The 70,684-nt window shown below is 54.5% G+C and overlaps 1 protein-coding gene and 1 pseudogene across 2 annotated transcripts; one reads left to right on the top strand and one right to left on the bottom strand.

Annotated features, from left to right (window-relative positions):
• The first annotated feature begins 10,743 nt into the window (after positions 1–10,743).
• On the top strand, positions 10,744–34,018 carry LOC144675043 (coenzyme Q-binding protein COQ10 homolog A, mitochondrial-like; annotated as a pseudogene).
• A 5,189-nt stretch (positions 34,019–39,207) lies between these two features.
• cs (citrate synthase) lies at positions 39,208–64,865 on the bottom strand. Of its 2 annotated transcripts, none has more exons than XM_078536108.1 (10): positions 64,788–64,865; positions 62,599–62,706; positions 61,104–61,169; positions 54,880–55,011; positions 53,342–53,530; positions 50,777–50,976; positions 49,186–49,315; positions 44,839–44,940; positions 43,049–43,258; positions 39,208–39,980 (listed from the first exon to the last, which is right to left on the bottom strand). In XM_078536108.1, exons 2-10 carry the CDS (start codon positions 62,599–62,601, stop codon positions 39,810–39,812), a joined length of 1,203 nt encoding a protein of 400 aa, XP_078392234.1. In that variant the 5' UTR covers positions 62,602–62,706; positions 64,788–64,865; the 3' UTR covers positions 39,208–39,809. The 2 variants fall into 2 exon arrangements, with proteins under 2 accessions (XP_078392234.1, XP_078392233.1); XM_078536107.1 differs by lacking the exon at positions 39,208–39,980 and adding an exon at positions 42,912–42,953 and having other exon boundaries at positions 43,025–43,258; positions 64,788–64,831.
• Between the last annotated feature and the right edge of the window lie 5,819 nt (positions 64,866–70,684).

Genomic DNA, 70,684 nt, shown 5'->3' with positions numbered 1-70,684 from the left:
GTATCTCTGTATATCAGTGTCTCTCTGAGTGTGTGTCTATATCTCTGTATATATCAGTGTCTCCCTGTGTGTGTGTCTGTATCTCTGTATATCAGTGTCTCCCTGAGTGTGTGTGTCTGTAACTCTGTATATCAGTGTCTCCCTGAGTGTGTGTCTGTATCTCTCTGTAGATCAGTGTCTCCCTGAGTGTGTGTCTGTATCTCTGTATATCAGTGTCTCCCTGAGTGTGTGTATCTGTCTGTATCTCTCTGTATATCAGTGTTTCCCTGAGTGTGTCTGTCTGTATCTCTGTATATCAGTGTCTCCCTGATTGTGTGTCTGTATCTCTCTGTATATCAGTGTCTCCCTGTGTGTGTCTGTATCTCTGTATATATCAGTGTCTCCCTGAGCGAGTGTGTGTCTGTATCTCTGTATATAACAGTGTCTCCCTGAGTGTGCCTGTCTGTATCTCTGTATATCAGTGTCTCCCTGAGTGTGTGTCTGTATCTCTGTATATCAGTGTCTCCCTGAGTGTGTGTATCTGTCTGTATCTCTCTGTATATCAGTGTTTCCCTGAGTGTGTCTGTCTGTATCTCTGTATATCAGTGTCTCCCTGAGTGTGTTTCTGTATCTCTCTGTATATCAGTGTTTCCCTGAGTGTGTCTGTCTGTATCTCTGTAGATCAGTGTCTCCCTGAGTGTGTGTCTGTATCTCTGTATATCAGTGTCTCCCTGAATGAGTGTCTGTATCTCTCTGTATATCAGTGTCTCCCTGTGTGTGTGTCTGTATCTCTGTATATATCAGTGTCTCCCTGTGCGAGTGTGTGTCTGTATCTCTGTATATAACAGTGTCTCCCTGAGTGTGCCTGTCTGTATCTCTGTATATCAGTGTCTCCCTGAGTGTGTCTGTATCTCTGTATATCAGTGTCTCCCTGAGTGTGTGTCTGTATCTCTCTGTATATCAGTGTCTCCCTGAGTGTGTGTGTCTGTATCTCTGTAGATCAGTGTCTCCCGGAGTTTGTGTCTGTATCTCTGTATATCAGTGTCTCCCTGAGTGTGTGTGTCTGTATCTCTGTAGATCAGTGTCTCCCGGAGTTTGTGTCTGTATCTCTGTATATATCAGTGTGTCCCTGAGTGTGTGTCTGTATGTCTGTATATATCAGTGTCTCCCTGAGTGTGTGTCTGTATCTCTGTATATCAGTGTCTCCCTGAGTGTGTGTCTGTATCTCTCTGTATATCAGTGTCTCCCTGAGTGTGTGTGTCTGTATCTCTGTATATCAGTGTCTCCCTGAGTGTGTGTATCTGTCTGTATCTCTCTGTATATCAGTGTCTCCCTAAGTGTGTGTCTGTATCTCTCTGTATATCAGTGTCTCCCTGAGTGTGTGTCTGTATCTCTCTGTATATAACAGTGTGTCCCTAAGTGTGTGTGTGTCTGTATCTCTGTATAGATCAGTGTCCCCCTGAGTGTTTGTGTCTGTATCTCTGTATAGATCAGTGTCTCCCTGAGTGCTGTGTCTGTATCTCTGTATATCAGTGTCTCCCTGAGTGTGTGTGTGTCTGTATCTCTCTGTATATCAGTGTCTCCCTGAGTGTGTGTGTCTGTATCTCTGTATCAGTGTCTCCCTGAGTGTGTGTCTGTATCTCTCTGTATATCAGTGTCTCCCTGAGTGTTTGTCTGTATCTCTGTATATCAGTGTCTCCCTGAGTGTGTGTCTGTATCTCTGTATATATCAGTGTCTCCCTGTGTGTGTGTCTGTATCTCTGTATGTATCAGTGTCTCCCTGAGTGTGTCTGTATCTCTGTATATCAGTGTCTCCCTGAGTGTGTGTCTGTATCTCTGTATATCAGTGTCTCCCTGAGTGTGTGTCTGTATCTCTCTGTATATAACAGTGTCTCCCTGAGTGTGTGTCTGTATCTCTGTATATCAGTGTCTCCCTGTTTGTGTGTCTGTATCTCTGTATATATCAGTGTCTCCCTGAGCGAGTGTGTGTCTGTATCTCTGTATATCAGTGTCTCCCTGAGTGTGTGTCTATATCTCTGTATATATCAGTGTCTCCCTGAGTGTGTGTGTCTGTATCTCTCTGTATATATCAGTGTCTCCCTGAGTGTGTGTTTGTATCTCTGTATATATCAGTGTCTCCCTGTGTCTGTGTCTGTATCTCTGTATATATCAGTGTCTCCCTGAGTGTGTGTCTGTATCTCTGTATATATCAGTGTCTCCCTGTGTCTGTGTCTGTATCTCTGTATATATCAGTGTCTCCCTGAGTGTGTGTCTGTATCTCTCTGTATATAACAGTGTCTCCCTGAGTGTGTGTATCTGTATCTCTGTATATCAGTGTCTCCCTGAGTGTGTCTGTATCTCTGTATATCAGTGTCTCCCTGAGTGTGTGTCTGTATCTCTGTATATCAGTGTCTCCCTGAGTGTGTGTCTGTATCTCTCTGTATATAACAGTGTCTCCCTGAGTGTGTGTCTGTATCTCTGTATATCAGTGTCTCCCTGAGTGTGTGTCTGTATCTCTCTGTATATCAGTGTCTCCCTGAGTGTGTGTCTGTTTCTCTGTATATCAGTGTCTCCCTGTTTGTGTGTCTGTATCTCTGTATATCAGTGTCTCTCTGAGTGTGTGTCTATATCTCTGTATATATGTGTCACCCTGTGTGTGTGTCTGTATCTCTGTATATCAGTGTCTCCCTGAGTGTGTGTGTCTGTAACTCTGTATATCAGTGTCTCCCTGAGTGTGTGTCTGTATCTCTCTGTAGATCAGTGTCTCCCTGAGTGTGTGTCTGTATCTCTGTATATCAGTGTCTCCCTGAGTGTGTGTATCTGTCTGTATCTCTCTGTATATCAGTGTTTCCCTGAGTGTGTCTGTCTGTATCTCTGTATATCAGTGTCTCCCTGATTTTGTGTCTGTATCTCTCTGTATATCAGTGTCTCCCTGTGTGTGTCTGTATCTCTGTATATATCAGTGTCTCCCTGAACGAGTGTGTGTCTGTATCTCTGTATATCAGTGTCTCCCGGAGTTTGTGTCTGTATCTCTGTATATCAGTGTCTCCCTGAGTGTGTGTGTCTGTATCTCTGTAGATCAGTGTCTCCCGGAGTTTGTGTCTGTATCTCTGTATATATCAGTGTCTCCCTGAGTGTGTGTCTGTATCTCTGTATATCAGTGTCTCCCTGAGTGTGTGTATCTGTCTGTATCTCTCTGTATATCAGTGTTTCCCTGAGTGTGTCTGTCTGTATCTCTGTATATCAGTGTCTCCCTGAGTGTGTGTCTGTATCTCTCTGTATATCAGTGTTTCCCTGAGTGTGTCTGTCTGTATCTCTGTAGATCAGTGTCTCCCTGAGTGTGTGTCTGTATCTCTGCATATCAGTGTCTCCCTGAGTGAGTGTCTGTATCTCTCTGTATATCAGTGTCTCCCTGTGTGTGTGTCTGTATCTCTGTATATATCAGTGTCTCCCTGAGCGAGTGTGTGTCTGTATCTCTGTATATCACAGTGTCTCCCTGAGTGTGCCTGTCTGTATCTCTGTATATCAGTGTCTCCCTGAGTGTGTCTGTATCTCTGTATATCAGTGTCTCCCTGAGTGTGTGTCTGTATCTCTCTGTATATCAGTGTCTCCCTGAGTGTGTGTGTCTGTATCTCTGTAGATCAGTGTCTCCCGGAGTTTGTGTCTGTATCTCTGTATATCAGTGTCTCCCTGAGTGTGTGTGTCTGTATCTCTGTAGATCAGTGTCTCCCGGAGTTTGTGTCTGTATCTCTGTATATATCAGTGTCTCCCTGAGTGTGTGTCTGTATCTCTGTATATATCAGTGTCTCCCTGAGTGTGTGTCTGTATCTCTGTATATCAGTGTCTCCCTGAGTGTGTGTCTGTATCTCTCTGTATATCAGTGTCTCCCTGAGTGTGTGTGTCTGTAACTCTGTATATCAGTGTCTCCCTGAGTGTGTGTATCTGTCTGTATCTCTCTGTATATCAGTGTCTCCCTGAGTGTGTGTCTGTATCTCTCTGTATATCAGTGTCTCCCTGAGTGTGTGTCTGTATCTCTCTGTATATAACAGTGTCTCCCTAAGTGTGTGTGTGTCTGTATCTCTGTATAGATCAGTGTCTCCCTGAGTGTTTGTGTCTGTATCTCTGTATAGATCAGTGTCTCCCTGAGTGTTTGTGTCTGTATCTCTGTATATCAGTGTCTCCCTGAGTGTGTGTGTGTCTGTATCTCTCTGTATATCAGTGTCTCCCTGAGTGTGTGTGTCTGTATCTCTGTATCAGTGTCTCCCTGAGTGTGTGTCTGTATCTCTCTGTATATCAGTGTCTCCCTGAGTGTGTGTCTGTATCTCTGTATATCAGTGTCTCCCTGAGTGTGTGTCTGTATCTCTGTATATATCAGTGTCTCCCTGTGTGTGTGTCTGTATCTCTGTATGTATCAGTGTCTCACTGAGTGTGTGTCTGTATCTCTCTGTATATAACAGTGTCTCCCTGAGTGTGTGTATCTGTATCTCTGTATATCAGTGTCTCCCTGAGTGTGTCTGTATCTCTGTATATCAGTGTCTCCCTGAGTGTGTGTCTGTATCTCTGTATATCAGTGTCTCCCTGAGTGTGTGTCTGTATCTCTCTGTATATAACAGTGTCTCCCTGAGTGTGTGTCTGTATCTCTGTATATCAGTGTCTCCCTGTTTGTGTGTCTGTATCTCTGTATATATCAGTGTCTCCCTGAGCGAGTGTGTGTCTGTATCTCTGTATATCAGTGTCTCCCTGAGTGTGTGTCCGTATCTCTGTATATCAGTGTCTCCCTGAGTGTGAGTCTGTATCTCTGTATATATCAGTGTCTCCCTGTGTGTGTGTCTGCATCTCTGTATATATCAGTGTCTCCCTTAGCGTGTGTCTGTATCTCTCTGTATATAACAGTGTCTCCCTGAGTGTGTGTCTGTTTCTCTGTATATATCAGTGTCTCCCTGAGTGTGTCTGTCTGTATCTCTGTATATATCAGTGTCTCCCTGAGTGTGTGTTTGTATCTCTGTATATATCAGTGTCTCCCTGAGTGTGTCTGTCTGTATCTCTGTATATCAGTGTCTCCCTGTGTGTGTGTCTGTATATCTGTATATATCAGTGTCTCCCTGAGTGTGTGTCTATATCTCTGTATATATCAGTGTCTCCCTGAGTGTGTCTGTATCTCTCTGTATATATCAGTGTCTCCCTGAGTGTGTGTCTGTATCTCTGTATATATCAGTGTCTCCCTGAGTGTGTGTGTCTGTATCTCTCTGTATATATCAGTGTCTCCCTGAGTGTGTGTCTGTATCTCTGTATATATCAGTGTCTCCCTGAGTGTGTGTCTGTATCTCTGTATATATCAGTGTCTCCCTGTGTCTGTGACTGTATCTCTGTATATATCAGTGTCTCCCTGAGTGTGTGTCTGTATCTCTCTGTATATAACAGTGTCTCCCTGAGTGTGTGTATCTGTATCTCTGTATATCAGTGTCTCCCTGAGTGTGTCTGTATCTCTGTATATCAGTGTCTCCCTGAGTGTGTGTCTGTATCTCTGTATATCAGTGTCTCCCTGAGTGTGTGTCTGTATCTCTCTGTATATAACAGTGTCTCCCTGAGTGTGTGTCTGTATCTCTGTATATCAGTGTCTCCCTGAGTGTGTGTCTGTATCTCTCTGTATATCAGTGTCTCCCTGAGCGAGTGTGTGTCTTTATCTCTGTATATCAGTGTCTCCCTGTTTGTGTGTCTGTATCTCTGTATATCAGTGTCTCCCTGAGTGTGTGTCTGTCTGTATCTCTGTATATCAGTGTCTCCCTGAGTGTGTGTGTCTGTAACTCTGTATATCAGTGTCTCCCTGCGTGTGTGTGTGTCTGTATCTCTGTATATCAGTGTCTCCCTGAGTGTGTGTCTGTATCTCTGTATATCAGTGTCTCCCTGAATGTGTGTATCTGTCTGTATCTCTGTACAACAGTGTCTCCCTGAGTGTGCCTGTCTGTATCTCTGTATATCAGTGTCTCCCTGAGTGTGTGTATCTGTCTGTATCTCTCTGTATATCAGTGTTACCCTGAGTGTGTCTGTCTGTATCTCTGTATATCAGTGTCTCCCTGAGTGTGTGTCTGTATCTCTCTGTATATCAGTGTCTCCCTGAGTGTGTGTCTGTATCTCTGTATATCAGTGTCTCCCTGTGTGTGTGTCTGTATATCTGTATATATCAGTGTCTCCCTGAGTGTGTGTCTATATCTCTGTATATATCAGTGTCTCCCTGAGTGTGTCTGTATCTCTCTGTATATATCAGTGTCTCCCTGAGTGTCTGTATCTCTGTTTATATCAGTGTCTCCCTGAGTGTGTGTGTCTGTATCTCTCAGTATATCAGAGTCTCCCTGAGTGTGTGTCTGTATCTCTCTGTATTTCAGTGTCTCCCTGAATGTGTCTGTCTGTATCTCTCTGTATATCAGTGTCTCCGCACTGTCAGAGGGTCAGCGCTGAGGGAGCGCCGCACTGTCAGAGGGTCAGTACTGAGGGAGCGCCGCACTGTCGGAGTGTCAGTGCTGAGGGAGCACCGCACTGTCAGAGGGTCAGTGCTGAGGGAGAGCCGCACTGTCGGAGGGTCAGCGCTGAGGGAGCACCGCACTGTCGGAGGGTCAGTGCTGAGGGAGCGCTGCACTGTCGGAGTCTCATTGCTGAGGGAGCGCCGCACTATCGGAGGGTCAATGCTGACGGAGCGTCGGACTGTTGGAGGGTCAGTCCTGAGGGATCGCCGCGCTGTCGGAGTATCAATGCTGAGGGAGTGCCGCACTGTCGGAGGGTCAGTGCTGAGGGAGCACAGCGCTGGCGGAGGGTCAGTGCTGAGGGAGCACCGTGCTGTCGGAGGGTCAGTGCCGAGGGAGAGCCGCGCTGTCGGAGGGTCAGTGCTGAAGGAGCGCCGCACTGTCGGAGGGTCAGTGCTGAGGGAGCACCGCGCTGTCAGAGGCTCAGTGCTGAGGGAGCACCGCACTGTCGGAGAGTCAGTGCTGATGGAGCGCCGCACTGTCAGAGGGTCATTGCTGAGGGAGCGCTGCGCTGTCGGAGTGTCAGTGCTGAGGGAGTGCCGCACTGTCGGAGGGTCAGTGCTGAGGGAGTGCCGCACTGTCAGAGGGTCAGTACTGAGGGAGCGCCGCACTGTCGGAGGGTCAGTACTGAGGGAGCAAATCTTTTTTGATAATTGGTTCATTAACATGGGCACCTTTAACATAGTAAAATCATCCCAAGTGCTACACGGCAGTGATTATCGAACAATATTTGACTCCGAGCGAGCAGCATAAGGAGATATTAGCAACAGGCGACCAGTGTCTTGATCAAAGAACCTTTTTAATGAATGTCTTAAAGAGGGAGAGGTGGAGAGGTTTAAGGAGGGAATTCCAGAGCTCGGGTTTCCCAGGCAGCTGAAGGCACGGCCACTGATAGTGGAGCGATGGGAATCGGGGAGGGATCGCGTGAGAGGCCGGGATTGGAGGAGCTCAGAGATCTCGGAGGGTCATAGGGGCTGGAGGAGGTTACAGAGATAGGGAGGGTTGTAGGGGCTGGAGGAGGTTACAGAGATAGGGAGGGCTGTAGGGGATGGAGGAGGTTACAGAGATAGGGAGGGTCATCAGGGCTGGAGGTTACAGAGATAGGGAGGGTTTTAGGGCTGGAGGAGGTTACAGAGATAGGGAGGGTTGTAGGGGCTGGAGGAGGTTACAGAGATAGGGAGGGTTGTAGGGGCTGGAGGTGGTTACAGAGATAGGGAGGGTTGTAGGGACTGGAGGAGATTACAGAGATAGGGAGGGTTGTAGGGGCTGCAGGTGGTTACAGAGACAGGGAGGGTTGTAGGGGCTGGAGGTGGTTACAGAGATAGGGAGGGTTGTAGGGGCTGGAGGAGGTTACAGAGATTGGGAGGGTTTTAGGGGCTGGAGGAGGTTACAGAGATAGGGAGGGTTATAAGGGCTGGAGGAGGTTACAGAGATAGGGAGGGTTGTAGGGGCTGCAGGTGGTTACAGAGATAGGGAGGGTTGTAGGGGCTGGAGGTGGTTACAGAGATAGGGAGGGTTGTAGGGGCTGGAGGAGGTTACAGAGATAGGGAGGGTTGTAGGGGCTGCAGGAGGTTACAGAGATAGGGAGGGTTGTAGGGGCTGGAGGAGTTTACAGAGATAGGGAGGCTGTAGAGGCTGGAGGAGGTTATAGAGATAGGGAGGGTCATCGGGGCTGGAGGTTACAGAGATAGGGAGGTTTGTAGGGGCTGGAGGAGGTTACAGAGATAGGGAGGGTGGTAGGGGCTGGAGCAGATTACAGAGATAGAGAGGGTTGTAGGGGGGCTGCAGGTGGTTACAGAGATAGTGAGGGTTGTAGGGGCTGGAGGAGGTTACAGAGATAGGGAGGGTCGTAGGGGCTGGAGGAGGTTACAGAGATAGGGAGGGTTGTAGGGGCTGCAGGTGGTTACAGAGATAGGGAGGGTTGTAGGGGCTGGAGGTGGTTACAGAGATAGGGAGGGTTGTAGGGGCTGGAGGTGGTTACAGAGATAGGGAGGGTTGTAGCGACTGGAGGAGGTTACAGAGATAGGGAGGGTTGTAGGGACTGGAGGAGGTTACAGAGATAGGGAGAGGTGTCGGGGCTGGAGGAGGCTACAGAGATAGGGAGGGTTGTAGGGACAGGTGGAGGTTACCGAGATAGGGAGACTTGTAGGGGTTGGAGGAGGTTACAGAGATAGGGAGGGTTGTAGGGGCTGGAGGAGGTTACAGAGATAGGGAGGTTTGTAGGGGACTGGAGGAGGTTACAGAGATAGGGAGGGATGTAGGGGACTGGAGGAGGTTACAGAGATAGGGAGGGTTGTAGGGGCTGGAGGAGGTTACAGAGATACGGAGGGTTGTAGGGGCTGGAGGAGGTTACAGAGATAGGGAGGGCTGTAGGGGCTGGAGGTGGTTACAGAGATAGGGAGGGTTGTAGGGTCTGGAGGAGGTTACAGAGATAGGGAGGGTTGTAGGGTCTGGAGGAGGTTACAGAGATAGGGAGGGTTGTAGGGTTTGGAGGAGGTTACAGAGATAGGGAGGGCTGTAGGGTCTGGAGGAGGTTACAGAGATAGGGAGGGCTGTAGGGTCTGGAGGAGGTTACAGAGATAGGGAGGGCTGTAGGGTCTGGAGGAGGTTACAGAGATAGGGAGGGTTGTAGGGGCTGGAGGAGGTTACAGAGATACGGAGGGTTGTAGGGGCTGGAGGAGGTTACAGAGATAGGGAGGGATGTAGGGGACTGGAGGAGGTTACAGAGATAGGGAGGGATGTAGGGGACTGGAGGAGGTTACAGAGATAGGGAGGGTTGTAGGGGACTGGAGGAGGTTACAGAGATAGGGAGGGTTGTAGGGTCTGGAGGAGGTTACAGAGATAGGGAGGGTTGTAGGGTCTGGAGGAGGTTACAGAGATAGGGAGGGTTGTAGGGTCTGGAGGAGGTTACAGAGATAGGGAGGGTTGTAGGGTCTGGAGGAGGTTACAGAGATAGGGAGGGTTGTAGGGTCTGGAGGAGGTTACAGAGATAGGGAGGGGTGTAGGGTCTGGAGGAGGATACAGAGATAGGGAGGGTTGTAGGGTCTGGAGGAGGTTACAGAGATAGGGAGGGTTGTAGGGTCTGGAGGAGGTTACAGAGATAGGGAGGGTTGTAGGGTCTGGAGGAGGTTACAGAGATAGGGAGGGTTGTAGGGTCTGGAGGAGGTTACAGAGATAGGGAGGGGTGTAGGGTCTGGAGGAGGTTACAGAGATAGGGAGGGTTGTAGGGGCTGGAGGAGGTTACAGAGTTAGGGAGGGGTGAAGGGGGCTGGAGGAGGTTACAGAGATAGGGAGGGTTGTAGGGGCTGGAGGAGGTTACAGAGATAGGGAGGGTTGTAGGGGCTGGAGGAGGTTACAGAGATAGGGAGGGTTGTAGGGTCTGGAGGAGGTTACAGAGATAGGGAGGGGTGTAGGGTCTGGAGGAGGTTACAGAGATAGGGAGGGTTGTAGGGGCTGGAGGAGGTTACAGAGTTAGGGAGGGGTGAAGGGGGCTGGAGGAGGTTACAGAGATAGGGAGGGTTGTAGGGGCTGGAGGAGGTTACAGAGATAGGGAGGGTTGTAGGGGCTGGAGGAGGTTACAGAGTTAGGGAGGGGTGAAGGGGGCTGGAGGAGGTTACAGAGATAGGGAGGGTTGTAGGGGCTGGAGGAGGTTACAGAGATAGGGAGGGGTGTAGGGGGCTGGAGGAGGTTACAGAGATAGGGAGGGTTGTAGGGTCTGGAGGAGGTTACAGAGATAGGGAGGGTTGTAGGGTCTGGAGGAGGTTACAGAGATAGGGAGGGTTGTAGGGGCTGGAGGAGGTTACAGAGATAGGGAGGGTCGTAGGGGCTGGAGGAGGTTACAGAGATAGGGAGGGTTGTAGGGGCTGCAGGTGGTTACAGAGATAGGGAGGAGTGTAGGGTCTGGAGGAGGTTACAGAGATAGGGAGGGTTGTAGGGTCTGGAGGAGGTTACAGAGATAGGGAGGGCTGTAGGGGCTGGAGGAGGTTACAGAGATAGGGAGGGTTGTAGGGTCTGGAGGAGGTTACAGAGATAGGGAGGTGGGTGTCTGGGCCAAGGAGGGATTTGAAGATGAGGAGGAGAATTTTAAACTTGGGTCTTTACTGGACTCGGAGGAAGGTGGAGGTCAGTGAGCCCCTGAAGGCGGGGCTGAGGTGTGGACGGGAATCATTTTGAGTTCAGATCCTCATCCCTGAGCCTACCATGAAAGGCACTATGTAAATGCAGGGTTTTGCGTTAGATTCATGGCATGTTTTACTCACCGTGTACATTCTACCCCAGACAGTTGTCATCTCGTGTCCGTCGACTGAGCAGAGGGCCAAAGGAGCAGGTCTATGGCTCCACGGGACAGGCACAGACTTCCAGAACGTTCTTCAGCATTCCGGGGCCACTGACCAACCGGAGGAAAGAGTTTGCAGAGAGACGGATACTTGGGTGAGCTTTTTATGAGATGATTTTGGAAGTGCTGGCCTCCCATTGCTCCTCTCGCCACGGGTCAGAGGAGCCAAGGCTAAAGGGTCAAGCAGCAAGTGAGTGCCCAGATGTAAAAGGCAAGAGGTTACAGGCCAAAGGTCATGGTGAAGCCAAGGCAGTGTAATTATTATAAAAGGGGGGTAGGAGAGATAAGTTGAGTTCTGGGGAATAGTTGTAAAGCTCGCTGGGTTCAAGCTATTACTTAGAATCTAACAAAGTGACGTTAGGATTCACACCGAGGCTTGTGGAACGAGGTGGGGTCTCGGTGCTGAAGATGAGTTTGTCGGCAGCGCTGAGGGAGCGTCGCAGTGTCGGAGGGTCAGCGCTGAGGGAGTGCCGCACTGTTGGAGGGTCAGCATTGAGGGAGCGCCGCAGTGTCGGAGGGTCAGCGCTGAGGGAGCGCCGCACTGTCGGAGGGTCAGTGCTGAGGGAGCGCCGCACTGTCGGAGGGTCAGCGCTGAGCGAGCGCCACACTGTCGGAGGGTCAGCGCTGAGGGAGCGCCGCACTGTCGGAGGGTCAATGCTGAGGGAGCGCCGCAGTGTCGGAGGGTCAGCGCTGAGGGAGCGCCGCACTGTCGGAGGGTCAATGCTGAGGGAGTGCCGCGATGTCGGAGGGTCAGCGCTGAGGGAGCGCCGCACTGTCGGAGGGTCAGCGTTGAGGGAGCGCTGCGCTGTCGGAGGGTCAGCGCTGAGGGAGCGCCGCACTGTCGGAGGGTCAGCGCTGAGGGAGTGCCGCACTGTCGGAGGGTCAGTGCTGAGGGAGCGCCGCACTGTCGGAGGGTCAGTGCTGAGGGAGAGCCGCACTGTCGGAGGGTCAGTGTTGAGGGAGAGCCGCACTGTCGGAGGGTCAGTGCTGAGGGAGCGCTGCAACACCCAGTATTCTGAATGAGATTCGGGGCCGTTCTCCCGGAAGTCCTGGGACCAGTTTGTATCCCACTCCCGACATCACCTCAGAACAGATTATCCGAGAATGATTCACATTATTGGGTTTGGGACCTGCTGCTGTGTTTCATATATCACAACACTTCCTAAATATTTCATTGGCTGTGCCGCTGTTTGAGGCATGCTGAGGTAGTGGATGTCGCTATATAAATGCAGTTTTCTGCTGTCTAGGTACGCCATGCAGGAGATGTATAATGTCGTAGCCAATGTGGAGGATTACAAACACTTTGTACCCTGGTGTAAACGTTCGACTGTGCTGATGAAACGTACGGGATATGCAAGAGCTCAGCTGGAGATTGGATTCCCTCCCATACTGGAGCAATACACATCGGTCATCACACTGGTCCGGCCTCACCTGGTGAAGGTATGTCCGGCAGCTTCATTACCCACTGCACAGTATCGATCAGGAATCTGTTCTCCCCCATTGTAGGCATTCACAGCTCCTGATTCCTGCTGTTCGTACTGAGAGACTGCTGCTCATCCAATCGCACAGCTCTCCCTCAGCACTGACCCTCCGACAGTGCGGCGCTCCCTCAGCACTGACCCTCCGACAGCGCGGCGCTCCCTCAGCGCTGACCCTCCGACAGTGCGGCGCTCCCTCAGCACTGTCCCTCCGACAGCGCGGCGCTCCCTCAGCACTGACCCTCCGACAGCGCGGCGCTCCCTCAGCACTGACCCTCCGACAGTGCGGCGCTCCCTCAGCACTGTCCCTCCGACAGCGCGGCGCTCCCTCAGCGCTGACCCTCCGACAGCGCGGCGCTCCCTCAGCACTGACCCTCCGACAGTGCGGCGCTCCCTCAGCACTGACCCTCCGACAGCGCGGCGCTCCCTCAGCACTGACCCTCCGACAGCGCGGCGCTCCCTCAGCACTGACCCTCCGACAGCGCGGCGCTCCCTCAGCACTGACCCTCCGACAGCACGGCTCTCCCTCAGCACTGTCCCCCTGACAGCGCAGCGCTCCCTCAGCACTGACCCACCGACAGCGCGGCGCTCCCTCAGCACTGACCCTCCGACAGCGCGGCGCTCCCTCAGCACTGACCCTCCGACAGCGCGGCGCTCCCTCAGCACTGACCCTCCGACAGCGCGGCGCTCCCTCAGCACTGACCCTCCGACAGCGCGGCGCTCCCTCAGCACTGACCCTCCGACAGCGCGGCTCTCCCTCAGCACTGTCCCCCTGACAGCGCAGCTCTCCCTCAGCACTGTCCCCCTGACAGCGCAGCTCTCCCTCAGCACTGTCCCTCTGACAGCGCAGCACTCCCTCAGCACTGACCCTCCGACAGTGCGGGGCTCCCTCAGCACTGACCCTCCGACAGCGCGGCGCTCCCTCAGCACTATCCCTCTGACAGCGCAGCACTCCCTCAGCACTGTCCCTCCGATAGTGCGGCGCTCCCTCAGCACTGACCCTCCGACAGTGCGGCGCTCCCTCAGCGCCGACCCTCTGACAGTGCGGCGCTCCCTCGGCGCTGACCCTCCCACAGTGCGGCGCTCCCTCAGCACCAACCCTCTGACAGTGCGGCGCTCCCTCAGCGCCGACCCTCCGACAGTGCGGCGCTCCTTCAGCGCCGACCCTCCGACAGCGCAGCGCTCCCTCAGCACTGACCCTCCGACAGCGCGGCTCTCCCTCAGCACTGTCCCCCTGACAGCGCAGCTCTCCCTCAGCACTGTCCCCCTGACAGCGCAGCTCTCCCTCAGCACTGTCCCTCTGACAGTGCGGCGCTCCCTCAGCACTGACCCTCCGACAGCGCGGCGCTCCCTCAGCACTGACCCTCCGATAGTGCGGCGCTCCCTCAGCACTGTCCCTCTGACAGCGCAGCACTCCCTCAGCACTGTCCCTCCGATAGTGCGGCGCTCCCTCAGCACTGACCCTCCGACAGTGCGGCGCTCCCTCAGTGCTGACCCTCCGACAGTGCGGCGCTCCCTCAGCGCTGACCCTCCGACAGTGCGGCGCTCCCTCAGCACTGACCCTCCCACAGTGCGGCGCTCCCTCAGCACTGTCCCTCTGACAGCACAGCGCTCCCTCAGCACTGACCCTCCGACAGTGCGGCGCTCCCTCAGCACTGTCCCTCTGACAGCGCAGCGCTCCCTCAGCACTTACCCTCCGACAGTGTGGCGCTCCCTCAGCACTGTCCCTCTGACAGCACAGCGCTCCCTCAGCACTGACCCTCCAACAGTGCTGCGCTCCCTCAGCACTGTCCCTCTGACAGTGCGGCGCTCCCTCAGCGCTGACCCTCCCACAGTGCGGCGCTCCCTCAGCACTGTCCCTCTGACAGCACAGCGCTCCCTCAGCACTGACCCTCCGACAGTGCGGCGCTCCCTCAGCACTGTCCCTCCGACAGCGCAGCGCTCCCTCAGCACTGTCCCTTCGACAGTGTGGCGCTCCCTCAGCACTGACCCTCCGACAGTGCGGCGCACCCTCAGCACTGTCCCTCTGACAGCGCGGCGCTCCCTCAGCACTGTCCCTCCGACAGTGTGGCGCTCCCTCAGCACTGATCCTCCGACAGTGTGGCGCTCCCTCAGCGCTGTCCGTCCGACAGTGTGGCGCTCCCTTAGCACTGACCCTCCCACAGTGCGGCGCTCCCACAGCACTGACCCTCCCACAGTGCAGCGCTCCCTCAGCACTATCCCTCCGACAGTGCGGCGCTCCCTCAGCACTGATCCTCCGCCAGTGTGGCACTCCCTCAGCACTGTCCCTCTGACAGCGCAGCGCTCCCTCAGCACTTACCCTCCGACAGTGTGGCGCTCCCTCAGCACTGTCCCTCTGACAGCACAGCGCTCCCTCAGCACTGACCCTCCAACAGTGCTGCGCTCCCTCAGCACTGTCCCTCTGACAGTGCGGCGCTCCCTCAGCGCTGACCCTCCCACAGTGCGGCGCTCCCTCAGCACTGTCCCTCTGACAGCACAGCGCTCCCTCAGCACTGACCCTCCGACAGTGCGGCGCTCCCTCAGCACTGTCCCTCCGACAGCGCAGCGCTCCCTCAGCACTGTCCCTCCGACAGTGTGGCGCTCCCTCAGCACTGACCCTCCGACAGTGCGGCGCACCCTCAGCACTGACCCTCCCACAGTGCGGCGCTCCCTCAGCACTGTCCCTCTGACAGCACAGCGCTCCCTCAGCACTGTCCCTCCGACAGTGTGGCGCTCCCTCAGCACTGATCCTCCGCCAGTGTGGCACTCCCTCAGCACTGACCCTCCGACAGTGCGGCGCTCCCTCAGCGCTGACCCTCCGACAGTGCCCCTCCGACAGTGCGGCGCTCCCTCAGCACTGACCCTCCCACAGCGCGGCGGTCCCTCAGCACTGACCCTCCGACAGTGCGGCGCTCCCTCAGCACTGACCCTCCGACAGTGCGGCGCTTCCTCAGCACTGACCCTGCGACAGCGTGGTACTCCCTCAGCACTGACACTCCGACAGTGCGGCGCTCCCTCAGCACTGACCCTCCGACAGTGCGGCGCTTCCTCAGCACTGACCCTGCGACAGCGTGGTACTCCCTTGGCACTGCGCTGGAGTGTCAGCCTGGATATTGTGCTCAAGTCCCTGCAGTTGGAGTGTAACCCACAACCTCCTGCCTAGGTGGCTAGAATACCACCCACGGCACTGACGGCTAAACATGGCGGTGCCATAAATGCTGCAACCTTGTGTCAGGTCCTTATGGCTGTCCCGACAACTCTTGGACAGTTCCTGATGTGAATGTTCCTGCGTGTTTACGATTTGGGTTTGACGAGAGGTGAGGCTGCAGCAGCCACAAACACCTCGAATCCCAAGCAGGGAAGATGGACCCTCGTTTTAGGATGCAGGGTGTGACCCCGGGGCACTGAGCTCGGTTCAGGATCGAGTGCTGCACTGACACCATCTCCCTTCCCCCTCCCTGCAGGCGCTGTGCACCGATGGGAAACTCTTCCACCACCTGGAGACCTCCTGGCGATTCAGCCCAGGAATTCCTGGATACCCCGCATGTGTACCGTCGATTTCTCGGTGAGCACCCTCCACATCTTTTACACTCTGCCAATTTACAGCACAGGAGGAGGCCATTCGGCCCATCGTGCCTCTGCTGTTTCTTAAAAAAGATCTATCCAGCTAGTCTCCCCCCGCCCCACACCCATTTCCCTGCAATTTTTCCCCTTCCAGTATTTATCCGATTCCCTCCTCCTATTGAATCTGTTTCCACCGCCCTTTCAGGCAGCGCCTTCCAGATCACAACAACTCGCTGTGTTTATAAAAAATAATTCTCCTCATCTCCCCCTCACCCACCCCCACCCTCTGGTTCTGTTCCCGATTCTCTTCAATCTGTGTCCCCTCTGGTTACCGACCCTCCCGCCCACTGGAAACAGTCTCTCCCTCTCCTACTCTACCCCAAACCCCCCACTTCGTGATTTTGAACCCCTCGATTCAATCTCCCCTCCTCCCCTTAACCTTCTCTGCTCTAAGGAGAGCAATCCCAGCTTCTCCAGTCCCTCCACGTGAACTGAAGTCCCCTCATCCTCCCTCCCCCGCAGGGCTCCCGTTCTGGTAAATCTCCCTCCGCACCCTCTCCGAGACCCTCGACATCCTTCCTGAAGTGTGGGTCCCGTGATTGGGGACAGGTTACTCCAGCTGATGCAGAATTTTATATAATGAATATTTTTGACTGTTCCGACACGATCCTGTGAAGCATCTCAGCTACCAAGCTCCATAAACAACACCTCCCTATCTCTGTAACCTCCTCCAGCCCCCTACACCCCTCCCTATCTCTGTAACCTCCTCCAGCCCCCTACACCCCTCCCTATCTCTGTAACCTCCTCCAGCCCCCTACAACCCTCCCTATCTCTGTAACCTCCTCCAGCCCCTACAACCCTCCCTATCTCTGGAACCTCCTCCAGCCCCTACAACCCTCCCTATCTCTGTAACCTCCTCCAGCCCCTACAACCCTCCCTATTTCTGTAACCTCCTCCAGTCCCTACAACCCTCCCTATCTCTCTAACCTCCTCCAGCCCCTACAACTCTCCCTATCTCTGTAACCTCCTCCAGCCCCTACAACACTCCCTATCTCTGTAACCTCCTCCAGCCCCTACAACTCTCCCTATCTCTGTAACCCCCTCCAGCCCTTACAACCCTCCCTATCTCTGTAACCTCCTCCAGCGCCTACAACCCTCCCTATCTCTCTAACCTCCTCCAGCCCCTACAACTCTCCCTATCTCTGTAACCTCCACCAGCCCCTACAACCCTCCCTATCTCTGCAACCTCCTCCAGCCCCTACAACCCTCCCTATCTCTGTAACCTCCTCCAGTCCCTACAACACTCCCTATCTCTGTAACCTCCTCCAGTCACTACAACCCTCGCTATCCCTGTAACCTCCTCCAGCCCCTACAAACCTCCCTATCTTTGTAACCTCCCCCAGCCCCTACAACCCTCCCTATCTCTGTAACCTCCTCCAGCCCCTACAACCCTCCCTATCTCTGTAACCTCCTCCAGCCCCTACAACCCTCCCTATCTCTGTAACCTCCTCCAGCCCCTACAACCCTCTCGATCTCTGTAACCTCCTCCAGCCCCTACAACCCTCCCTATCTCAGTAACCTCCTCCAGTCACTACAACCCTCCCTATCCCTGTAACCTCCTCCAGCCCCTACAAACCTCCCTATCTTTGTAACCTCCTCCAGCCCTTACAACCCTCCCTATCTCTGTAACCTCCTCCAGCCCCTACAACCCTCCCTATCTCTGTAACCTCCTCCAGCCCCTACAACCCTCCCTATCTCTGTAACCTCCTCCAGCCCCTACAACCCTCCCGATCTCTGTAACCTCCTCCAGCCCCTACACCCCTCCCTATCTCTGTAACCTCCTCCAGCCCCTACAACCCTCCCTATCGCTGTAAGCTGCTCCAGCCCCTACAACTCTCCCTATCCCTGTAACCTCCTCCAACCCCTACAAGCCTTGTTATCTCTGTAACCTCCTCCAGCCCCTACAACCCTCCCTATGTCTGTAACCTCATCCAGTCCCTACAACCCTTCCTATCTCTGTAACCTCCTCCAGCCCTCTCCAGCCCTCCCTATCTCTGTAACCTCCTCCAACCCCAACAAGCCTCCTGCAACCTCCTCCAGCCCCTACAACCCTCCCTATCTTTGTAAGCTCCTCCAGCTCCACAACCCTCCCTATCTCTGTTACCCCCTCCAGCCCTCTACAGACCTTCATGTCTCTGTAACCTCTTCCAGCCCCTACAACCCTCCCTATCTCTGTAACCTCCTCCGGCCCCTACACCCCTCCCTATCTCTGTAACCTCCTCCAGCCCCTACAACCCTCCCTATCGCTGTAAGCTGCTCCAGCCCCTACAACTCTCCCTATCCCTGTAACCTCCTCCAGCCCCTACAAGCCTCGTTATCTCTGTAACCTCCTCCAGCCCCTACAACCCTCCCTATCTCTGTAACCTCATCCAGTCCCTACAACCCTCCCTATCTCTGTAACCTCCTCCAGCCCTCTCCAACCCTCCCTATCTCTGTAGCCTCCTCCAACCCCAACAAGCCTCCTGCAACCTCCTCCAGCCCCTACAACCCTCCCTATCTTTGTAAGCTCCTCCGGCTCCACAACCCTCCCTATCTCTGATACCCCCTCCAGCCCTCTACAGACTTTCATGTCTCTGTAACCTCCTCCAGCCCCTACGACCGTCCCTATCTCTGTTACCTCCTCCAGTGCCCTACAACCCTCCCTATCTCTGTAACCTCCTCCAGCCCCTACAACCCTCCCTATCTCAGTAACCTCCTCCAGCCCCTACGACCCTCCCTATCTCTGTTACCTCCTCCAGTGCCCTACAACTCTCCCTATCTCTGTAACCTCCTCCAGCCCCTACAACCCTCCCTATCTCTGTAACCTCCTCCAGCCCCTACAACCCTCCCTATCTCTGGAACCCCCTCCAGCTCCTGCAACCCTCCCTATGTCAGTAACCTCCTCTAGCCCTCTACAACTTTCCCTATCTCTGTAACCTCCTCCAGCCCTTACAAGCCTCCCTTTCGATATAACATCCTCCAGCTCCACAACCCTCTCTATCTCTGTAAACTCCTCCAGCTCCTACAACCCACCCTATCTCAGTAACCTCCTCCAGCCCTCTGTAATCCTCCATATCACAGTAACCTCCTCCAGCCCTCTACAAGGGTCCCTATCTCTGTAACGTTCTCCAGCCCTCCCTATCTCTGTAACCACCTCCAGCTCCACAACCCTCCTGATCTCTGTAACCTCCCCAGCCCGTACAACCCTCCCTATCTCTGTAACCTCCTCCAGCTCCTACAACCCACCCTATCTCAGTAACCTCCTCCAGCCCTCTGTAATCCTCCATATCACAGTAACCTCCTCCAGCCCTCTACAAGGGTCCCTATCTCTGTAACGTTCTCCAGCCCTCCCTATCTCTGTAACCTCCTCCAGCTCCACAACCCTCCTGATCTCTGTAACCTCCCCAGCCCGTACAACCCTCCCTATCTCTGTAACCTCCTCCAGCACCTACACCCCTCCCTATCTCTGTAACCTCCTCCAGCCCCTACAACCCTCCCTTTCTCTGTAACCTACTCCAGCTCCACAACCCTCCCTATCTCTGTAACCTCCACCAGCCCCTACAACCCTCCCTATCTCTGTAACCTCCTCCAGTCCCTACAACCCTCCCTATCTCTGTAACCTCCTCCAGCCCTCTACAACCTTCCCTATCTCTGTAACCTCCTCCAGCCCCTACAAACCTCCCTTTCTCTGTAATCTCCTCCAGCTCCACAACCCTCCCTATCTGTGCAACCTTCTCGAGCCCCTACGACCCTCCCTATCTCTGTAACCTTCTCCAGCCCCTATGACCTTCTCTATCTCTGTAACCACCTCCAGCCCTCTACAGACCTTCCTGTCTCTGTAACCTCCCCTAGCCCCTAAAACCGTCCCTATCTCTGTAAGCTCCTCCAGCCCTCTACAACCTTCCCTATTTCTGTAACCTCCTCCTGCCCCTTCGGCCCTCCCTATCCCTGTAAACTCCTCCAGCCCCTACAACCCTCCCTATGTCTGTAACCTCCTCCAGCCCCTACGACCCTCTCTATCTCTGTAACCTCCTCAAGCCACTACAAAACTCCCTATCTCTGTAACCTCCTCCAGTGCCCTGCACCCCTCCCTATCTCTGTAACCTCCTCCAGCCCCTACACCCCTCCCTATCTCTGTAACCTCCTCCAGCCCCTACAAACCTCCCTATGTCTATATCCTCATCCAGCCCCTTCAAGCCTCGCTATCTCTGTAACCTTCTCCAACTCCTACAACCCTCCCTATCTCAGTAACCTCCACCAGCCCCTACAACCCTCCCTACCTCTGTAACCTCCTCCTGTCCCCTATATCCCTCCCTATCCCTGTTACCTCCTCCAGCCCCTACGACCCTCCCTATCTCTGTACCCTCCTCCGGCACCCTAGAACCCCCCCCAACGTTTTAACCTCCTCTAGCCCCTACAAACCTCCCTATCTCTGTACCCTCCTCCGGCCCTTACAACCCTCCTTATCTCTGTAACCACCTCCAGCCCCTACAACTCTCCCTATCTCTGTAACCTCCTCCAGGCTCTACAACCTTCCCTATCATTGTAACCTCCACCAGCCCCCTACAACCCTCCCTATCTCTGTAACTTCCTCCAGCCCTTACAACTCTCCCTATCCCTGTTACCTCCTCCAGCCCCTACGACCCTCCCTTTCCCTGTAACCTCCTCCAGCCCCTACGACCCTTCCTTTCTCTGTAACCTCCACCAGCCCCCTACATCCCTCCCTATCCCTGTAACCTCCTCCAGCCCCTACAACCCTCCCTATCTCTGTAACGTCCTCCAGCCCCTACAACCCTCCCTATCTCTGTAACCTCCTCCAGCCCCTACAACCCTCCCTATCTCTGTAACCTCCTCCAGCCCCTACAACCCTCCCTATCTCTGTAACCTCCTCCAGCCCCTACAACCCTCCCTATCTCTGTAACCTCCTCCGGCCCCTACACCCCTCCCTATCTCTGTAACCTCCTCCAGCCCCTACAACCCTCCCTATCGCTGTAAGCTGCTCCAGCCCCTACAACTCTCCCTATCCCTGTAATCTCCTCCAGCCCCTACAAGCCTCGTTATCTCTGTAACCTCCTTCAGCCCCTACAACCCTCCCTATCTCTGTAACCTCATCCAGTCCCTGCAACCCTCCCTATCTCTGTAACCTCCTCCAGCCCTCTCCAACCCGCCCTATCTCTGTAGCCTCCTCCAACCCCAACAAGCCTCCTGCAACCTCCTCCAGCCCCTACAACCCTCCCTATCTTTGTAAGCTCCTCCGGCTCCACAACCCTCCCTATCTCTGTTACCCCCTCCAGCCCTCTACAGACCTTCATGTCTCTGTAACCTCCTCCAGCCCCTACGACCCTCCCTATCTCTGTTACCTCCTCCAGTGCCCTACAACCCTCCCTATCTCTGTAACCTCCTCCAGCCCCTACAACCCTCCCTATCTCAGTAACCTCCTCCAGCCCCTACGACCCTCCCTATCTCTGTTACCTCCTCCAGTGCCCTACAACTCTCCCTATCTCTGTAACCTCCTCCAGCCCCTACAACCCTCCCTATCTCTGTAACCTCCTCCAGCCCCTACAACCCTCCCTATCTCTGGAACCCCCTCCCTATGTCAGTAACCTCCTCTAGCCCTCTACAACTTTCCCTATCTCTGTAACCTCCTCCAGCCCTTACAAGCCTCCCTTTCGATATAACATCCTCCAGCTCCACAACCCTCCCTATCTCTGTAACCTCCTCCAGCTCCTACAACCCACCCTATCTCAGTAACCTCCTCCAGCCCTCTGTAATCCTCCATATCACAGTAACCTCCTCCAGCCCTCTACAAGGGTTCCAATCTCTGTAACGTTCTCCAGCCCTCCCTATCTCTGTAACCACCTCCAGCTCCACAACCCTCCTGATCTCTGTAACCTCCCCAGCCCGTACAACCCTCCCTATCTCTGTAACCTCCTCCAGCACCTACACCCCTCCCTATCTCTGTAACCTCCTCCAGTCCACTACGACCCTTCCTATCTCTGTAACCTCCTCCAGTCCACTACGACCCTCCCTCTCTCTGTAACCTACTCCAGAACCCAACAACCCTCCCTATCTCTGTAACTTCCTCCAGTCCCATACAACCCTATCTCTGTAAATTCCTCCAGCCCCTACAACTCTCCCTATCTCTGTATCTCCTCCAGCCCCTACAGCCCTCCCTACCTCTGTAACCTCCTCCTGTCCCCTATATCCCTCCCTATCCCTGTTACCTCCTCCAGCCCCTACGACCCTCCCTATCTCTGTACCCTCCTCCGGCACCCTAGAACCCCCCCTATCGCTTTAACCTCCTCTAGCCCCTACAAACCTCCCTATCTCTGTAACCTCCTCCAGCCCCTACAACCCTCCCTATCTCTGTAACCTCCTCCAGCCCGTACGACCCTCCCTATCTCTGTAACCTCCTGCAGTCCACTATGACCCTCACTATCTCTGTAACCTCCTCCAGTACCCTACAACCCTCCCTATCTCTGTAACCTCCTCCAGTCCCAGACAACCCTCGCTATCTCTGTAACCTCCTCCAGCCCCTCCAACCCTCCCTATCTCTGAAACTTCCTGCAGCCCCTAGAACCCTCCCTATTTCTGTAACCTCCTCCAACTCCTACAAACCTATCTCTGTAACCTCTCCCATTATCTACAACCTTCCCTATCTCTGTAACCACCTCCAGCCCCTACAACTCTCCCTATCTCTGTAACCTCCTCCAGGCTCTACAACCTTCCCTATCATTGTAACCTCCACCAGCCCCCTACAACCCTCCCTATCTCTGTAACTTCCTCCAGCCCTTACAACTCTTCCTATCCCTGTTACCTCCTCCAGCCCTCTACAGACCTTCATGTCTCTGTAACCTCCTCCAGCCCCTACGACCCTCCCTATCTCTGTTACCTCCTCCAGTGCCCTACAACCCTCCCTATCTCTGTAACCTCCTCCAGCCCCTACAACCCTCCCTATCTCAGGAACCTCCTCCAGCCCTTACGACCCTCCCTATCTCTGTTACCTCCTCCAGTGCCCTACAACTCTCCCTATCTCTGTAACCTCCTCCAGCCCCTACAACCCTCCCTATCTCTGTAACCTCCTCCAGCCCCTACAACCCTCCCTATCTCTGGAACCCCCTCCAGCTCCTGCAACCCTCCCTATGTCAGTAACCTCCTCTAGCCCTCTACAACTTTCCCTATCTCTGTAACCTCCTCCAGCCCTTACAAGCCTCCCTTTCGATATAACATCCTCCAGCTCCACAACCCTCCCTATCTCTGTAACCTCCTCCAGCTCCTACAACCCACCCTATCTCAGTAACCTCCTCCAGCCCTCTGTAATCCTCCATATCACAGTAACCTCCTCCAGCCCTCTACAAGGGTCCCTATCTCTGTAACGTTCTCCAGCCCTCCCTATCTCTGTAACCTCCTCCAGCTCCACAACCCTCCTGATCTCTGTAACCTCCCCAGCCCGTACAACCCTCCCTATCTCTGTAACCTCCTCCAGCACCTACACCCCTCCCTATCTCTGTAACCTCCTCCAGTCCACTACGACCCTTCCTATCTCTGTAACCTCCTCCAGTCCACTACGACCCTCCCTCTCTCTGTAACCTACTCCAGAACCCAACAACCCTCCCTATCTCTGTAACTTCCTCCAGTCCCATACAACCCTATCTCTGTAAATTCCTCCAGCCCCTACAACTCTCCCTATCTCTGTATCTCCTCCAGCCCCTACAGCCCTCCCTACCTCTGTAACCTCCTCCGGCACCCTAGAACCCCCCCTATCGCTTTAACCTCCTCTAGCCCCTACAAACCTCCCTATCTCTGTAACCTCCTCCAGCCCCTACAACCCTCCCTATCTCTGTAACCTCCTCCAACCTGTACAACCCTCCCTATCTCTGTAACCTCCTCCAGCACCTAAAACCCTCCCTATCTCTGTAACCTCCTCCAGCCCCATAACCCTCCCTATCTCTGTAACCTCCTCCAGCCCCTACAACCCTCCCTATCTATGCAACCTCCATCGGCCCCTACACCCCTCCCTATCTCTGTAACCTCCTCCAGCCCCTACAACCCTCCTTATCTCTGTAACCCCCTCCAGCCCCTACACCCCTCCCTATCTCTGTAACCCCCTCCAGCTCCTACACCTCTCCCTATCTCTGTAACCTCCTCCGGCCCCTTCACCCCTCCCTATCTCTGTAACCTCCTCCAGCCCCTACAACCCTCCCTATCTCTGTAACCTCCTCCAGCCCCTACACCCCTCCCTATCTCTGTAACCTACTCCAGCCCCCTACAACCCTCCCTATCTCTGTAACCTCCTCCAGCCCCTACAACCCTCCCTATCTATGTAACCTCCTCCAGTCCCCTACAACCCTCCCTATCTCTGTAACCTCCTCCAGACCCTACAACCCTCCCTATCCCTGTAACCTCCTCCAGCCCCATAACCCTCCCTATCTCTGTAACCTCCTCCAGCCCCTACAATCCTCCCTATCTCTGCAACCTCCACCAGCCCCTACACCCCTCCCTATCTCTGTAACCTCCTCCAGCCCCTACACCCCTCCCTATCTCTGTAACCTACTCCAGCCCCCTACAACCCTCCCTATCTCTGTAACCTCCTCCAGCCCCTACAACCCTCCCTATCTATGTAACCTCCTCCAGTCCCCTACAACCCTCCCTATCTCTGTAACCTCCTCCAGACCCTACAACCCTCCCTATCCCTGTAACCTCCTCCAGCCCCATAACCCTCCCTATCTCTGTAACCTCCTCCAGCCCCTACAATCCTCCCTATCTCTGCAACCTCCACCAGCCCCTACAACCCTCCCTATCTCTGTTACACCCTCCAGCCCCTACACCCCTCCCTATCTCTGTAACCCCCTCCAGCTCCTACACCCCTCCCTATCTCTGTAACCGCCTCCGGCTCCTACAACCCTCCCTATCTCTGTAACCCCCTCCAGTCCCCTACGACCCACCCTATATCTGTAACCTCCTCCAGCCCCACAACCCTCCCTATCTCTGTTACCTCCTCCAGTCCCCTACAACCCTCCCTATCTCTGTAAACTCCTCCAGCCCCTACAACCCTCCCTATCTCTGTAACCTCCTCCAACCCCTACAACCCTCCCTATCTCTGTAACCTCCTCCAACCCCTACAACCCTCCCTATCTCTGTAACCTCCTCCAACCCCTACAACCCTCCCTATCTCTGTAACCTCCTCCAGCCCCTACACCCCTCCCTATCTCTGTAACCTCCTCCAGCCCCTACACCCCTCCCTATCTCTGTAACCTCCTCCAGCCCCTACACCCCTCCCTATCTCTGTAACCTCCTCCAGCCCCTACAACCCTCCCTATCTCTGTTACCCCCTCCAGCCCCTACACCCCTCCCTATCTCTGTAACCCCCTCCAGCTCCTACACCCCTCCCTATCTCTGTAACCGCCTCCGGCTCCTACAACCTTCCCTATCTCTGTAACCCCCTCCAGTCCCCTACGACCCACCCTATCTCTGTAACCTCCTCCAGCCCCACAATCCTCCCTATCTCTGTTACCTCCTCCAGTCCCCTACAACCCTCCCTATCTCTGTAAACTCCTCCAGCTCCTACAAACCACCCTATCTCAGTAACCTCCTCCAGCCCTCTGTAAACCTCCATATCACAGTAACCTCCTCCAGCCCTCTACAAGGGTCCCTATCTCTGTAACGTTCTCCAGCCCTCCCTATCTCTGTAACCTCCTCCAGCTCCACAACCCTCCTGATCTCTGTAACCTCCCCAGCCCGTACAACCCTCCCTATCTCTGTAACCTCCTCCAGCACCTACACCCCTCCCTATCTCTGTAACCTCCTCCAGTCCACTACGACCCTTCCTATCTCTGTAACCTCCTCCAGTCCACTACGACCCTCCCTCTCTCTGTAACCTACTCCAGAACCCAACAACCCTCCCTATCTCTGTAACTTCCTCCAGTCCCATACAACCCTATCTCTGTAAATTCCTCCAGCCCCTACAACTCTCCCTATCTCTGTATCTCCTCCAGCCCCTACAGCCCTCCCTACCTCTGTAACCTCCTCCTGTCCCCTATATCCCTCCCTATCCCTGTTACCTCCTCCAGCCCCTACAACCCTCCCTATCTCTGTAACCTCCTCCAGCCCCTACAAACCTCCCTATCTCTGTAACCTCCTCCAGCCCCTACAACCCTCCCTATCTCTGTAACCTCCTCCAGCCCGTACAACCCTCCCTATCTCTGTAACCTCCTCCAGCACCTAAAACCCTCCCTATCTCTGTAACCTCCTCCAGTCCCTACAACCCTCCCTATCTCTGTTACTTCCTCCATCCCCTACAAACCTCACTATCCCTGTAACCTCCTGCAGTCCACTACGACCCTCACTATCTCTGTAACCTCCTCCAGTACCCTACAACCCTCCCTATCTCTGTAACCTCCTCCAGTCCCAGACAACCCTCCCTATCTCTGTAACTTCCTCCAGTCCCATACAACCCTCCCTATCTCTGTAAACTCCTCCAGCCCCTACATCCCTCCCTATCTCTGTCACCTCCTCCAGCCCCTACACCCCTCCCCGTCTCTGTAAACTCCTCCAGCCCCTACAACCCTCCCTATCTCTGTAATCTCCTCCAGCCACTACAACCCTCCCCTACCTCTGTAACCTCCTCCTGTCCCCTATATCCCTCCCTATCCCTGTTACCTCCTCCAGCCCCTACGACCCTCCCTATTTCTGTACGCTCCTCCGGCCCCCTAGAGCCCCCACTATCGCTTTAACCTCCTCTAACCCCTACAACCCTCCCTATCTCTGTAACTTCCTCCAGCCCCTCGGACCCTCCTTATCCCTGTAACCTCCTCCAGTCCACTATGACCCTCCTTATCTCTGTAACCTCCTCCAGCCCCTACAACCCACCCTATCTCTGTAACCCCCTCCAGCCCCTAGAACCCTCCCTATCTCTGTAACCTCCTCCAGTCTCTACAACCTTCCCTATCATTGTAACCTCCACCAACCCCCTACAACCCTCCCTATCTCTGTAACTTCCTCCAGCCCTTACAACTCTCCCTATCCCTATTACCTCCTCCAGCCCCTATGACCCTCCCTTTCTCTGTAACCTCCTCCAGCCCCTACGACCCTTCCTTTCTCTGTAACCTCCACCAGCCCCCTACATCCCTCCCTATCTCTGTATCCTCCACCAGCCTCTACAACCCTCCCTATCTCTGTAACCTCCTCCAGCCCCATAACCCTCCCTATCTCTGTAACCTCCTCCAGCCCCTACAACCCTCCCTATCTCTGCAACCTCCACCGGCCCCTACACCCCTCCCTATCTCTGTAACCTCCTCCAGCCCCTACAACCCTCCTTATCTCTGTAACCCCCTCCAGCCCCTACACCCCTCCCTATCTCTGTAACCCCCTCCAGCTCCTACACCCCTCCCTATCTCTGTAACCTCCTCCGGCCCCTTCACCCCTCCCTATCTCTATAACCTCCTCCAGCCCCTACAACCCTCCCTATCTCTGTAACCTCCTCCAGCCCCTACACCCCTCCCTATCTCTGTAACCTACTCCAGCCCCCTACAACCCTCCCTATCTCTGTAACCTCTTCCAGCCCCTACAACCCTCCCTATCTATGTAACCTCCTCCAGTCCCCTACAACCCTCCCTATCTCTGTAACCTCCTCCAGACCCTACAACCCTCCCTATCCCTGTAACCTCCTCCAGCCCCATAACCCTCCCTATCTCTGTAACCTCCTCCAGCCCCTACAATCCTCCCTATCTCTGTTACCTCCTCCAGACCCTACACCCCTCCCTATCTCTGTAACCTCCTCCAGCCCCTACAACCCTCCCTATCTCTGTAACCTCCTCCAGACCCTACAACCCTCCCTATCTCTGTTACACCCTCCAGCCCCTACACCCCTCCCTATCTCTGTAACCCCCTCCAGCTCCTACACCCCTCCCTATCTCTGTAACCTCCTCCAGCCCCTACAACCCTCCCTATCTCTGTTACACCCTCCAGCCCCTACACCCCTCCCTATCTCTGTAACCCCCTCCAGCTCCTACACCCCTCCCTATCTCTGTAACCGCCTCCGGCTCCTACAACCCTCCCTATCTCTGTAACCCCCTCCAGTCCCCTACGACCCACCCTATCTCTGTAACCTCCTCCAGCCCCACAACCCTCCCTATCTCTGTTACCTCCTCCAGTCCCCTACAACCCTCCCTATCTCTGTAAACTCCTCCAGCCCCTACAACCCTCTCTATCTCTGTAACCTCCTCCAACCCCTACAACCCTCCCTATCTCTGTAACCTCCTCCAACCCCTACAACCCTCCCTATCTCTGTAACCTCCTCCAACCCCTACAACCCTCCCTATCTCTGTAACCTCCTCCAGCCCCTACACCCCTCCCTATCTCTGTAACCTCCTCCAGCCCCTACACCCCTCCCTATCTCTGTAACCTCCTCCAGCCCCTACACCCTTCCCTATCTCTGTAACCTCCTCCAGCCCCTACAACCCTCCCTATCTCTGTTACCCCCTCCAGCCCCTACACCCCTCCCTATCTCTGTAACCCCCTCCAGCTCCTACACCCCTCCCTATCTCTGTAACCGCCTCCGGCTCCTACAACCCTCCCTATCTCTGTAACCCCCTCCAGTCCCCTACGACCCACCCTATCTCTGTAACCTCCTCCAGCCCCACAATCCTCCCTATCTCTGTTACCTCCTCCAGTCCCCTACAACCCTCCCTATCTCTGTAAACTCCTCCAGCTCCTACAACCCACCCTATCTCAGTAACCTCCTCCAGCCCTCTGTAATCCTCCATATCACAGTAACCTCCTCCAGCCCTCTACAAGGGTCCCTATCTCTGTAACGTTCTCCAGCCCTCCCTATCTCTGTAACCTCCTCCAGCTCCACAACCCTCCTGATCTCTGTAACCTCCCCAGCCCGTACAACCCTCCCTATCTCTGTAACCTCCTCCAGCACCTACACCCCTCCCTATCTCTGTAACCTCCTCCAGTCCACTACGACCCTTCCTATCTCTGTAACCTCCTCCAGTCCACTACGACCCTCCCTCTCTCTGTAACCTACTCCAGAACCCAACAACCCTCCCTATCTCTGTAACTTCCTCCAGTCCCATACAACCCTATCTCTGTAAATTCCTCCAGCCCCTACAACTCTCCCTATCTCTGTATCTCCTCCAGCCCCTACAGCCCTCCCTACCTCTGTAACCTCCTCCTGTCCCCTATATCCCTCCCTATCCCTGTTACCTCCTCCAGCCCCTACGACCCTCCCTATCTCTGTACCCTCCTCCGGCACCCTAGAACCCCCCCTATCGCTTTAACCTCCTCTAGCCCCTACAAACCTCCCTATCTCTGTAACCTCCTCCAGCCCCTACAACCCTCCCTATCTCTGTAACTTCCTCCAGCCCCTCGGACCCTCCTTATCCCTGTAACCTCCTCCAGTCCACTATGACCCTCCTTATCTCTGTAACCTCCTCCAGCCCCTACAACCCACCCTATCTCTGTAACCCCCTCCAGCCCCTAGAACCCTCACTATCTCTGTAACCTCCTCCAGTCTCTACAACCTTCCCTATCATTGTAACCTCCACCAACCCCCTACAACCCTCCCTATCTCTGTAACTTCCTCCAGCCCTTACAACTCTCCCTATCCCTATTACCTCCTCCAGCCCCTATGACCCTCCCTTTCTCTGTAACCTCCTCCAGCCCCTACGACCCTTCCTTTCTCTGTAACCTCCACCAGCCCCCTACATCCCTCCCTATCTCTGTATCCTCCACCAGCCTCTACAACCCTCCCTATCTCTGTAACCTCCTCCAGCCCCATAACCCTCCCTATCTCTGTAACCTCCTCCAGCCCCTACAACCCTCCCTATCTCTGCAACCTCCACCGGCCCCTACACCCCTCCCTATCTCTGTAACCTCCTCCAGCCCCTACAACCCTCCTTATCTCTGTAACCCCCTCCAGCCCCTACACCCCTCCCTATCTCTGTAACCCCCTCCAGCTCCTACACCCCTCCCTATCTCTGTAACCTCCTCCGGCCCCTTCACCCCTCCCTATCTCTGTAACCTCCTCCAGCCCCTACAACCCTCCCTATCTCTGTAACCACCTCCAGCCCCTACACCCCTCCCTATCTCTGTAACCTCCTCCAGACCCTACAACCCTCCCTATCCCTGTAACCTCCTCCAGCCCCATAACCCTCCCTATCTCTGTAACCTCCTCCAGCCCCTACAATCCTCCCTATCTCTGCAACCTCCACCAGCCCCTACACCCCTCCCTATCTCTGTAACCTCCTCCAGCCCCTACAACCCTCCCTATCTCTGTTACACCCTCCAGCCCCTACACCCCTCCCTATCTCTGTAACCCCCTCCAGCTCCTACACCCCTCCCTATCTCTGTAACCGCCTCCGGCTCCTACAACCCTCCCTATCTCTGTAACCCCCTCCAGTCCCCTACGACCCACCCTATCTCTGTAACCTCCTCCAGCCCCACAACCCTCCCTATCTCTGTTACCTCCTCCAGTCCCCTACAACCCTCCCTATCTCTGTAAACTCCTCCAGCCCCTACAACCCTCCCTATCTCTGTAACCTCCTCCAACCCCTACAACCCTCCCTATCTCTGTAACCTCCTCCAACCCCTACAACCCTCCCTATCTCTGTAACCTCCTCCAACCCCTACAACCCTCCCTATCTCTGTAACCTCCTCCAGCCCCTACACCCCTCCCTATCTCTGTAACCTCCTCCAGCCCCTACACCCCTCCCTATCTCTGTAACCTCCTCCAGCCCCTACACCCCTCCCTATCTCTGTAACCTCCTCCAGCCCCTACAACCCTCCCTATCTCTGTTACCCCCTCCAGCCCCTACACCCCTCCCTATCTCTGTAACCCCCTCCAGCTCCTACACCCCTCCCTATCTCTGTAACCGCCTCCGGCTCCTACAACCCTCCCTATCTCTGTAACCCCCTCCAGTCCCCTACGACCCACCCTATCTCTGTAACCTCCTCCAGCCCCACAACCCTCCCTATCTCTGTTACCTCCTCCAGTCCCCTACAACCCTCCCTATCTCTGTAAACTCCTCCAGCTCCTACAACCCACCCTATCTCAGTAACCTCCTCCAGCCCTCTGTAATCCTCCATATCACAGTAACCTCCTCCAGCCCTCTACAAGGGTCCCTATCTCTGTAACGTTCTCCAGCCCTCCCTATCTCTGTAACCTCCTCCAGCTCCACAACCCTCCTGATCTCTGTAACCTCCCCAGCCCGTACAACCCTCCCTATCTCTGTAACCTCCTCCAGCACCTACACCCCTCCCTATCTCTGTAACCTCCTCCAGTCCACTACGACCCTTCCTATCTCTGTAACCTCCTCCAGTCCACTACGACCCTCCCTCTCTCTGTAACCTACTCCAGAACCCAACAACCCTCCCTATCTCTGTAACTTCCTCCAGTCCCATACAACCCTATCTCTGTAAATTCCTCCAGCCCCTACAACTCTCCCTATCTCTGTATCTCCTCCAGCCCCTACAGCCCTCCCTACCTCTGTAACCTCCTCCTGTCCCCTATATCCCTCCCTATCCCTGTTACCTCCTCCAGCCCCTACGACCCTCCCTATCTCTGTACCCTCCTCCGGCACCCTAGAACCCCCCCTATCGCTTTAACCTCCTCTAGCCCCTACAAACCTCCCTATCTCTGTAACCTCCTCCAGCCCCTACAACCCTCCCTATCTCTGTAACTTCCTCCAGCCCCTCGGACCCTCCTTATCCCTGTAACCTCCTCCAGTCCACTATGACCCTCCTTATCTCTGTAACCTCCTCCAGCCCCTACAACCCACCCTATCTCTGTAACCCCCTCCAGCCCCTAGAACCCTCACTATCTCTGTAACCTCCTCCAGTCTCTACAACCTTCCCTATCATTGTAACCTCCACCAACCCCCTACAACCCTCCCTATCTCTGTAACTTCCTCCAGCCCTTACAACTCTCCCTATCCCTATTACCTCCTCCAGCCCCTATGACCCTCCCTTTCTCTGTAACCTCCTCCAGCCCCTACGACCCTTCCTTTCTCTGTAACCTCCACCAGCCCCCTACATCCCTCCCTATCTCTGTATCCTCCACCAGCCTCTACAACCCTCCCTATCTCTGTAACCTCCTCCAGCCCCATAACCCTCCCTATCTCTGTAACCTCCTCCAGCCCCTACAACCCTCCCTATCTCTGCAACCTCCACCGGCCCCTACACCCCTCCCTATCTCTGTAACCTCCTCCAGCCCCTACAACCCTCCTTATCTCTGTAACCCCCTCCAGCCCCTACACCCCTCCCTATCTCTGTAACCCCCTCCAGCTCCTACACCCCTCCCTATCTCTGTAACCTCCTCCGGCCCCTTCACCCCTCCCTATCTCTGTAACCTCCTCCAGCCCCTACAACCCTCCCTATCTCTGTAACCACCTCCAGCCCCTACACCCCTCCCTATCTCTGTAACCTCCTCCAGACCCTACAACCCTCCCTATCCCTGTAACCTCCTCCAGCCCCATAACCCTCCCTATCTCTGTAACCTCCTCCAGCCCCTACAATCCTCCCTATCTCTGCAACCTCCACCAGCCCCTACACCCCTCCCTATCTCTGTAACCTCCTCCAGCCCCTACAACCCTCCCTATCTCTGTTACACCCTCCAGCCCCTACACCCCTCCCTATCTCTGTAACCCCCTCCAGCTCCTACACCCCTCCCTATCTCTGTAACCGCCTCCGGCTCCTACAACCCTCCCTATCTCTGTAACCCCCTCCAGTCCCCTACGACCCACCCTATCTCTGTAACCTCCTCCAGCCCCACAACCCTCCCTATCTCTGTTACCTCCTCCAGTCCCCTACAACCCTCCCTATCTCTGTAAACTCCTCCAGCCCCTACAACCCTCCCTATCTCTGTAACCTCCTCCAACCCCTACAACCCTCCCTATCTCTGTAACCTCCTCCAACCCCTACAACCCTCCCTATCTCTGTAACCTCCTCCAACCCCTACAACCCTCCCTATCTCTGTAACCTCCTCCAGCCCCTACACCCCTCCCTATCTCTGTAACCTCCTCCAGCCCCTACACCCCTCCCTATCTCTGTAACCTCCTCCAGCCCCTACACCCCTCCCTATCTCTGTAACCTCCTCCAGCCCCTACAACCCTCCCTATCTCTGTTACCCCCTCCAGCCCCTACACCCCTCCCTATCTCTGTAACCCCCTCCAGCTCCTACACCCCTCCCTATCTCTGTAACCGCCTCCGGCTCCTACAACCCTCCCTATCTCTGTAACCCCCTCCAGTCCCCTACGACCCACCCTATCTCTGTAACCTCCTCCAGCCCCACAACCCTCCCTATCTCTGTTACCTCCTCCAGTCCCCTACAACCCTCCCTATCTCTGTAAACTCCTCCAGCTCCTACAACCCTATCTCTGTAACCTCCTCCAACCCCTACAACCCTCCCTATCTCTGTAACCTCCTCCAACCCCTACAACCCTCCCTATCTCTGTAACCTCCTCCAGCTCCTACAACCCTCCCTATCTCTGTAACCTCCTCCAGCCCCTAGAACCCTCCCTATCTCTGTAACCTCCTCCAGCCCCTACAACCCTCCATATCTCTGTAACCTCCTCCAGCCCCTACCACCCTCCGAGATCTTTGCGCTCCTCCAATTCCAGCCTCTCCCCTGATTCCCATCGCTCCACCATTGGCGGCCGTGCCTTCAGCTGCCTGGGGACCCGAGCCCTGGAACCCCCTCCCTCAGCTCGGTCCTTGCACTAGACGCCTCATCACACCGACCTCCCCTGTGCGGTGGTGGGGCGGGGATGGGGGTGAGCAGCCTGTACTCCGGCTGTTCCACCCTGCGTTAGGTGTTCCTCACGGACCAAGCAGGCCAGAGTTCAGTTGGCGGTCGGCTCCGGGAGATGATTGTTTTGGTTCCTGGCTTCGCTGTGTGGCTCGGAGTGACCTTTAAACCTTGTCTGACCCCGCAGATCTCTTTCGAATTTCGATCTCTGCTGCACTCCCAGTTGGCCACCCTCTTCTTCGACGAGGTGGTGGGGAAGACGGTGGAGGCCCTCGAGCGGAGAGCGTCGCAGCTGTACGGCCCGGAGACCAGTATCCCGCCCCGGCTGATGCCTGGCCGCCCGGACCAGACCTGAGCGGGGAGAGGGAAGCACACCCTGGGCAGCGGACAGAGGTGTCGGGACGCGGAGAAGCCTCACCGACTCGCTCCAGGATTCTGCTGGTGTTGGAGCTGAGCTGACCAGGGACCCCAGCCCCGCCGAGCTGATCGGGACGTGGAGAAGCCTCACCGACTCGCTCCAGGATTCTGCTGGTGTCGGAGCTGATCGGGACGCGGAGAAGCCTCACCGACTCGCTCCAGGATTCTGCTGGTGTCGGAGCTGATCGGGATGCGGAGAAGCCTCACCGACTCTTTCCTGGATTCTGCTGGTGTCGGAGCTGAGCTGACCAGGGCCCCCAGCCCCGCCGAGCGACTTCACTCTGACTGAGGCTCCCCGTGAAGACCAGCTGGAACCAGCCGTTTTACTGGTCGGGTGACAGCTCCTCGCGATCCCCGTGAGGAGGGGAAGGATGCGGACACCTCGTCGCCCCGGTGCGAGATATACATTGACACACGCCCGCCCCGCGAACGTTCCCTCTCCCCGCCAGGTCTCTGCCAGAGGGGAACGGTATCGTGTGTAAAAGGAGCGCGGTCTGGGTGCCTCGAGCTGCCCCCCGGGTTCACCGCCGGCACAGCTTCTCTCGTCGGTGCTCGTTCCCCCTCTCTCTCCGTCCACACAGGGGGCCTAAATTCAGCAAACCTCGGCCGCAGGGCCCTTTGGCCGGCCCAGGACTCAATTCCAACCCCGGCGGGGGGCGGGGGGGAGAATCTGTCGGGAGGGGCTGAGGGAGAGGGAGGGAGGGGGAAGGAGGGAGGGAGGAGAGATGGTGGGGGAAGGAGGGAGGGAGAGGGGGAGTGAAGGAAAGGGAGGGAGGGGGGAGGGAGAGAGGGGGAGGAGAATCTGTCAGAAGGGGTTGAGAGAGGGGGAGGGGAGAGGGAGGGGGAGAGAGGGGGAAGAGAGAAGGAGGGGGAGAGTGAGGGAGGGGAGGGGGAGAGTGAGGGAGGGGAGGGGGAGAGTGAGGGAGGGGAGGGGGAGAGTGAGGGAGGGGAGGGGGAGAGTGGGAGAGAGGGGGAGAGGGAGAGAGAGAGGGAGGAGAGGGGGAGGGGAGGGAAGAGAGAGAGAGGGAGGGAGGAGAGAGGGAGGGAGGAGAGAGGGAGGGAGGAGAGAGGGAGGAGAGAGGGAGGGAGGAGAGAGGGAGGGGAGGGAGAGAGGGGGAGAGGGAGGGGAGGGAGAGAGGGAGGTGGAGAGGGCGGGGGAGAGGGAGGGGGAGAGAGAGGGAGGGGAGGGAGGAGAGAGGGGGAGAGAAAGGGAGGGGGAGAGAGAGGGAGGAAAGAGGGGGAGAGGGAGGGGGAGAGAGAGGGAAGGGGAGAGGGAGGGGGAGAGAGAGAGGGAGAGGGGGAGAGGGGGAGAGAGAGGGAGGAGAGTGAGGGAGGGGAGGGAAGGGAGGGGAGGGAAGGGAGAGAGAGGGGGAGAGGGAGAGAGAGAGAGGGGGAGAGGGAGGAGAGAGGGGGAGGGGGAGAGAGAGGGAGGAGAGAGGGGGAGGGGGAGAGAGAGGGAGGAGAGAGGGGGAGGGGGAGGGAGGGGGAGAGAGAGGGAGGAGAGAGGGGGAGGGGGAGGGAGGGGGAGAGAGAGGGAGGAGAGAGGGGGAGAGGGAGGGAAGAGAGAGGGAGGGGAGAGGGAGGAGAGAGGGGGAGAGAGAGGGAGGGGGAGAGAGGGAGAGAGAGAGGGAGGAGAGGGGGAGAGGGAGGAGAGTGAGGGAGGGGAGGGAAGAGAGAGAGAGGGGGAGGGGAGGAGGAGAGAGAGGGGGAGAGGGAGAGAGGGGGAGAGGGATGGGTGTAAATGGAACAATGATGGAGTATCTGAGGTTTCTGACACTGTGAATCTGGAGGGGGAGGTGTTGGAGACCAGGAGCGAATGGAAAGGGTCAGGGGGGGTGCGGATACTATACCAGGATCTCTCAGAGAACACTATTAGCAACAGGGTAATTATTTACCCCCCCACCCCCAAATTCTCTCCCCGCTGCCAAAATGTAGTAGACAATGATGTATTACCCATCTCTAACCTGCCCCTTGAGGTGGTGGGTGCTGAGCTGCCTCCTTATATTCAACCGAGGGGCTCACTGGGCCCTTCTGGAGGGGCAGCAAAGAGCCAACCTCATCGCTATGTGCGTGGGGGTCTGGAGTCACGTGTAGGGCCAGACCAGGGTAAGGATGGCAGATTCCCCTCCCCTAAAGGGGACATTAGTGAACCAGATGGGTCTTTATGACCATCGACAATTCCCACCAAGTTTTGTGTCATCAGCAAACTTGGAAATCTTACATTTGGTTCCCTCATCCAAATCCTTGATATATATATTGTGAACAGCTGGGACCTGAGCACTGATCCCTGCGGTACCCCACTGGTCACTGCCTGCCACTCCAAAAAAGACCCATTTATTCCTACTCTCTACAATAAAAGCAAAATACTGCAGATGCTGGAAATCTGAAACAAGAAACAGAAAATGCCGGAGAAACTCAGCAGGTCTGACGGCGTCTGTGGAGAGAGAAGAAAAGAGTGAACGTTTCGAGTCCGTATGACTCTTCCTCCGGTTCATTCGGCTGATTCCTGGGAGGAACGGGTCCGAACTGTTTTATAGAGGATATGAAAAACATTCCAGTAATAGCCATCAGTCAGATGGTGGAGGAGAGAGGGGAAACTTGGTGAAATTACAATCACTAGGGAAGAGGTACTGAGCAAATGGAGCTGTGGGCTGACAAGTCTCTGGGTCCTGATGAACTTCATCCTAGGATCTTAAAAGAGGTGGCTTAACGAGGTAGATGATGTGTTGGTGTTAATTTTCCAAAATTCACTAGATTCTGGAAAGGTTCCATCAGACTGGAAAGTAGCAAATATAACCCCTCTGTTCAAGAAGGGAGGGAGGCAGATAACAGGAAACTATAGGCCAGTTAGCTTGACGTCTGTCATGGGGAAGTTATTAGAATCGATCATTAAAGAGGTTATAGCTGGGCACTTAGAGGAACTGGAGGTTATCGGGAAGAGTCAGCATGGTTTTGTGAAAGGGAAATCAAGTTTAACCAATTTATTGGAGTTCTCTGAAGGAATAACATGCGCTGTGGATAAAGGGGAACCTGTAGACGTGCTGTACTTGAATTTCCAGAAGGCATTTGATAAGGTGCCACATCAAAGGTTATTGTGGAAAATAAAAGCTCATGGTGTAGGGGGTAACATATTAACATGGATAGAAGATTGGCTGGCTGGCAGAAAACAGATAGTATGCATAAATGGGTCTTTTTCTGATTGGCAGGATGTGACGAGTGGTGTCCCGCAGGGGTCTGTGCTGAGGTCTTAACTTTTTACAATTTATATCAATGACTTAGATGAGGGGAGCAAAGACATGGTAGCTAAATTTGTAGATGACACGAGGATAGGTAGGAGAGTATGTTGTGAAGAAGACACAAGGAGTTTGCAGATGGATATAGAAACATTGAGTGAGTGGGGAAAAAATCTGGCAGACGGAGTATAATGTGGGAAGTCATTCAGAATAAACAAAACACTATTGCTTAAACTGAGAACAACTGCACAATTCAGAGGTTTTTATTTTTATTTGTTCATGTGGGTGTCACTGGCTAGGCCAGCATTTATTGCCCATCGCTAATTGCCTGTTGTAATTCCCTGTTCAAAGGGCATGTAGGCCAGACCAGGTAAAGACTGAAGGACATTAGTGAACCAGATGGGTTTTTACAACAATCACTAGACTTTTAATTCCAGATTTTTGTTGAAATCAAATTCCACCATCTGCCGTGGTGGGATTCGATTCTGGGTCCTCCGGACCATTACCCTGGGTGTCGGGATTACTAGTCCAGTGGCAATACCACCACGCCACCACAGGTGTTGTCATGCATGAGTCACCAAAAGCTAGTATGCAGGTACAGCGAGTAATTAAGGCGGCTAATGGAATGCTATCCTTTATCACGAGAGAGATTGAAGATCAAAGTAAGGATGTAATGCTTCAGTTATACAGGGCATTGGTGAGACCACACCTCGAATACTGGGTGCAGTTCTGTCTTATTTAAGGAAGGATATAAATGCACTGGAGGAGGTTCAGAGCAGTTTTAATAGATTGATACCTGGAATGAGCGGGGTTGTCTTATGAGGAGAGATTGAACAGACTGGGCTTGTTTCCTCTAGAGTTTAGAAGAATGAGGGGTGACTTGATTGAAGTATATAAGATCCTGAATGGTCTTGACAAGGTGGACATCGGAAGGATGTTTCCTCTTGTGGATGAGTGCTGAACAAAGGGTCACTGTTTTAAAATTAGGGGCGGCCCTTTTAGTACAGAGATGAGGAGAAACATTTTCTGAGGGTTGTGCAACTTTGGAACTCTCTGCCTCAGAAGGCGTGGAGGCCAGGGAGGGTTGGGGGGGGGTCATTGAATATTTTTAAGACGGAGATAGATAGGCAGGGGAATCAGAGGTTATCGAGAGCAGATGGGAATGTGGAAATCGAAACACAAACAGAGCAGCCCTGATCTTATTGAATGGCAGAGCAGGCTCGAGGGGCTGAATGGCCTCCTCCTGTTCATCTCGTGAGGAAAGGTTGAGCAGGTTGGGGCCCTGTCCCCTGTTGGGAGTTTAGAAGAACGAGAGGTGATCTTATTGAAACAGATCAGATTCTGAGAGGAGGAGGGGGTTTGACAGGGTGGATGCTGAGAGGATGTTTCCCCCTCCCCCACCCTCGTGGGGGGAATCTAGATCGAGGGGGGAGGGGGGCACAGTTTCTAGAATAAGGGGTCTCCCATTGAAGACGGAGACGAGGAGGAATTTCTTCTCTCAGAGGGTGGTCAGTCTGTGGAATTCTCTCCCCCACCCCACCCAGAGAGAGCAGCGGAGGCCGGGTCAGTGAATATATTCGAGGCCGAGTTAGACGGGTTTCTGATCGACGAGGGGGTCGAAGTTTATCGGGGGGGGGGGGGGGGGGGGAGAGACAGGAAAGTGGAGTTCAGGCCACAACCAGACCAGACATGATCCTATTGAACAGGGGGGGGGGAGAGCAGGACCGAGGGGCCGAATGGTCTACTCCTGCTCCTATTTCTTACGATCTAGCCCTTCTTCCTTGTGAGGGTGGGGGGAGAGAAAGAGTGTGGAGTGTGGTAGAGAACAGGACACCGCCCCACCCCACCCCACCCCCCGAGACTCTGTACGAAAGCACCAGGCTCCTGAACGAGAGACAGTAATAAAAACATTTATTTATTTTTTTAAAGATTTAGAACAACCTGAGGCATGAGACATGATCAGTACATTTCCACAAATAAGCTTTTCCAGCTGTCTGTATGACCCTAGTGGAGAGGGGTGGGCGGGGGGGGCTGAAGTTCCAAGCGCTGGCTCATTGAGGGGGTGGTGGTGAAGTTTCTCGAAAGGAGTGTGTGTGCACTTGTGAGTCAGTCAGTCTGTCTGTCTGTGTCCGAACAGGCGGGTCAAGACAAAACAGCACGTACTTTACAAAACAAAAAATAAAAGCTTCAATACTTAAATTAACCTCGTTCCACTCAGGACTGTTATAACCTGCTTCCTCCCCTCTTCCTCATCCAGAAAAAACACACAAAACAAAAAATACATCTCATCCGTCAGGCTATCCTGTGTTCAGTGGGTTGAAAGCGCAGGTAAGAGCGCAAGTGTTGACATACGCACTGGGGCTATTGTGAGTGCTAGTTCCCTTACGTTGGGGGTGTGGGGGGGGGGGCGGGGGGGAGAGGAGGGGGTTTATTCCCCCCCCCCACCCCACCCCACACCCCCTCTTTGAACAGGTGCAGGGGGTTCTTCTCTCTCTTTTATCCAGACTTGGCGTCCACCAGCTGTATTAGCCCGTCCGTGCTCATGGACTTGGGTCTTTCTAGGGGGAAACCCAGAGCGCGGCTCCAGATCAGCTGCGAGAGGACACCAAGAGCCCGTGACACGCCGAACAGCACCGTGTAGTAGTTCATTTCTTTCATTCCGTAATACTGCGAGAGACAGAGAGAGAGAGGGAGAGAGAAAGGTACACGGCTGTTATAAAAAAAAGTCACACCAACGATTCGAACACACACACGCGGACAGGTACCAGCGGGGCACAGGGTGCAGCGCTCGAGGGCCACCACTAGATAGCAGCGGCGGATCACGGGCTTGGGAGTATCCCGACGGGAAAGACGAACGGTGCAGGGACCAGGGAGAAACGTTCCAGATTTCCACCCCTCCCGGGACATCACCCTGAACAGCCTGGCTATGGGGATTGAAGGCTCTGCCTCCTTGTTCCAGGCTACCCCAGCTCCCGGCCGGGGAGAGAGAACGTCGTCCGTCGCAGGCACCGAGAGTTAACGGTCAAAGCCAATGGTTTCGCTGGTCGGCGGGAGCAGCAGATTACAGGCCGTCTGGGGCAGACCGGGAGGGGTGAGACATGTAACCAGCTCCCCGCAGACTGCGTGTTCACACAGCCTCTTGGCAGCGCCGGATTTGAAGGCTGCTGTAATATTTCCGTCCCTCAGTCAGCAGGGGCAGCGCCAGCCCAAGGCCAGGTACAAGGACCGATGGCCCGTTATGCCCAGCCGATTGGAGCAGCCAGAGACTAGACCGTATTCCACCAGCCGGCACTGGCAAAACCCACAACACAACGTTTACTGCTGGATGGGATTCCCCAGCTGGGCAGCCAGCACCTACTGAACAATCCTCAGTGCGCCAATGACTACACTAACAACCAACTGAAGATAATCAGTCCAGCTGGTAATGTGGCTCATTCATACGCTTGTTAGACATAGTGAGGGACCCCCCTGCCACCCCAGCCCTGTCCTCTGCAAACAAAAGGAATATGTTCAAAGCCTTGAGCCCTATTTTTTGAATTACCCGGGCACTTGGGGAGCCTACAGTTCCCCGCTGCCTTCTCCATGGCAACAGCCTCAGCCAATCAGAGTCGAGTTGGCAACCAATCAGCACCCTTTTCTCCCGTAGTGTAAATTATAGTGATGCTTTGAAATTTGGCATTCTTGCATCTGTCCCCGCTGGAATCTCATGCAAGAATCTCTATGCTTGGAGCGAACTTATGACACGAGTGATGAATGCATTAACTTTAATTAACTAACCCCCATGGGATAGAATAGGTGCTGGGGCAGATGGACCACCAAACTGCCATGGCATTTGTTGCCCACCCCTAATTGCCCCTTCAGAAGGTGGGGGGTGAGCCGCCTTCTTGAACCGCTGCCGTCCCCGTGTGGTGTAGGTACACCCACGGCGCTGTTAGGGAGGGAGTTCCAGGAATTTGTCCGTGTGGTGTAGGTACACCCACGGCGCTGTTAGGGAGGGAGTTCCAGGATTTTGTCCCGTGTGGTGTAGGTATACCCACGGCGCTGTTAGAGAGGGAGTTCCAGGATTTTGTCCGTGTGGTGTAGGTACACCCACGCCGCTGTTAGGGAGGGAGTTCCAGGATTTTGTCCGTGTGGTGTAGGTACACCCACGGCGCTGTTAGGGAGGGAGTTCCAGGATTTTGTCCCGTGTGGTGTAGGTACACCCACGGCGCTGTTAGGGAGGGAGTTCCAGGATTTTGACCCAGCGACAGTGAAGGAACGGCCAATATATTCCCAAGTCAGGGTGGTGAGTGGCTCGGGAGGGGGAACTTGCAGGTGGTGGTGTTCCCCGTGTGTCTGCTGCCCTCGTCCTTCTAGATGGTAGAGGTCGTGAGTTTGGGCGGCGCTGTCGAAGGAGCCTTGGCGAGTTGCTGCAGTGCATCTTGTAGATGGTACACACACTGCTGCCCCTGTGCGTCAGTGGTGGAGGGAGTAAGTGTTTGAGCTAAGATAAGAGCAAAATGCTTCAGATGCTGGAAATCTGAAATAAAAACCAAGTGCCGGGAAAAGAGAAACAGAGATAACATTCTGAGTCCAATACGACTCCTCTTTGGAACCCGAAGTAGTTTAAGGGGGTGGACTGGGTGCTGATCAAGCGGGGCTGCTTTGTCCTAGACGGTGTCGAGTTTCGAGTGTTGTGGGAGCTGCACTCATCCATCACACTCCCGACTAGTACCTTGTGGACAGGCTCTGGGTGCTGCCTGGACCAGAGGCAGGAGGAGAGTGACTGACGTACGAATGGAATGGAACGAGCACCAGTTCGAGCATCGTTTCCAGGTGTCACACGCGGACAGTTGGTTTTACAGTGAGGATCGATGTAGCTGACGGTGTGTACGGGGTTTGAGACACAGGTCGGGGGGGGGGGACAAGCACACCTCCCTCTCTCCCTCTGCCCGTGGGTACTCACCTGTAGCAGTACTCCGCAGTTTGAGAGACAGGTCAGGTGGAGGACAAGCACACCTCCCTCTCCCTCTGCCTGTGGGTACTGACCTGTAGCAGGACTCCGCAGTTTGAGACAGGTCAGGGGGAGCCAGGGTACACCTCCCTCTCCCCGTGGGTACTGACCTGTAGCAGGACTCCGCAGTTTGAGAGACAGGTCAGGGGGGGCGAGGGTACACCTCCCTCTCCCTCTGCCCGTGGGTACTGACCTGTAGCAGGACTCCGCAGTTTGAGAGACAGGTCAGGGGGGGCGAGGGTACACCTCCCTCTCCCTCTCCCTGCCCGTGGGTACTGACCTGTAGCAGGACTCCGCAGTTTGAGAGACAGGTCAGGGGGAGGACAAGCACACCTCCCTCTCCCCGTGGGTACTGACCTGTAGCAGGACTCCGCAGTTTGAGAGACAGGTCAGGGGGAGGACAAGCACACCTCCCTCTGCCCGTGGGTACTGACCTGTAGCAGGACTCCGCAGTTTGAGAGACAGGTCAGGGGGAGGACAAGCACACCTCCCTCTGCCCGTGGGTACTGACCTGTAGCAGGACTCCGCAGTTTGAGAGACAGGTCAGGGGGAGGACAAGCACACCTCCCTCTCCCTGTGGGTACTCACCTGTAGCAGGACTCCGCAGTTTGAGAGACAGGTCAGGGGGAGGACAAGCACACCTCCCTCTGCCCGTGGGTACTGACCTGTAGCAGGACTCCGCAGTTTGAGAGACAGGTCAGGGGGAGGACAAGCACACCTCCCTCTGCCCGTGGGTACTGACCTGTAGCAGGACTCCGCTGTGTGCATCCACGTTGGGCCAGGGGTTCTTGGCTTTGCCCTGGTCCAGGAGGACCCCGGGGACGATCTTGTACAGCTGAGCCACCAGCTTGAACATGGGGTCGTTGGGCAGGTGCTTGAGGGCGAATTCCCTCTGGCAGGTGTATCGAGGGTCAGTCTTGCGAAGCACAGCGTGGCCATAGCCAGGAACCACCTGGAGCAGGGAGAGGGAGGATTCATTAACCACATTCAAACAAACCCAGGCCGCGGGGGAACCCAGTCACTCCCTTGGAAATTCATTTAATATGTCAGCGTCTAACTAATAAATAATAATCAGGGTCAATGCTGAGGGAGTGCCGCACTGTCAGAGGGTCAGCGCTGAGGGAGCGCCGCACTGTCGGAGGGTCAGCGCTGAGGGAGCGCCGCACTGTCGGAGGGTCAGCGCTGAGGGAGTGCCGCACTGTCGGAGGGTCAGCGCTGAGGGAGCGCCGCACTGTCGGAGGGTCAGTGCTGAGGGAGCGCGGCACTGTCGGAGGGTCATTGCCGAGGGAGCGCCGCAATTTGGAGGGTCAGTGCTGAGGGAGCGCCGCACTGTCGGAGGGTCAGTGCTGAGGGACCGCCGCGCTGTGGGAGGGTCAGCGCTGAGGGAGTGCCGCGCTGTGGGAGGGTCAGCGCTGAGGGAGCGCCGCTCTGTCGGAGGGTCAGTGCTGAGGGAGCGCCGCACTGTCGGAGGGTCAGTGCTGAGGGAGCGCCGCACCGTCGGAGGGTCAGTGCTGAGGGAGCGCCGCACTGTTGGAGGGTCAGTGCTGAGGGAGCGCCGCACTGTCGGAGGGTCAGTGCTGAGGGAGCACCGCACTGTCGGAGGGTCAGTGCTGAGGGAGCGCCGCACTGTCGGAGGGTCAGCGCTGAGGGAGCGCTACACTGTCGGAGGGTCAGCGCTGAGGGAGCGCCGTGCTGTCGGAGGGTCAGTGCTGAGGGAGCGCCGTGCTGTCGGAGGGTCAGTGCTGAGGGAGCGCCGCACTGTCGGAGGGTCAGTGCTGAGGGAGAGCTGCACTGTCGGAGGGTCAGCGCTGAGGGAGCGCCGCGCTGTCGGAGGGTCAGCGCTGAGGGAGCGCCGCGCTGTCGGAGGGTCAGTGCTGAGGGAGCGCCGCACTGTCGGAGGGTCAGTGCTGAGGGAGCGCCGCACTGTGGGAGGGTCAGCGCTGAGGGAGTGCCGCACTGTCGGAGGGTCAGTGCTGAGGGAGCGCCGCACTGTCGGAGGGTCAGTGCTGAGGGAGCGCCGCACTGTGGGAGGGTCAGCGCTGAGGGAGTGCCGCACTGTCAGAGGGTCAGCGCTGAGGGAGCGCCGCACTGTCGGAGGGACAACGCCACGCCGGCAAGTCAGTGCCGAGGGGATGCTGCATCTTTGGACGATCAGTGCCGAGGGGACACTGCGCCATCGGAGGATTATCTGGTCATTCTCACACTGCCCTGCGGGAGCTTGCTGTGTATGAACCCCGTCTGACACTTTTCCTACATCGGAACTGTTTTCAAAAAGAAACAGCATCGTTTCCTGTGAAGCGCTTTGGGACACCCAAGGTGGTGAAAGGCGCTATGTAAATGCAAGTCATTCGTCCCTCTGGTTTCTCAGTGTTGTAACAGCCTGCAAATGGCCGGATTGCCTCCTACTCTCTTAACCGATGTGTAATCCCAGCAGAGACGGGGAGTGTAAATATAGGAAACCACCCGGACAGGAGAGGGAGTAGTTCCTAATCTCCAAGCACCCTGGTTTATAAAGAGGCCAGTCCGACTCACCCGGCCAGAATTCAGCGTGTTCCAAATGAAGTCTCGCAGCTTCTCATCCGACACCTCACCGCCCAGCTCAGCCTGCAGGTTGGTCAGCCAGCCTAACACCTCCTAGAAAAGGGCAAGAAGCAGAGTATGGACATGTCCGTCAGTCTGGAAAAGCCTGCCTCAAACCTCCACCCCAGAAACATCGGCATGTGAGCTCACAAGATAAAACACACCGTGAACAAACAGGAGCGAGGGAAGGTCACACAGCCCCTCGAACTTCCTCATCCCTTCAATACCATCGAGGCTGGTCATCACCCTCGACTCCATTTACCTGCCCGCTCCCCCTCTCTCTCCCTGAGACCCCAGCCTTAAAACATCTTCAACGATGGGGCATCCACAACCCTCTGGGGTGGAGAATTCCACAGATTCACAGCCCTTTGAGTGTAGACATTTCTCCTCAGTTCAGTCCTAAACGACCAGCCCCTTATCCTGAGACTGTGCCCCCCTGTCTCTCTCGCGCGCCCCCCCAGCACCACATTCCGTGTTTTAGATTCCCCCCGACCAGCGGGAACGATCTCTCAGCGTCCACCCGGTCAAACTCCTTCAGGATCTTGTAGGTTTCGATGGGATCGCCTCTCGTTCTTCTAAACTCCAGAGAATATCGGCCCAGTTTACTCTGCCCCTCATCATCGGACACCCACACCGCCTCATCCCCAGGGACAATCTAGTGACCCTTCACTGCACCGTCTCCAACGCGAGTCTATCCTTCCTTAAATGCGGAGACCAAAACTGCACACAGTGCTCCAGATGTGGTCTCACCGACACCCTGTACAATTGTAGTAAGACTTAGAACAAAGAACAAAGAAAAGTACAGCACAGGAACAGGCCCTTCGGCCCTCCAAGCCTGCGCCGATCATATTGCCAATCAACTAAAACATTTTGCACTTCCGGGGTCCGTATCCCTCTATTCCCATCCTATTCATGTATTTGTCAAGCTGCCTCTTAAACAGCAATATCGTACCTGCTTCCACCACCTCCTCTGGCAGCGAATTCCAGACACTCACTACCCTCTGCGTAAAAAACTTGCCCCGCACATCTCCTCTATAGTTTTCTCCTCTCACCTTAAATCTATGTCCCCTAGTAATTGACTCTTCCACCCTGGGAAAAAGCTTCTGACTATCTACTCGGTCCATGCCACTCATCATTTTGTAAACTTCTATCAAGTCTCCCCTCAATCTCCGTCGCTCTAGTGAGAACAAACCGAGTTTCTCCAACCTCTCCTCATAGCTAATAACCTCCAGACCAGGCAGCATCCTGGTAAACCTCCTCTGCACCCTCTCCAACGCCTCCATATCCTTCTGGTAATGTGGCGACCAGAATTGCACGCCATATTCCAAGTGTGGCCTAACCAAGGTTCTATACAGCTGCAGCATGACTTCCCAGCTTTTATACTCAATACCCCTGCCAATGAAGGCAAACATGCCATATGCCTTCCTGACTACCTTATCCACCTGCATTGCCACTTTCAGTGACCTGTGGACCTGTACACCCAGATCCCTCTGTCCGTCGATGCACTTAAGGGTTCTGCCATTTACTGTATAACTCATACCTGTATTAGACCTTCCAAAATGCATTACCTCGCATTTGTCCGGATTAAACTCCATCTGCCATTTCTCCGCCCAAGTCTCCAACCGCTATATCCCATTGTATCCTTTGACAATCCTCTTCACTATCTGCAACTCCTCCAACCTTAGTGTCGTCTGCAAACTTACTAATTAGCCCAGTTACATTTTCCTCCAAATCATTTATGTATACTACAAACAGCAAAGGTCCCAGCACTGATCCCTGCGGAACTCCACTAGTCACAGCTCTCCATTCAGAAAAGCACCCTTCCACTGCTACCCTCTGACTTCTATGACCAAGCCAATTCTGTATTCATCTTGCCAGCTCACCTCTGATCCCGTGCGATTTTACCTTCTGTACCAGTATTTATTTTATCTTTGTACTTCTTTATATTTGTACTCCAATCCCTTTGTAATAAAGGTCAACATGTCATTTACCTTCCGAATTGCTTGCTGTACTTGCATTCTTGGCTTGTTTTGTGTTCCTCACATGAGTATACGTAGCCAAGTCTCCCCTCGAATGTGAACATTTCCACGTTTTTTGCCTGACCTGCTGAGTATTTGCAGCCCTTTCTTTCTGATTTCAGATTTCCAGTACCTGCAGTATTTTGGCTTTGTTTTACGAGTCTGACTGCCTCCCCATGTGCACGCCTGCCTCCCCATGTGCACGCCCACCCGCCCACCTGCCTCTCCCTGTCCATGTGTACGTTGGCCCTCGGCAGAGAGAAGCAATTCAGTGATCCTTCGCTGTACCGACTCCGACGCAAGTGCATCCTTTCTTAACTGCGGAGAGCAAAGCTGCGCACAGTGCTCCACAGCACTTCCCCAGCATGTTTGCTATCGGAGAAATCGAGAAGCCCCGAGTAAACGGAAGCACAGGTCCCTTAAACAGACTAACGCCAATCTGACAGAGACAGGCACGGCAGACTGAGACTCTTCATGCCTAACCCCACCGATTCCAGGATTGTTCAGCGAGCTTCACAATCGCCCTTTCCACAGAATCTCACAGCTCAGGAGGAGGCCATTCAGCCCATCGTCTCTGTGCCGGCTCTTTGAAATATCTATCCAATTAGTCCCCACCTCTCCACTCCCCCCTCCCAATACCCCTGCAAATTTTTACCCTTCCAGTATTTATCCGATTGCCCCCCTCCTATTGAATCTGCTTCCACCGCCCTTTCAGGCAGCGCCTTCCAGATCACAACAACTCGCTGTGTTTATAAAAAATAATTCTCCTCATCTCCCCCCCACCCCCCCCTCTGGTTCTTGACAATGCCCAGGCTTGGGGTGGGGTGGGGTCAGGGTTTACCAATAATGCTCCCCCAGTGCTTATAGGGGCTAACTGCACATCTCGGGCAATTAACAATCCCCTACCCCCATTTGCTACGATAGAACAGGGAGCAACATTTTTTTTATGCATTCACGGGATGTGGGTGTCTCTGGCTGGGCCCAGCATTTATTGCCCATCCCTAATTGCCCCTTGAGAAGGTGGGGGGTGAGCCGCCTTCTTGAGCCGCTGCAGTCCCCGTGTGGTGTAGGTACACCCACGGTGCTGTTAGGGAGGGAGTTCCAGGATTTTGACCCGGCGACAGTGAAGGAACGGCCGTTATATTCCCAAGTCGAGATGGTGAGTGGCTCGGGAGGGGAACTTGCAGGTGGTGGTGTTCCCTGTGTGTCTGCTGCCCTTGTCCTTCTAGATGGTAGAGGTCATGGGTTTGGGCGGCGCTGTCGAAGGAGCCTTTGGCGAGTTGCTGCAGTGTATCTTGTAGATGGTGGGAGTGAATGTTTGTGGTGCCAATCGAATGGGCTTTGTCCTGGACAGTATCAAGCTTCTTCAGTGCTGTATTCAGTGTTGGACTCATCTAGGCAAGTGGGGAGTATTCCATCACAATCCTGATTTGTGCCTTATAGATGGTGGACAGGCTTTGGGGAGTCAGGAGGTGAGTGACTCTCCGCAGGATTCCCAGCCTCTGAACTGCTTTTGTAGCCACAGTATTTATATGGCTAGTCCAGTTCAGTTTCTGGTCAATGGTAACCCCCAGGATGTTGATAGTGGGGGATTCTGTGGGAGGTAATGCCCTTGAATGTCATGGGGTGATGGTTGGAGTCTCACTTGTTGGAGATGGCCATTGCCTGGCACTTGTGTGGCGTGAATGTCACTTGCCACTTGTCAGCCCAAGCCTGGATATTGTCCAGGTCTTGCTGCATTTGGACATGGATGCTTCAGTATCTGAGGAGTCGCGAATGGTGCTGAATATTGTGCAATCATCAGCGAACATCCCCACTTCTGACCTTATGATGGAAGGAAGGTCATTGATGAAGCAGCTGAAGATGGTTGGGCCAAGGACACTACCCTGAGGAACTCCTGCAGTGATGTCCTGGAGCTGAGATGACTGACCTCCAACAACCACAACCATCTTCCTTTGTGCTATTTTGCGCGTGTTCTCTTTCAGGCAACTTAGTGAACACTTTACACCCTGGATGTTGATAAAGAGAGTCCTCTGAAGTACCCTGACATTTACATGGCAAAACAAGTTAAAGATCGATCGTGTGAGTGCACATGAAGCAGTAAGGGAGCTTGAAGAGTGAACAACCAGGCTCATTCTGAGTCATTACCATCGTATGTGAGATTCACGTACATCAACACCAATTGTAGCTTTAAAACTTCCACAGGGTCCCCCGTCCAACAAACACCCAGTTTACTGTCAGGCACAAGGACAAGGGCAGCCCTGGTTTGAACGCTCCCTACCTGATTGGCGAGCCCATGAAGGGGTCCGGCCAGTCCGTTCATCGCCGCCCCGAAGCACAGATAGGGGTCAGAGAGAGCGCTGCCCACCAGGTGGCTGGTGTGAGCACTGACATTACCACCCTCGTGATCACTGTGGGAAAGGAAAGCGTGTGTCACTATGAGAAGGCAAGTTAAACAGATCACAGTCCCATTTGAAAATAAACCTGAGCCGGCCGTGTCAAATAGCTGAGCCCCGACTGCCCTCAGGCCAGCACCGCCCTCCCACCACCTCCAGCCCCTCGGCCACCACCCCCCCCCCGGACCCTCAGGCCAGCACCGCCCTCCCACCACGTCCAGCCCCTCGGCCACCCCCAGCCAGCACACCCCCCACACCCACCTCCTCCGGCCCTCAGGCCAGCACCACCCTCAGCCCCTCGACCACCCCCAGCCAGCACACCCCCCACCCCCCCAGGCCAGCACCGCCCTCCCACCACCCCTCCAGCCCCTCGACCACCCCCAGCCAGCACACCCCCCACCCACCCCCCCGGCCTTCAGGCCAGCACCACCCTCCCACCACCTCCAGCCCCTCGACCACCCCCAGCCAGCACACCCCCCACCCCCCCAGGCCAGCACCGCCCTCCCACCACCCCTCCAGCCCCTCGACCACCCCCAGCCAGCACACCCCCACGCCCCGGCCAGCACACCCCCCACCACCCCCCACCCCGCCCCGGCCCTCAGGCCAGCACCGCCCTCCCACCGCCCCCAGTTCCTCGACCACTCCCAGCCAGCACACCCCCCACCCCCCCGGACCCCCAACCAGCACACACCGCAACCCCCCCGGACCCTCAGGCCAGCACCTCCACCCCCCTGGCCCTCAGGCCAGCACCGCCCTCCCACCACCTCCAGCCCCTCGACCACCTCCAGCCAGCACACACCACCCCCCCCCACCAAACCCCGGACCCCGGCCCTCAGACCAACACCCCCACCCCCCGGCCAGCTCCCGCGGGGAGCGCGGAGAATGTGGGACTCGCTCCCACAGGGAGTGGGGGAGAATGTGGGACTCGCTCCCACGGGGAGTGGGGGAGAAGGTGGGACTCGCTCCCACGGGGAGTGGGGGAGAATGTGGGACTCGCTCCCACGGGGAGTGGGGGAGAATGTGGGACTCGCTCCCACGGGGAGTGGGGGAGAATGTGGGACTTGCTCCCACGGGGAGTGGGGGAGAATGTGGGACTCGCTCCCACGGGGAGTGGGGGAGAATGTGGGACTCGCTCCCACGGGGAGTGGGGGAGAATGTGGGACTCGCTCCCACGGGGAGCGGGGGAGAATGTGGGACTCGCTCCCACGGGGAGCGGGGGAGAATGTGGGACTCGCTCCCACGGGGAGCGGGGGAGAATGTGGGACTCGCTCCCACGGGGAGCGGGGGAGAATGTGGGACTCGCTCCCACGGGGAGCGGGGGAGAATGTGGGACCGAATGGCCCCTGTGCTCGTAAAATCTGAAGCAATTCTACATAAAAGCAAACACCGAAACAAACAGAACCTCTCTAACACCGTCACAGGGGGCTAACGCCAAGCCGCTGCAGGGACAGGGAGCGAGTGGGATGGGACACTGACCTGTGAATGGTGAGGTACAGTCTCATCAAGTCTGTGAACTCGGGTTGTGTGTAACCCAGCATGTTGGTGAAGTTGTGGGACCAGTCGAGCTTGGGGTCGATGGCTCCGATACTGCTGCCCTCTCTGTACAGGTTCCGGTAGATCTTTGACGCCACACAGGGCAGTTTAGCAATCAGATCCATCGAATCCTCGTAGATAAACTACAGGAGTGGGAGAGAGAGAGAGTTAACCCTCTGTTCACCAAGTTAGAGTCATGTCTGACCATATCAAGTCCTGGGGTTTTGGGGAAAGAATTATCAACATTTATATATCACATTTTCACATCCTCAGAATACCCCCACTGACAATGAATTACTTTCCAAGTGCAATCACCACTTAAGCTCAGGAAGGGGAGGCGAGGCGAGGCAACCCTGTGGCGCACAGCAGGATCCCACAAACAGCAAAGGAGATTTTCTTTCAAGAGAAAGACGGCACAGGTGACCCGTATTCAACAGCGTGCGTCAAGCGAGAAATACCTCCCAGCTACCTCCTCACGCCACGGGCAGGAGAACGCTCGCCCGAGCCACGGAGATGGGGCAGGTGGCACCTCGTCCCAAAGGGGACGGAGCCTCTGGCAATGCGGCACTCCCCTGGTGCGGCGCTCCGGAGCGTCAGCCGAGGGCAGCACTCGGTGGACCACAGGTCAATCCTCAGCCCAGGGTAGGAGGCCCATGTCCTCAGGAAGCCCGATGCACACAGACAGGGGTTAGTGTGGTGAGCGGAAGGCAATCATTACAATAGAATTATTCCTCACTGGATTCCTGAGCACAAACAACAAAACCGTGCTAATGGCACCACTGTCTGTGTATGTAGAGTCCAGATGTAAAGGGTTCAGTTACATGGTGAAGCTATGGCCCTGTGACATATCAGGATGATGCTTGCCCAGTCTGAAATGTACTCCTGAATTGTCTGACAACTTTTGAAGGTTTTCACACAGGCGATAGGTTAGTTTCTTCCTGGACAAGACACCTAGCCACCTGCAGCACAGGGGAAACCTGCTTGCAGAGTCGTGCAGGTGCGCACTACACATTCACCACCAAAGCTTGGTGCCCAATGTCTGTCCTGGGCTGTCACTACTTCTGCCCATTGACTGTCACTGATGGTTTAGCACAGAATACACAGCAGGTCAGTGCTTATTTATAGCCGTGCTACATTCTGCGAGACATTCCAGCAAGTCTGTTCACCGAAACACCGTCCCACAACATGTGTGGAGGACAACACATGGCCAGGCTCATTCTGTGAGTCTATCAGAACAGCAAACAGGGGAGCTAAGGGACTGAGGATTTCCCCTCAACAGCCGGCCAGATGATCCAACAGCCCAGGCACGGGTTTAGAACTAAACTGGAATTAAATTAACTTAAAACACCTCAGTTTTCAAATCTCTCCGTGGCCTCCTCGTACCCTCCCTATCTCTGTAACCTCCTCCAGCCCCTACAACCCTCCCTATCTCTGTAACCTCCTCCAGTCCCTACAACCCTCCCTATCTCTGTAACCTCCTCCAGTCCCAACAACCCTCCCTATCTCTGTAACCTCCTCCAGCCCCTACAACCCTCCCTATCTCTGTAACCTCCTCCAGCCCCTACAACCCTCCCTATCTCTGTAACCTCCTCCAGCCCCTACAACCCTCCCTATCTCTTTAACCTCCTCCAGCCCCTACAACCCTCCCTATCTCTGTAACCTCCTCCAGCCCCTACAACCCTCCCTATCTCTGTAACCTCCTCCAGCCCCAACAACCCTCCCTATCTCTGTAACCTCCTCCAGCCCCTACAACCCTCCCTATCTCTGTAACCTCCTCCAGTCCCTACAACCCTGCCTATCTCTGTAGCCTCCTCCAGCCCCTACAATCCTCCCTATCTCTGTAACCTCCTCCAGCCCGCTACAACTCTCCCTGTCTCTGTAACCTCCTCCAACCCCTACAACCCTCCCTATCTCTGTAACCTCCTCCAGCCCCTACAACCCTCCCTATCTCTAACTTCCTCCAGCCCCTACGACCCTCCCCATCTCTGTAACCTCCTCCAGCCCCTACAACCCTCCCTATCTCTGTAACCTCCTCCAGCCCCTACAACCCTCCCTATCTCTGTAACCTCCTCCAGCCCCTACAACCCTCCCTATCTCTGTAACCTCCTCCAGCCCCTCCAACCCTCCCTATCTCTGTAACCTCCTCCAGTTCCTACAACCCTCCCTATCTCTGTAACCTCCTCCTGTCCCTACAACCCTCCCTATCTCTGTAGCCTCCTCCAGCCCCTACAACCCTCCCTATCTCTGTAACCTCCTCCAGCCCCTACGACCCTCCCTATCTCTGTAGCCTCCTCCAGCCCCTACAACCCTCCCTATCTCTGTAACCTCCTCCAGCCCCTACAACCCTCCCTATCTCTGTAACCTCCTCCAGCCCCTACAACCCTCCCTATCTCTGTAACCAACACTGTGGGACAGACTGTTACAGGGCGAGCGCTTGAGACAGGCGAGTGCGTAAAAGCGTTTCCTGCCCCGGGGAGCTTTGCCGGGAGAAAATGGTGCGGCGAGTACCTCCCAGTATTTTGTCTTGCTGACTCCCTCGGAGTAGGCGCGGGCGAAGCTGCTCTCGCTGTTGAGTGCTGTGACCGCGGCGCTGAGCTGGGACATCGGGTGCAGGTTGTTCGGGAAGTTGTCCAGCATCGTGACGACGTGCGATGGCAAAGCAGCTCGCTTGGCCCATTCCTGAGACACCCAGTTGGTCTGCGTGGAGGAAACGGAACAAAAAAAACACACTCAGCGGTGAACGGACAAGCAGGTTCGGCCGGCCCACCCCCCTCACCTCCCCCCCGTTCCTATTTCTCACATGTTCACTAGCAGAGCCCTCGCAAAACACGTGCAGTCAGGTTAGTACCTTCATCGCAGGGTTTGTAGCTACGCTTTCGCCAGGTAAAACTTTGCACTCTGGAAAAGGGGCTGTGTAAAGCTGGACGATATTTCAGGACAGGCCCGGCGCACAAGTATCGTCAAGGGCCCTGCCTCGTGACTTGTGTTTATAGTCAGAGATATCGGAGTCGAATTGGGGACTGTTCTCTCCCGAGTTGAAAAGGTGGGGAGAGCTCAGCGCGATTCGAGGAACCAACACCCCATTTCCTCCAAATTTCCCTGCTTTATCAGTTCAGCACCTGCCACTGGAGACAACGGCTTCCTAACCGGCTCCGTGGCCAAGTCTGTGGGGGGTTAGGAGTCAAGGTCCGGAGCAGCATTATAACCGCTCAATCTTTGAGTCTAAGTTTGTGCGGTGACCTGCAACTGGAGCTCCACCATGTTAAAAACTCCAGGAGGTACGAGACTGTGAACGCAAGGGAAGGTTCACTGGGCTGATCCCTGGGACGAAGGGGGGTTTGTCTCACGGGGAAAGGTTGAGCAGGTTGGGGCCCTGTCCCCCGTTGGGAGTTTAGAAGAACGAGAGCTGATCTTATTGAAACAGATCAGATTCTGAGGGGTAGGAGGGGGGCTTGACAGGGTGGATGCTGAGAGGATGTGACCCACCCCCATCGTGGGGGGAATCTAGAACGAGGGAGGCACAGTTTCAGAATGAGGGGTCAGTGTAGCTCTCTTAATGACACATTCCCTGGCACCGTTCAGCCTTTCCTAACTGCAGGTCGAGGATCCCTTATCTGTAAATCCGAAATGCAAACACGTCCCGCTTTTTGTGAACCTCATCGACCCTCAGGGCAGGAAGTCCAGGTGTTTGTCTGCACTGTTTACCTTCTGATAGGTACCCTGTATCTCTGATTCAGCGATAGCGCTGACTTTTCCAGCCATTTGACTTATCGGAGGATGAGAGCCAGCGTTGGGCTTAAGGCGACAGTAACGCAAGTTTCTACGCAGCACCCGAAAACCGAAGCGATCCGAAATCCCACAGCGGAATGGGCTCCGAGGGTTTAGGACGAAGGATACTCGAGCTGTGGCCAGTCTTGTTGCACGGCTTTGGTTAGGATTGAGGTAGCCGTCCGAGCCCCTTAGCTAAGTAACAGAGGAGCTTATAGAACGGCCGTCTAACCCGACGCACTGTTCAGCACGGCAAGACGACAGGCAAGGTCCATTACCTGCTCCTGTGTGGGGATTTCTCCGGTGACGAGCAGCCAGAACAATCCCTCGGGAAGGGGCTCCTGTCCCCCAGGTGCCTTTGGTAGAAGCTTCTGGCACTCCGGTATGCTGTAGCCACGGAAACGAATACCCTGGCCCAAAAGGTAAAAAGACGAGGTCAGAAACACACGCGCAAGGCTCTGCCGGTTCAAACCTGCCGGTCAAAGGCAAGGCTCCCAACACCGCCACCCGGCGGGCAGGCCGTGCTAACCCGAACTGCAGGGTCGGGGCTGGGCGGATTTCAGCCCAGAGGGTCTAGAGACTTCCCCGAGCGGGAGAAAGAGAGAAACTCACATTCATTGCTTCACTTCAGACAGCTTCGGAGGGTACAGCAGGTTTGTAATACTACGGCAGGGGGAAGGGGGAAGGGGGAAGTGGGGGTGAGGCAGTGGCGTAGTGGTATTGTCACTCGACGGGTATTCCAGACTCTCAGGGTAACTCTCCAGGGACCCGGGTTCGAATCTCACCACGGCAGATGGTGGAATTTGAATTCAACAAAAATCTGGAATTAAAACTCTGATGGTGACCACGAAACCATTATCGTAAAAACCCATCTGGTTCACTAATGTCCCCTTTAGGGAAGGATATCTGCCGACCTTACCCGGTCTGGCCCTACACCTGACTCCAGGCCCACAGCAATGTGGTTGGTGCTTAAATTGACCTCTGAATAAGGGGCAATTAGGGATGGGCAATACATGTCGGCCTAGCCAGCGACGCCCACATCCCATGAACGAATAAAAAAACCTTCTGCACTGGTAAACCGCAGTTAGGGTTAGGGTTAACACGGTCTGTTACACTGGTAAACCACGGTTACGGTTAGCAGGGTCTGTTACACTGGTAAACCGCAGTTAGGGTTAGGGTTAACACGGTCTGTTACACTGGTAAACCGCAGTTAGGGTTAGCACGGTCTGTTACACTGGTAAACCGCAGTTAGGGTTAGGGTTAGCACGGTCTGTTACACTGGTAAACCGCAGTTAGGGTTAGGGTTAGCACGGTCTGTTACACTGGTAAACCGCAGTTAGGGTTAGGGTTAGCACGGTCTGTTACACTGGTAAACCGCAGTTAGGGTTAGGGTTAGGACGGTCTGTTACACTGGTAAACCACAGTTAGGGTTAGGGTTAGCATGGTCTGTTACACTAGTAAACCGCAGTTAGGGTTAGGGTTAGCACGGTCTGTTCCACTGGTAAACCGGAGTTAGGGTTAGGGTTAGCACGGTCTGTTACACTGGTAAACCGCAGTTAGGGTTAGGGTTAGCACGGTCTGTTACACTGGTAAACCGCAGTTAGGGTTAGGGTTAGCACGGTCTGTTACACTGGTAAACCACAGTTAGGGTTACGGTTAGCAGGGTCTGTTACACTGGTAAACCGCAGTTAGGGTTAGGGTTAGCACGGTCTGTTACACTGGTAAACCGCAGTTAGGGTTAGCACGGTCTGTTACACTGGTAAACCGCAGTTAGGGTTAGCACGGTCTGTTACACTGGTAAACCGCAGTTAGGGTTAGGGTTAGCACGGTCTGTTACACTGGTAAACCGCAGTTAGGGTTAGGGTTAGCACGGTCTGTTACACTGGTAAACCGCAGTTAGGATTAGCACGGTCTGTTACACTGGTAAACCGCAGTTAGGGTTAGGGTTAGCACGGTCCGTTACACTGGTAAACCGCAGTTAGGGGTAGAGTTAGCATGGTCCGTTACACTGCTAAACCGCAGTTAGGGGTAGGGTTAGCACGGTCTGTTACACTGGTAAACCGCGGTTACGGTTAGCAGGGTCTGCTACACTGGTAAACCGCAGTTAGGGTTAGCACGGTCTGTTACACTGGTAAACCGCGGTTACGGTTAGCAGGGTCTGCTACACTGGTAAACCGCAGTTAGGGTTAACACGGTCTGTTACACTGGTAAACCGCAGTTAGGGTTAGCACGGTCTGTTACACTGGTAAACCACAGTTAGGGTTAGGATTAGCACGGTCTGTTACACTGGTAAACCGCAGTTAGGGTTAACACGGTCTGTTACACTGGTAAACCGCAGTTAGGGTTAGGGTTAGCACGGTCTGTTACACTGGTAAACCGCAGGTAGGGTTAGGGTTAGCACGGTCTGTTACACTGGTAAACCGCAGTTAGGGTTAGGGTTAGCACGGTCTGTTACACTGGTAAACCGCAGTTAGGGTTAGGGTTAGCACGGTCTGTTGCACTGGTAAACCGCAGTTAGGGTTAGGACGGTCTGTTACACTGGTAAACCGAAGTTAGGGTTAGGGTTAGCACGGTCTGTTACACTGGTAAACCGCAGTTAGGGTTAGCATGGTCTGTTACACTGGTAAACCGCAGTTAGGGTTAGGGTTAGCACGGTCTGTTACACTGGTAAACCGCAGTTAGGGTTACGGTTAGCACGGTCTGTTACACTGGTAAACCGCAGTTAGGGTTAGGGTTAGCACGGTCTGTTACACTGGTAAACCGCAGTTAGGGTTAGCACGGTCTGTTACACTGGTAAACCGCAGTTAGGGTTAGGGTTAACATGGTCTGTTACACTGGTAAACCGCAGTTAGGGTTAGCACGGTCTGTTACACTGGTAAACCACAGTTAGGGTTAGGGTTAGCACGGTCTGTTACACTGGTGAACCGCAGTTAGGGTTAGCACGGTCTGTTACACTGGTAAACCACAGTTAGGGTTAGGGTTAGCACGGTCTGTTACACTGGTAAACCGCAGTTAGGGTTAGGGTTAGCACGGTCTGTTACACTGGTAAACCGCAGTTAGGGTTAGCACGGTCTGTTACACTGGTAAACCGCAGTTAGGGTTAGGGTTAGCACGGTCTGTTACACTGGTAAACCGCAGTTAGGGTTAGGGTTAGCACGGTCCGTTACACTGGTAAACCGCAGTTAGGGGTAGGGTTAGCATGGTCTGTTACACTGGTAAACCGCAGTTAGGGTTAGGGTTAGCACGGTCTGTTACACTGGTAAACCGCAGTTAGGGTTAGGGTTAGCACGGTCTGTTACACTGGTAAACCGCAGTTAGGGTTAGGGTTAGCACGGTCTGTTACACTGGTAAACCGCAGTTAGGGTTAGCACGGTCTGTTACACTGGTAAACCACAGTTAGGGTTAGGGTTAGCACGGTCTGTTACACTGGTAAACCGCAGTTAGGGTTAGCACGGTCTGTTACACTGGTAAACCGCAGTTAGGGTTAGGGTTAGCACGGTCCGTTACACTGGTAAACCGCAGTTAGGGGTAGCACGGTCTGTTACACTGGTAAACCGCAGTTAGGGTTAGCATGGTCCGTTACACTGGTAAACCGCAGTTAGGGTTAGGGTTAGCACGGTCTGTTACACTGGTAAACCGCAGTTAGGGGTAGGGTTAGCATGGTCCGTTACACTGGTAAACCGCAGTTAGGGTTAGCACGGTCCGTTACACTGGTAAACCGCAGTTAGGGTTAACACGGTCTGTTACACTGGTAAACCGCAGTTAGGGGTAGGGTTAGCACGGTCTGTTACACTGGAAAACCGCGGTTACGGTTAGCAGGGTCTGTTACACTGGTAAACCGCAGTTAGGGTTAACACGGTCTGTTACACTTGTAAACCGCAGCCAGGGTTAGGGTTAGTACGATCTGCTACACTGGTAAACCGCAGTTAGGGTTAGCACGGTCTGTTACACTGGTAAACCGCGGTTACGGTTAGCAGGGTCTGCTACACTGGTAAACCGCAGTTAGGGTTAGCACGGTCTGTTACACTGGTAAACCGCGGTTACGGTTAGCAGGGTCTGCTACACTGGTAAACCGCAGTTAGGGTTAACACAGTCTGTTACACTGGTAAACCGCAGTCAGGGTTAGGGTTAGTACGATCTGCTACACTGGTAAACCGCAGTTAGGGTTAGGGTTAGAGTTAGCACGGTCTGTTACACTGGTAAACTGCAGTTAGGGTTAGGGTTAGCACGGTCTGTTACACTGGTAAACCGCAGTTAGGGTTAGCACGGTCTGTTACACTGGTAAACCGCAGTTAGGGTTAGCACGGTCTGTTACACTGGTAAACCGCAGTTAGGGTTAGCACGGTTTGTTACACTGGTAAACCGCAGTTAGGGTTAGGGTTAACACGGTCTGTTACACTGGTAAACCGCAGTTAGGGTTAGGGTTAGCACGGTCTGTTACACTGGTAAACCGCAGTTAGGGTTAGCACGGTCTGTTACACTGGTAAACCACAGTTAGGGTTAGCACGGTCTGTTACACTGGTAAACCGCAGTTAGGGTTAGGGTTAGCACGGTCTGTAACACTGGTAAACCGCAGTTAGGGTTAGGGTTAACACGGTCTGTTACACTGGTAAACCGCAGTTAGGGTTAGCACGGTCTGTTACACTGGTAAACCGCAGTTAGGGTTAGGGTTAGCACGGTCTGTTACACTGGTAAACCGCAGTTAGGGTTAGGGTTAGCACCGTCTGTTACACTGGTAAACCGCAGTTAGGGTTAGCACGGTCTGTTACACTGGTAAACCGCAGTTAGGGTTAGGGTTAGCACGGTCTGTTACACTGGTAAACCGCAGTTAGGGTTAGCACGGTCTGTTACACTGGTAAACCGCAGTTAGGGTTAGCACTGTCTGTTACACTGGTAAACCGCAGTTAGGGTTAGCACGGTCTGTTACACTGGTAAACCGCAGTTAGGGTTAGCACGGTCTGTTACACTGGTAAACCGCAGTCAGGTTTAGCGTTAGCATGGTCTGTTACACTGGTAAACCGCAGTTAGGGTTAGGGTTAGCACGGTCTGTTACACTGGTAAACCGCAGTCAGGTTTAGCGTTAGCACGGTCTGTTACACTGGTAAACCGCAGTTAGGGTTAGCACGGTCTGTTACACTGGTAAACCGCAGTTAGGGTTAGCACGGTCTGTTACACTGGTAAACCGCAGTCAGGTTTAGCGTTAGCACGGTCTGTTACACTGGTAAACCGCAGTTAGGGTTAGCACGGTCTGTTACACTGGTAAACCGCAGTTAGGGTTAGCACGGTCTGTTACACTGGTAAACCGCAGTTAGGGTTAGCACGGTCTGTTACACCGGAAAACCTCTTCCAGCCCCATGACTCTGGGAACTCTGAATTCTTGCAATTCTGGGCCCCAATGCACACCCACCGAATCCATTTGTTCTACTGTCCCCTGATTCTGCCTTCAGATGCCTGGGCCCCAAGCTCTGGAGCTCCCTCCCTAAACCTTGCCGTCTATCTCCATCGAGATATTCCTGAACACCTGCCTCTCTGGCCCACCTGTCTGAATATCTGCTGCTGTGGCTTGGGCTCAAACCGTCCCTGCGAGGTGCCTTCGGACGCTGTACTCTGCTCAAGGCGCCGTATAAATGCAGGACCTTGCTGAATCTTCTCCTGTTTCTGGCTGAGATCTGCTGCAGTGCCAACAATACCCAAGGTTTAGCAAGTTCCCCTCCCAGCCACTCACCATCCCGACTTGGAAATATATCGGCCATTCCTTCGCTGTCGCTGGGTCAAAATCCTGGAACTCCTTCCCTAACAGTGCTGTGGGTGTACCTACACCACACGGACAAAATCCTGGAACTCCCTAACAGCGCCGTGGGTGTACCTACACCACAGGGACAAAATCCTGGAACTCCCTCCCTAACAGCGCCGTGGGTGTACCTACACCACAGGGACAAAATCCTGGAACTCCCTCCCTAACAGCGCTGTGGGTGTACCTACACCACACGGACAAAATCCTGGAACTCCCTCCCTAACAGCGGCGTGGGTGTACCTACACCACAGGGATAAAATCCTGGAACTCCCTCCCTAACAGCACCGTGGGTGTACCTACACCACACGGACAAAATCCTGGAACTCCCTCCCTAACAGCGCTGTGGGTGTACCTACACCACACGGACAAAATCCTGGAACTCCCTCCCTCACAGCGCTGTGGGTGTACCTACACCACACGGGGACTGCAGCGGTTCAAGAAGGCAGCTCACCCCCCACCTTCTCAAGGGGCAATTAGGGATGGGCAATAAATGCTGGACCCAGCCCAGAGACACCCACATCCATGAAAGAATAAAAACAGCTATGGATCTGTGCACCCCGGTCAGTAAAGTTAGATGAGAATGGGAGATGAGCCTGACCTCTTAAAGGACAGGTGATTCCCAGTCCAGGATCAGGACTGCTTTACAATGCAGGGCAACGCGTAACACTAACCACGCGCAGGGAAACTCTGCAAGCAACAGCTTTGTACCTCGTCTGGGTCCAGTACAGACGTTTCATACACCAAGCCCTTCATTCCTCGCATCCCACCGTACATCTGTAGGGGGTAATAACAAAAAATAAACATAAACCAATCAGCACACGGTTACAATCTTCAAAACCGAATTCAACTGGGAAAAGGGGTGGTCATTCAGCCATTGGAGGCTGTGCCTGCCATACAAACGATGACAGCTGATCAGGAACAGGACAGAGACAGGCGGATTATCAGGAACTACGCCTGACGCTGGTGGTTATAATAATGGACCACCCTTAAAAGTGAGCTAAGAGCTTAGGGGCTGATTTCCCCCCAATTGGTGACGAGGCTGCTATCTGCACGTTACACACACACACGTCCCCTCCCACCAGACCACACACACACCCACCCTCCCCACACTCACACCCACCCCACCCCGCACACACACCCACCCCCACCCATCCCACCACTCACCCCCACCCACCAGACTACACACACACCCTCCCACCAGACCACACACACATCCTCCCACCAGACCACACACATCCTCCCACCAGACCACACACACATCCTCCCACCAGACCACACACGCCCCCACCCACCAGACCACACACACACCCTCCCCACTCACCCCACCACGCACACACCCACCCTCCCCACCACGCACACACCCATCCCCACCCACCCCACCAAGCACACCCCCCACAAACACGCAGAGACCCACTTCCCCCCCCACAAACACACATGCCCAACCCCCCCCAGAAACACACACAATCCCCCAACCCCCCCAGAAATACTCTCACACCCAACTCCCCCAGAAACACACACACACCCAAACCCCCCTACAAACACACACACACCCCCAAACCCCCCTCAGAAACACACGCACCCCCAAACCCCCCTACAAACACACACACATCCCCAAACCCCCCCATAAACATACACACACCTCCAAACCCCCACAGAAACACACACACCCCCCCAACCCCACCAGAAACATACACACATTCCCCCCCCAACCCCCAGCCACACGCGCACTAACACACACTCACCATCCTGACTTGGAAATATATCGGCTGTTCCTTCACTGTCGCTGGATCAAAATCCTGGAACTCCCTCCCTAACAGCGCCGTGGGTGTACCTACACCACACACGGGACAAAATCCTGGAACTCCCTCCCTAACAGCGCCGTGGGTGTACCTACACCACACACGGGACAAAATCCTGGAACTCCCTCCCTAACAGCGCCGTGGGTGTACCTACACCACACGGACAAAATCCCGGAACTCCCTCCCTAACAGCGCCGTGGGTGTACCTACACCACACACGGGGACTGCAGCGGTTTAGGGAGGCAGCTCACCCCCAATTTCTCAAGGGGCAATTAGGGATGGGCAACAAATGCTGGGCCCAGACCAGCGACACCCACATCCCGCGAACGAATGAAACAAAGTATTACTCCTGCCTTCCACCCCCCTCCCGACCCCAACAATCAGAAACATATGTAAATCCATACCATCTCCACACTGATTTGTCCAATCACTGTTTTGCCATATTGCTGCCTGAATGCTTTGATCCTGGATTGCTCCTTCGGGATAAGGTCAGCGAGAGCCTCCTTCAAATTCTAGGAAGACGAAAGGCCATGTTAAATGTTTCGTGCGAGACAGATGGGATCCAGCGCCCCTTCCCTCGCTTCAACAGCAGTGTCGCCCTTTGCATTTTGGCACCTTCACACCAGGGGGGGGTCAAGCAACAAATCAATCTCCAGGCTACGGCTCAGATACAGGGTGAAGCTACACCCCTGCACGCTCCACCACTGACTCTCCTCCAACCTCAGGGTGCTCGGCGAGTCACACTGCCTGGGATGTGGGAGGGTGTGGTGGTGGGGCGGGGGAAGGGGGTCCAGAATTAGGGGACAGCTTAAAAACCAGAGGTGGGAGGGGGGGAGTGGTCTCCCATGTAGGACTGAGACGAGGAGGAATTTCTACTCAGTCTGTAGAATTCTCTCTCCCCCACCCCACCACCCACAGAGAGCAGCGGAGGCCGGGTCAGTGAATATATTTGAGGCTGAGTTAGACGGGTTTCTGATCGACGAGGGAGTCGAGGGTTATAGGGGGGTGTGGGGAGAGAGACAGGAAAGTGGAGCTAAGGCCACAATGGGGGAGGCAGTGGCATAGTGGTACTGTCACAGAGACCCAGGGTAACGCTCTGGGGACCCGGGTTCGAATCCCACCACGGCAGATGGTGAAATTTGAATTCAATAACAGTCTGGAATAAAAAGGTCTGACGATGACCATGAAACTGTTGTCGATTGTTGTAAAAACTCGTCTGGTTCACTAATGTCCCCTTTAGGGGAGGGAAATCTGCCGTCCCTACCCAGTCTGGCCCTACACATGACTCCAGACCCACAGCTATGTGGTTGATACTTAAAAATGCCCTCTGAACAAGGGGCAATTGGGGATGGGCAATAAATGCTGGCCTGGCCCACACCCCAGAACACCAATTTTTTTAAAAAAATCAGATCAGCCACGATGTTATCGACCAACGGACCAGGCTCGAATGGCCTACTCCTGCTTCCTGTGGCCATTCTGCCTGCCGTGCCTGTGCTGACCCTAAACTTCTGCCTGGCCAGCATGTCATTTTTTTTCCAGTTCCCACTCTAAATGGCCCTTTGCAGTCCGAACGGAACTGAGCACCGCGGCTGCTCCTGCACTGCAGGGGATGCACCAACACCAGAAATAAGTTGCAAGGAACAGAAGAGAACGTGTCATTCAGCCTGGCATTCTACGTCGAGTTTGAGCCCAGATTCTCCCGTCATAAGAATGACAATGATATAGATTTCCTCTTCGGAAATAAAAAAACAGGAAACGGAAAAAGGTGGTACGATAAACCTTCATGACGCACTGGTTAGGCTCTCAGCTGGAGAATCATGTCCCCAATCCCGGGCCCCGCACTTCAGGAAGGATGTCGAGGGTCTCGGAGAGGGTGCAGAGGGAGATTTACCTGAACGGGACCCTGGGGGTGGAGATGAGGGGACTTCAGTTCACGTGGAGGGACTGGAGAAGCTGGGATTGTTCTCCTTAGAGCAGAGAAGGTTAAGGGAGGGGATTGAATCGAGGCGTTCAAAATCACGAAGGGGGGGGGTTTGGGGTAGAGTAGGAGAGGGAGAGACTGTTTCCCAGTGGGCGGGAGGGTCGGTAACCAGAGGGGACACAGATTGAAGAGAATCGGGAACAGAGCCTGAGGTGGAGATGAGGGGAATTATTTTTTATAAACACAGCGAGTTGTTGTGATCTGGAAGGCGCTGCCTGAAAGGGCGGTGGAAGCAGATTCAATAGGAAATAAGGAGGGATAAGTGGATCGATCTTTCAAAGAGCTGGCACAGACATGATGGGCCAAATGGCCTCCCCTTCTGTGCTGCATCGTTCTCTGATACTGTCGGCCTGCAGCCTTTGCCCTGCATCCTCCCAGTGCATACTCCGTTCTTGATTCCGATGGTAAAGGTGTTTTAAAAAAAAACAAACAGCTTAAAAGTTCAGGCAGCAGCTCCTCACCGGACAGAGGGGAGGCGGGTGGAGAGGGAGGAGGAGGAGAACGCCAACATTGACAATGGTAACGACACTACACGCCCGCCTTTGCTCTTTGCCCACTGTCGGTTTCAAAGCAGACCTGGGCTGATCGAGATGTAGAAAACCGAATACTCACCAACGAAGTGCTTTTATTCCTTGCAGCAACTATGACACACGCAGTGTTCTGTAAAAGACAAACACATTTCTGTTTCAGTTCACTCTGTACGGAGGTCTCCCCATCATCAACAAGGGGTCGTTACAGCAGGGCGCAAACTTCGGGAAGTGGGGGCAAAATAACCCCCCCCCTCCCCCCCGAGTCACAAACGGAGTTCCACAATGCCAAGCGAGGACCCGGGATCGGCTCCCTGTCGTGGGTGAGGTTAAAATTCACACACAGCGAACGGAACAGGCAGCTGTGGGGCAACCAGAGGTGAGGAAACACCAGAGCAATGTGACCTGCTGTCACTGGCTGCACCTCCTCCAAACTGTGAAACACAGAGAGTGAGCGCGCGCGCGGGAGTCAAGATGCTCGCGCAGTGTTGGAATTTCGGAGCTGAGGGCCCAGGCAGGAGGCCACAGCGTTAGGAACAGGAGCGAGGACAGGCCATTCAGCCCTTCGAGCCTGCTCCACCATTCGCGGCTGATCTTCCTCCCTCAGTTATACCTTCCCGCCCCCATCCCCCGGATTCCTTCAGCAGCCAGTAACCTGCCCAGCTTTCTCGCGCGGGCTCTGTGATGGTGTAGAGAATTCCAAACATTCACAGCCCCTCAGAGTCCAGGAATCTCTCCTCGTCTCGGGCCTAAATCGCCGATACCTTATCCCGGGACTCGTCCCAGGCTCTCTCCAGCCACCGGAAAACAAACCCCTCCCCCCAGCATCTAACTGGCCATGTCCCTTAAGAATCTGATATAGTTTAGAGACAGCGAGAGGCATACCCTCCACAATTCTGTTTAAAACACTGCAGCACAGTCCTGGTTCAGTATCCACACCAGTTTACACCTAACTTTAACTATCTCGCCTGACTTTTTAAGAATCCACTTTGGTGTTATAGCTGCAGGGTTTCTTGACGATCTATTTCAGAATACTCTGATATTCCCTCCTTCATCTCTCTGTATTTTCTCATAATGTACCTCTCATCAGCCCCCTGCCCAACTTGAATTCGTTACTAATCTCTCTCTACCCACAGTGTCCTGGAGCTAACAGTACCTAGTTCCTCTGCACACACTGTGTTGTTAATCTGCTACTGGTCCTGGGTGCCAATATCAACTCAGTGAGTGCATTAATGTATTCAGGAGTGTGATGGAACACTCCCCACTTGCCTGGATGAGTGCAGCTCCAACAACACGAGGAACTTGACACCGTCCAGGACAAAGTCGCCCTGCTTGATGGGCACCCCATCCACCACCATCAACATTCACTCCCTCCACCACCGACGCACAGGGGCAGCAGTGTGTGTACCAGCTACAAGATGCACTGCAGCAACTCACCCAAGGCTCCTTCGACAGCACCGCCCAAACTCACGACCTCTACCATCTAGAAGGACGAGGGCAGCAGACCCATGGGGAACACCACCACCTGCAAGTTCCTCTCTAAGCCACTCACCATCCTGACTAGGGAATATAATCAACCGTTCCTTCACTGTCGCTGGGTCAAAATCCTGGAACTCCCTCCCTAACAGCGCTGTGGGTGTACCTACACCACACAGGGACTGCAGCGGCTCAAGAAGGCGGCTCACCCCCCACCACCTTCTCAAGGGGCAATTAGGGATGGGCAATAAAAGCCAGTTGCTGTGAAGGACACCCTGTGAAAGAATAAGTTTTTTTACAAATCTGCTCTTATCTGATCCAGATTCCATCATTTCTGTATTAGCATTTCCACTACCCAGTGGCATCTTAAACCTCAACAAGTTACTTGGACTATACTGTGTGGTTAACTCTTCTGTCTGATATATTTTTACACCGGATTCAACCCTGCCTTCCCCCTTCTAGACAAAAGACTCATTCTCCTGAGGAATGAGAGAGGTGCCCTGAATCATCATACGTAATGATCTATGTTATTTTTTAAAATGTGGATAATTACTCAGAAATGGTGCTGCTCTTAAAAGCAAACCTCCTTGGTAGTGACATAGTTCTTTTTATTCTTTCACGGGATGTGGGTGTCTCTGGATGGGCCCAGCATTTATTGCCCATCCCTAATTGCCCCTTGAGGTGGGGGGTGAGCTGCCTTCTTGAACCGCTGCAGTACCTGTGTGGTGTAGGTACACCCACGGCGCTGTTAGGGAGGGAGTTCCAGGGTTTTGTCCGTGTGGTGTAGGTACATCCACAGCGCTGTTAGGGAGGGAGTTCCAGCATTTTGTCCCGTGTGGTGTAGGTACATCCAGAGCGCTGTTAGGGAGGGAGTTCCAGGATTTCGACCCGGTGACAGTGAAGGAACAGCCGATATATTCCCAAGTCGGGATGGTGAGTGGCTCGGGAGGGGGAACTTGCAGGTGGTGGTGTTCCCCATGTGTCTGCTGCCCTTGTCCTTCTAGATGGTAGAGGTTTGGTAGGCGCTGTCGAAGGAGCCTTGGTGAGTTGCTGCAATGCATCGCACCAAACCTTCTTTGACTTCAGGCTCCGTTCAAATGTGTGCGGTGTGAACGAGAGGCACTGTTTGTTGAAGGATCACTAGTGTTTAGAGGTCAGTGAGGTGCATGCTTCCGGCCACCATTTTAACCAGCTACCCTTCACTGAAAGCACAACAGCTAAAAAGCTTGTGCAGTCCCTGCATCACTTCAAGATCAGTCTGGCCCAGCAGCAAGTTAACAGCTGCAGATCTGCATCAGGCCAGAGTTCTCTTTGACCTTGCTCAGCGCACACGCACACACACACACACACACACACACACACACATCTAGCTTTTATTTTATTGCAAACGCTGATTCAATACGATGAAACAAAGAGTACACCACAGCAAGCACTCGGCACCATTGTGTGTAGAGTCATACAAGGACCAACCTGGCCCCCCTCGGCACACACTGCTGTCATGGCTGCTTCCAGTCACATCCCCCTCCTCCTCCCCCCACACACTGCTGCCATGGCTGCTTCCAGTCACATCCCCCTCCTCCTCCCGACACCCCCTCAGCACACACTGCTCCAGTCACACCCCCCTCCTCCCCACACACACACACACACACACACAACCCTGACTAAATCAGGGAGCTCGTTCCTCTCTCTCCCACACCCCCTCAGCACACACTGCTGTCATGGCTGCTTCCAGTCACATCCCCCTCCTCTCCACACCCCCTCAGCACACACTGCTCCAGTCACATCCCCCTCCTCCCGACACCCCCCTAGCACACACTGCTGTCATGGCTGCTTCCAGTCACACCCCCCTCCTCACACACACAAATCAGGGAGCTTGCTCCTTTCTCCCCCACACCCCCGACCAGGCAAAGCCTGCTGCAGGGAGATAACTGTCCCATTTTAAACGATTATGGAGCCAATTAGCAGCCTCCTCTTTCTTTAAAAAAGGATGACTCTGAAGAGCAGAATGTTAATAAAACTAACACCGCGATCAAATATCCACAGCTCTCATCAATACTCATTGTCATGACCAATCTGCCTACACTGTGACATGCAGTTAACAATCGTCTTCAGCTTGGATTAAATCGCTCGCTGTCCCTTCTGTTAAATGAATGGTGCCTTTTTAAAATGTCCTCTAAGCGTGTAGGGGTGGGTGAGGCAAGAGAATAACGTACGCTAGTCAGTAACGGGGTAATTGCCGGGGAAGATCTTCCCCCAATACCTGAACTTGCCGATGTGAACTCTCCACCCACCCTCAAACGCCGAATCGACAGGCCAGGCATGACTGGTTCACGCGGTGGGGTGGCCGGTGTTTAGGGTGGTGCTGCTGGGCGAGGAGGCCAACAGCATCGTGCCAAGCGGGTGTGGGACAGGCGATACCGAGGCAAGGGGCGCAAGCCTTTTCGTTAAGCCAGAACACAGTTCTGATGAAGAGTCATTCGGACTCGAAACGTTAACTGTGTTCCTCTCCGCAGATGCTGTCAGACCTGCTGAGTTTTTCCAGCTATTTGTGTTGTGTGTCATGAACACAGCCTGGGACGAAATCGTCCCAGCACGTTGGCAGAACGTTGACACTCCCTATTGCCTAATATTGCAGTGGATTCCAGGTTGCTGTGACCACTCGCTCGCCCACCACCCCTGCCCTAACTCCGAGGAGAAGGGCAGCCCAGATTTTTGAGAATGCGCCCAAGGCTCCTGAAGCTGGCTTCCACCCACTAAACTCCTGCCCGAAAAAAATGCACGCGTGGGAGTTGGTGCGGGTCGGCGGGTTTGGGTGTGATGCCTGACATGGGCAAATAGCTCGCCGAGGCCAGCAGCCTTGGGAACTGCTGCTCTGCACTGGTGTGACATGTCGATTGAACACACCGGGACACCGGTCCCTCTGAACCTTCTGAGCCAGCCGCCTTGACGTGCCTCTTGGGCTGCCCGAGCCTCCCACCTACCCCGAGGTTTGGTAGCTCACCCCAGGAGTTACTTCAATTGCATCTCCCAGCTTCTGTAATTGCCCCCGTCAGTTCCACTGCCCCTCCTGGGTTTGAGTTCCTGAAGTCAAATCATTTGATCTAAATGCAGAGCATTCATTAGGCACTGGGTCTGCCCGCGCTTAAAGCTACACATCAATGCAGGGAGTGCCCATGGCAGAGACAACCGACATAAGCAGGGAAACCTGGTGTTTACTCCGAACGTATTCAAGCTGGCACATAGTTCGCACTAACCCAAAGAGAGGCCCCTGCTTCCCGTGGGTCACTGTTTAAAGTACGGCTGGCCTGGGTGCACACACTTGGAGGCACAGGTATCAGAGACTCCATTTACAGAGCTGGTGAGACTGTGCAGCATGGGAGCTATAACCAGCCCCTCTTCCCTGCCAGTAAATGGACACAGACAGAGCTGGTGAGACTGTGCACCACGGGAGCTATAACCAGCCTCTTCCCTGCCAGTAAATGGACACAGACAGAGCCGGTGAGACTGTGCAGCACAGGAGCTATAACCAGCCTCTTCCCTGCCAGTAAATGGACACAGACAGAGCCGGTGAGACTGTGCAGCACAGGAGCTATAACCAGCCTCTTCCCTGCCAGTAAATGGACACAGACAGAGCCGGTGAGACTGTGCAGCACAGGAGCTATAACCAGCCTCTTCCCTGCCAGTAAATGGACACAGACAGAGCCGGTGAGACTGTGCAGCACAGGAGCTATAACCAGCCTCTTCCCTGCCAGTAAATGGACACAGACAGAGCTGGTGAGACTGTGCAGCACAGGAGCTATAACCAGCCTCTTCCCTGCCAGTAAATGGACACAGACAGAGCTGGTGAGACTGTGCAGCAATAGCAGAGCCTTTTAAAATAAAATATCAATTTGCCATGATACAACCACACAGCGATTCAACTGCAGACACTGTCAGGACTAAATTATTCTGGTATCCAGAGACAGCCCCTTATCCCCACTTCAGCCTCTCCCCCTCATCCACCACAAACATTCACAGCTCTTCCTTCACCCACCTCCCCCTCCCTGTCATCGCTGACTCTCACTGGGCTCCTGCTCCAACAACAACTCAATGTTTAAATCCACCCCCTCCTCCCTACCTCTGTAAGCTCCTCCAGCCCTCTGTGCCCCACCGATTCCGGCCTCTCACACGGGTCACCACCACCAAACCCCACCCCAACCCCGATTTCCATCGCTCCACCATCGGCGGCCGTGCCTTCAGCTGCCTGGGGCCCTGAGCTCTGGAATTCCCTCCCTCTCTCTCTCTCTCCACCTTTAAGATGCCTCCTTAAAATCGATCTCGATCACCTGTCCCTAGAGTCTCCTTACGTGGCTCAGTGTCAGATTGTGTGAGGTGCCTTGGGATATTTGACTGTGATAATGGTGCTATATAAATGCCACGCATGGGTTTTCGAGACATTGTGCAGTAGGTTTCACTGCCTCTGAGCGTGCAGTTCCATTTAAAGAGCTTTACAGCGGAGGAGCTATA

Source organism: Cetorhinus maximus, unplaced genomic scaffold (assembly GCF_964194155.1).
Source record: "Cetorhinus maximus unplaced genomic scaffold, sCetMax3.hap1.1 HAP1_SCAFFOLD_900, whole genome shotgun sequence".
Taxonomy (NCBI): domain Eukaryota; kingdom Metazoa; phylum Chordata; class Chondrichthyes; order Lamniformes; family Cetorhinidae; genus Cetorhinus; species Cetorhinus maximus.
Note: the sequence above shows the minus strand (reverse complement) of the source record. Positions and strands in the feature narration are given on the sequence as shown.

Excerpts from the sequence above, each read along its gene's own strand:
- cs (XM_078536108.1), bottom strand. Across the intron at positions 50,977-53,341 it reads GCAAGACAAAATACTGGGAG|TTTATCTACGAGGATTCGAT; the intron begins GTACTCGCCGCA and ends CCACTCCTGTAG. Across the intron at positions 43,259-44,838 it reads ACACGCTGAATTCTGGCCGG|GTGGTTCCTGGCTATGGCCA; the intron begins GTGAGTCGGACT and ends TCCCTGCTCCAG.